Source organism: Tasmannia lanceolata, unplaced genomic scaffold (assembly GCF_043159265.1).
Source record: "Tasmannia lanceolata isolate RefF3 unplaced genomic scaffold, GAP_Taslan_0.1 ptg000013l, whole genome shotgun sequence".
Taxonomy (NCBI): Eukaryota; Viridiplantae; Streptophyta; class Magnoliopsida; order Canellales; family Winteraceae; genus Tasmannia; species Tasmannia lanceolata.
The window spans coordinates 35,075,338-35,147,426 of NW_027518690.1; the positions used below are offsets into that span (position 1 = coordinate 35,075,338).

General features: G+C 37.1%; 1 protein-coding gene across 1 annotated transcript; it reads right to left on the reverse strand.

Annotated features, from left to right (window-relative positions):
* Positions 1–2,717: 2,717 nt before the first annotated feature.
* On the reverse strand, positions 2,718–37,496 carry LOC143891189 (zinc finger BED domain-containing protein RICESLEEPER 2-like). Its single transcript, XM_077395823.1, has 9 exons — positions 37,142–37,496; positions 36,492–36,961; positions 35,755–36,405; positions 35,627–35,672; positions 35,526–35,544; positions 35,382–35,473; positions 35,189–35,228; positions 12,442–12,571; positions 2,718–2,918 (listed from the first exon to the last, which is right to left on the reverse strand). The coding sequence occupies exons 1-9, from the start codon at positions 37,494–37,496 to the stop codon at positions 2,718–2,720; spliced, it is 2,004 nt and encodes a 667-aa protein (XP_077251938.1).
* Positions 37,497–72,089: the final 34,593 nt, after the last annotated feature.

Genomic DNA, 72,089 nt, shown 5'->3' on the forward strand with positions numbered 1-72,089 from the left:
GGGGCCCACGAGGACCTCTTACACCCTATGGAAGACAAGAAAAGGTGGTAAAGGCAGAGAAGAGTATATGTGTCGTTTTGACTTGGTTTGACCATAGTCATCCAGTTGTGGGTGTCGTGAATGAATCCAAGAAGGAGAATGGGAGAGCATAGAACTAACACCGTCCAGCAAAAATTTTGTTCTACACCCTTTATGATATTAAATTATTAATCAAACTTACAAAAATTACAAGATTGCTGCTAAGTGAGACATTCAATAATTAATTACACCATTGAGCACAATTCAATTCTATACCCATTATGTTAATAAATTACTTATCAAACTTAAAAAAATTACATGATTGCCGCTAAGTGAGAAGTTCAATAAAATCCAGGACGTCTTAATCCATAGAACTCCACAACAGATGTCACAAGATCACACGATTTGATGATAGGTTGGAAAGAATCTTAACCCCTATGATGATAGGACAGGCTCCTGAAAGATTGACTATCTAGCTAAGGACAGACTCCTATGCTAATGACTCTGAGAAGGGCTCTAATGAGACATGACATGTCTCCTAAAACAAAAGGATAAGTAAGGCCAATGAGACAAAGCCTGTCTCCAAAAGGTTTGAATTTTTCTACATGAGACATAGCCTGTTTCCTCCATGCTCAAGATGACTCTTTTATTACCCTTATAATGAAAAGGCACCTAATGCTTAAGAGGATCCAAAAGACTGAGTAAGTCTTGAAAATAAATGAGGGGACGGCTACTTTGGACTAAGCGAGTCCTCTATGGATGGGCTTGGGCTAGCGCCTTCATCGCCCCAGCGATGATATGATATATATGACTAAAGGTAAGTCTAAAAGAATAAGGGTACCGACATGGATGATGAATACAAATTAGAACCAAAACTCAATGACCATATGGTAAATGAGCAAGCAAGCAATCATATAAAAATATTCAAAGAGGAAACAGATGGGTCATTACCACTCTTGTATTCAAGCAAGTTTAAAAGAAAAAAAATCATATAATGATTTCTAAATCTCAATATTAGTAATTATTCACCTCTCAAATTAACCCGAAAATCAAATGTATGAATTGATAAAGGCATATAAAGCTCTTAACAATGATATTTCCAAAATCAAACATAATTAACTGGTTATCAATTCATGCTAATATCAGAAGAAATAATAATAATAACAATTATGATAATACCATTTTAGCTTACCATATGACCTTCAAAAAGAATTTTCTTGTCACATGACTGGATAAGAAAATTTCCTGTACAAGTCTAGTTTTCAAGACCACAACACTTTTTATAAGATTCAGCCATTAAGTTTACTGTAATCTCCATCAACAAATGGCCATCCAAAATGAGCCAAGATCTTGAATAAGAAGAAATAGTGGCATAAAACTACATTATTCTAATGCTAACATTGAGTCACTGACTATACTCAAATTTCCACCTAATTATCTGTTTTAGCATAAAATCTCATACACAACTGCTTCCCTCTGCGATTTAATCATCAACTGACCTTCTCAAGCAATTTAGTCAAATATTTTTAAAACCTTTGCTTTTGACTTGTTAACTTCCAATGATCATAACAATCTTAAACTGAAATTACACAAAGTTCTGTATACTATCAAGTGATTGAAATTCGACTCGAAACTATTCTATTTCATATAGACCAATGACAGCCATGCTATATAACCAAAAAAGACAACTATAAAATTCTATCTTGTAAACAGTATGTACATTACAGAAACTTCATATCATCATTTTTTTGACATAAAACACAGTACATTTCTTAAACAAAGTAGCAGGATCAATCATCTAACTATGAAAACAGAGCAAGTCATTCAAGTTCACAAAACATGATATATCAAATCGGCTTCTCGAATGAATTAGATTTCTACTCAACGTATAAGACAAATCTATCATTCAAAATTTAGCATTGAAGCATGACAGAAAAATACCTGAACTGGTGCAGAGTAAAATCTTTTATTTGCAAAGAGTGAAATCACATTTAGTTCTAATTCATCCTCTAGTGCTTTTTCTCTTGGAAAGAGTCTGTAACTCTATTTCATTGTTCAAAAGATCCAGATCATGTTTTCTGACGAACAACTGGCAACTCCCTCTGCTGAATTGAACAAAACTTGTAAAACGTCTCCACCAAAAGATTGACAGAGCCTATCACATATCTCTAATACATTGTACACCACATAGAGTTTGATTGTTCCTTGTCCACAAATAAAGTGGTATATTAGGCTGATATCTGTTGCCTCCAAAATAGTGATTCCACACGCCAATATGACTAAAAAGCCAAAATCAGACAATTCTTTTGCACAAGGCCTCTGGAACTGCTTGTTAGTCAAAAACCTCCAAGTTGTCATCACAATCCTAGCTGGCATGATAGCTAGTAATGACATAAACGAATCCAAACAGACGAAGAAGCCCACATCAATAAGCAGTTCACATCTCCATGGCACATGGAACATAGTATTGTAGACTCTTTGTCGTTTCTTCTCATTTCCAACAGATGTTGTGCTGCGCAATGAATTGCCGGCATAGATCTCTTCCATAAAATATTTCAATGGTAACTTCTCCACGGATAAGAGAGAATTAGAATTTTCGGCCATTATATGCTTCCAATCCAACGATGGAGCAGTTTCTAACCTAGTCAATGTTCCATTAGATCCAGGCTTCTCTTGCCCTACGAACTCGGCAAACTCGTTCAAATCTCCTCCTTCATTGACTCATCAGACACGCTCACATCTACATTCCTCTGCCGGAACTCAATAGAAGGAAGAAAACTCGCAATTGAATTACCAAAATCCGGCTCCACATGTTCCAGCACCGTTGTAACACTCCCTCCATTTTCCAAAACCAAAGGCTTGAAAATGCTAGTTTCGATGCGTGAATTGGTTTCACAGATCTAGGATTTTGGGTTAAAAAAAGATTTGAGATCTAAAGTTTCAAAGGTATCAAGTGTTAGATCTATTGAACTAAAGCATTAAAAGGACAAAAATGACTGTAAAAGAACCTAACCGGAATTTTGCCAAATTCCTGCCGGAATTCGACCGGAGAAGATAAAGGCTAGACTAGGGTTTTAAAAGAAGAAAAATGAGAAATCTAGATTTTCCTAAAAGGATTTCAACAAAGAAGAAAATCTAGTTGTAATTACAGATTTGAAATGAAACAATAAAGATTTATTGCCGGATTCCGGCAAGCCTTCGCCGGAGATGATGAAGAGAATAGAGATGATCAAATCTAGTAGTTATCAAGGTAGAAGACAACAGATCGGAGTAGAATAAGTTGGCCGGAGATGAGGAAGGTGTGCGGCTGTGGCAAGAATAACGATCGGATCTTTGATGAGATGGCCGGAGCTCGGATTTACTGACCAGAGATGAAAGAGTGCCGTCGGAGAAGATGACCGGAGTTAGGAGAAAAGGATTTGGGCTGAGATCGTCGGCGAAACCATCGGAGAAGATGACCCGACCTCTCTCTCTTTCTCAGATCTGCTTTCTCTCTGATTTGGGTTTTTTTTTAAGAAAAAACCTAGATCTGAAACTCAGCTCCCCTTTCAAACGAATTTTTATTTTACTTTTATAAGTAAAATGAGGTGCTGATATTGGCACTACCATTTTTTATAAGCGCGTGGTTGCGCGAACTTCTGATGATCGTGCGGAGAAATATTGTCTTATTCAATCCATGCTCTGTACCAATCAAGATAAATCACCCCCCTTATATGAACTTGCACTATGACTTTGCTCGACTCATTCGCTAGGCAAACGCGCTCGGATTTTGATGAAATTTTGCGGGGACCTCAGTGAGACCCTAAGTTAGCCTAGGGTGAAATTTGGGACCCTAGTTGATTGATCAAACAAGAAAGATTTAGGGCGCGGTCAAAATGGGGTGTCTACAATAGCGCAGTGATAAATTCACTCCTTTCTATTACAATATTCACCCCCCATTTTTAAAAATGGATTGTACAGCCCACACCACAGGATGATCCAAACCGTCTTAAGAGAAACTCCATATAATCAAACCTCTATAGATTGCTGGGTTAGGATTATCCTATGGAAATGATTTTTGGGGAACCTATTTTCATTGTGCCTCTTAAGAGAAACTCCATATAATCAACCTCTATAGATTGGTGGGATAGGATCATTCTATGGAAATGATTTTTGGGGAACAACCTATTTACATTGTGGCCTATCAAATGTACGATTTGGATCATCCGATGGTGTGGGCTGTATAGTTTGAATATTGTAACAGAAGGGGGTGAATTTATCGCTGCCCTTTAAATAACACATGAATATTGACAACTTGATTTGAAGCTTGAAACATGTCCTCTCAAACAACTGACTTCAAGTTTGAAACGTGGGCTTTTGTCTGCATGCACCCATGCAGATTCACACTTGAAACGTGGCCCGCTCAATAACTTCTGAAAACGAGAGAAACCCACATCGGGTACTTATATTTGATGTCGATTGATTTTTAATCCCATAAAAAAATCAAACCGATTTGGAATTAATTTTTGTTTGAATTTAGTTATGGTGAGCCCAGCACCAAAACATGATGGTAACTTACATTACTAACAGGCTAACACCCTTTTTTTATATTTACACCCTCACTATTTTAAGAAAATTTATACCCTGGTCGCTCGAGCATGCACGTTCAACCTAAAAATACAGCGAATCTCACATTGTTTGGATGATCCAAACCGTTCATTTATTGGGTCCTTAGAAAGGGTGTGCTCAAAAGATCTTCTCCATAGGATGATCTAACCCTTTATTCTGTACAGTCACTTTTAAACCTCGACAAATCTGACGGTTAGGATCATCATATGGAGAAAATTTTCTAGGCACACACCCTATCTATAGCAGAGTCCAGCGAACGAATGGTTTGGATCACCCAAACAATGTAGGCCCCAGTGTATTTTTAGTTTGCGCTTGCATGCACGACCAACCACCTTATAGTTTCTCCTAGTTTTACTCTTACAGGTATCAGCTCCTCTTTTGACCATAAAATTTAAAAATTAGTAAAAAAAAAAAAGGATCCAATCACATATTGAGATAAGGAAGCACATAATTGTACACACCTATTTTGATATTTGTAGCTGTTAGTAGGGGTGTAAACGAGTCGAGCCGAGCTTGGCCAGGCGCGGCTCGGCTCGTTAAGCTCAAAAGCTCGGCTCGGGCTCGGCCAGGCTCGCGAGCCTTACCGAGCTCGGGTTATATTAAGTTCACACCCCTCATCTTCCCTGGACAGCCCTATCTAGTGTAATTTGACTACTTTTTTTACACTATGGGGGGTGGTCCAGGTAACAAATGGGGTTCCAAAAATGAAGTGACATATTTTGCCTCCCCCTTTCACTCCTTGGACAACCCTTTTAGTGTATATATTAATATAATATATATATATATATATATTTAAATATATTAAATTCTTAACGAGCCTTAACCAGCCTGGCCTAAATCAGGCTCGGCTCGTTAAGCTTAGCGAGCCTAGCGAGGCGGCTCGACTCGGCTCGTTAAGGATTCGAGCCGAGGTTTTTTCGAGCCGAGCTCGAGCGAGCTTCCGAGCCCGAGCCGAGCTCGAGCGAGCTTCCGAGCCTGAGCCAAAATTGACACCCTTAGTTATTAGGGGTAAAATCCACTCCTCCTTTAGATGAATGACACGTGGCATTGAGCCTAAACGAGGAAACCTAACTCGCCTTCTAGAAGAAAGAGGCGAGAAGGATTCTCTATCCCTCCAATTTAGCTATGTCCTCAAAGAGGAAAGAGTTGTAAATGGAATGTTCTATACAAGCATGGTAACTCTCCAAAAGTTGGTAAACCTATAATAGAAACCAGTTCTTGTGAGGAAACTTGGTAGTTATCTCCAAAGGAAATTGCCCAATGATGAAAGACTCCTATCAAGGCAAGTTTCCCAAATTGTTGTGTACTCCTCCCTTATAAAAAGAACCCCATGCTCATATGCATCTTCAACATCTTGAATCACTAGCCAAAATAATTCTCAAGTTCTCCTATTACTTTGTTTCTCTACTATTGTGCTGATTTCTGACTTGATCATTGGGATGGTCTCCCGTAGCCACAACTTCGAGATCATTCATAGGTTGAACCTCTACAAAACACAAAACATTAAACCCTAAACTGATACCTCGCTTCATACAAACTCAAAATACTGATGTTTCTTTTGAGGATTTGAGGGTCGGGTCGAGAGGAGCTTTTCGTGTAATAGCGTTTCATATCCAGAAGCACGAAAACTCATTCCCGATCTTCTCTAGATCCACCTCTCAGGTTATCACTGCCAGATAGAGGTAGAAGGAAAAAAAAAAAAAAAACGCATCCTTTAACTCGATTCAAACTAATGAAGATAAAAAAGAAAAAATGAGAGGGGGAATGGGGATGGGTTGAAAAGGTAAGAGAAGAGCCATTTTTTCTTCTCTGCCGCTTAGCTTCGGAAGTGTTGAGAGAGAGAGAGGGGCATCTCAAGCGACAATTCTAACGGAACTGGATTTTTTTTCTATTTTCTAGTGTATTTATCGGAGCTCCTTTACATTTAGCATTGAAACGTGACCTCGATGCAGTTTCTTCAGTGCACATGGCTGGCACTCCATTTTCCGTCCTTTCCCCTCTCTTTTGATATTTGACGCCCAGCTTGTAGAAAATATTGACATGCCCTTTATCACCGCCTCATCTCTCAAACTCTTTAACCTAATTTGGGTTAGTTTTATCCCAACCCTCTAGTTTGTCCAAAAGGGCAGGAGGGAAAGAGGAAAACAGTGGTGGGAGAAGGGAATTGGGCAAATCTAATGGTTCACGTTCCTCCTCGATGATTCAATGGCTGAGATGGTGGTTCCCATTCCAGGAACAAGTGTCAGCGGGAACAGAGGGGATTACTCTCAGTAAGGAGAAATCTGCGAAGTTATTAGCTTCCTTTTAGAAAACCGCTCTTAGGTCCTTTGAATCGCTTTTTTTTTGGGTGGGGGGGAACCCTATTGCATCTTGATCTGCAGACAGAGATTGAAAAAAAGAAAAGAAAAAACCCACATTCCAATTCAGCTCAAACCAATGAGAACAAACAAGAGAAAATGAGAGAGGGATGGATAGGTAAAAACTTGTCCTCTTGAGTGGGAGATGATGATGATCTTTCCAATTTTGTTGTTGCTGAAAGAAAGAAATCGTTGTAGTTACTAGTTTCCTGCCGCCTTTGATGTTGGTGCCCACGCCCCAATTTTGTTGTTGCTTAAAGATAGCCTCTGATTGGGGGTTGAAGGAGGATGATATGTGTAACGACCACAAAAATTTCTTTCCCTTAATCTGCTTTTAATTATATTGATATTGGCACCCTCTTAAAATTTAGGGATTTGAAGTACTACTGTATAATGATACTAACACTCCCATTCAATAACAAGTAGGGCCACTTGATTTTCTTCTAATTAAGTTAGTTTCTAAATTTTAAGCTAATGCCTAATTTAGCCATTAAGAAAAAGGGCCATATTGTAATTGTTATTGGGAGATAAGGTAGGAAGAGATAAAGTTGCTTTGGGAAACCCAGATCTCCCAAAAAAAAATTTGCCGTACCCATTTTCCAATCTAGGAGTGGGTGTATGTATTTAGTGGCCCCCACTTTACTTGCTAAATTTCTTATTACTTAAATTAGAGTAATGTGAGGTAGTGATCACACCTTAATAAGATTCTTTCTTATGGTAAATTAGAAAATCAGTGTGAATTAGAAACCTAACATGCTAAGGAAACAGACTTTGAGTGTAATTAGGAAACAAGGATTTGGAGTCTACAAAACCCAATCGTGGGTTTTACAAACCCACTTTCCATGCTTCTCCACAATCCCAAAACCGAGAGTTAGAGAGAGAGAGAGAGAGAGAGAACCACCAAGCAAGGGAAGAAGAAGAAGAAAAGTAAGGGGAGATTAGAGATATACCTTTCAAATTGATATCAAGTAAGTATGTCATATCTGAAATTCTCTTTTTTGGGTTTTTGCTTCAAGAATTGAAAAACCTAACTGCAGACCTAATTTAAAAACCCTGTTTGTTTTAAACCCTGATTCAAAGACAACCAAGATTCTTGCCCAATCATCTTTCAATTCCAATTTTTTTTTACATAAAATTCTCATGAACACATCAACCTTTCAAATTTATTATCATGCCCTAGTCACTTCAATTTCAGTTTTTGCAACCCTTCACGCCAAAAGCCGTGATCTACATGCCTTGCTTCTAACCTGCAAAACCAAAACATAGGTAAAACCCAAAACAAAGATGAAACAAAGAAGAAGAAGGAATAAAATAGAATAGAGAAATATGATATAAAAGGGGAATGTTATATTTACCCCTTTGTCCTTCCATAGACAACCCTTTTGATATATATATACTACTAAAAAAAACCCGTGCGATCCAGGGCCGACAAAGAACTGTATGGACCACGTCATAGGTTGATCCAAACCGTCCATTAGATGGAACACAACATAAAAAGGTTGTGCCCCAAAAATCATTTCCATAGGCTGATCATAGCCCTCCAATCTATAGAGGTTTCCATAATTCCTCTTAAATCGTATGGTTAAGATCACCCTATAGATTTTTTATTAAAAAACCATAAAGGAGGTGGGTAAGATTGAAATTATGTGGCTTTAATGGGTGCCTTTGTTAAAAACCATAAAGGAGGGGGTAGGATTGAAAATATGTGGATTGAATGGGTGCATTAGTAAAAAAAAGTCAAAAAAGTGATGTGTAATTCTCATAGAATTTTCAAAAAATTCAAAAAATTCTCTTCTTTTCTCTTCTGCTATATATATATATATATATATATATATATATATATATATATATATATATATATACACACACACACACACACTAGTAAGAAACCCCGTGCGATGCATGGGCAACAAAGAAGCAGCAACAAAACCCAGTGCATCGCAACAAAGAAGAAGCAACAATTGATCTCCTGGGTAAAAAAAAAATGGGCATGAAAATTACTACAAAATTCAAACAAACTGAAAATAAAAATAATTTATTTGTAAATAAAATAAACTTATATCCATGTTCCATGGAAAAAAATTATTTAAGCATCTAGATCATGGATTTACGTAGACAAAAAAATATAAAAAACATTGGAGTGGAACTTATGCAAGAACTTGAAAAACCATCAGCAAGTCAGCCTCCCACCGCATTTGGAGGGTTGTTGGATACTTTCTCCATCAATGAACCTGAAGAAACTAAAGCGAATTTAGTGCTGATAACTGAAATTTCACGTCAATACTGAAGTATCCCCAATCTAATAAAATAAAAATTGAGCATTCAATTTCATCACGCTTCCATGCCTCTTCAAGATCTTGCCTGCAACCTAAAAAGAATAGAGAAATTGAAATGAGTGTTCAATTTACACGTGCTTGGTTTTCATGGTTGTTAAATTAAAAAAACCTTTTGGAAGCATTCTAGGCAATTACAACTGATTGAAGTACATAAACTTGGAGGGAAACTGTTGGTATAGATAGGGACTGACTTGAGTTCTTAGGTCATGAGGAAGTTCTCTTTGACGGCTTTCATTGGGAGGTTTGTCCCAATTCTCAAGCAATCCCTGTGAGCAAGAGCGATTGTTCATTTCGAATTGGGGTAGGACTCATCTGTAGCAAATCTTGCAAGGAAATTTGATTTCCCAATAGCAATATATCTAAAGAGAATAATTTAGAAAAGGTAATCTTCACTTTGTTCCTATGAATAAGAAGCCAGATGACCGTTCTACATGCAAGGTATAAATCGATAGAAGCGAATATGGATCGTAATGTATCTGCACAAAGGAACATGTTAATTCTTGGAGATTACCTAATAGATGAGCAGTCAAATGTTCCCATTAATTCAGAAACCAACAATGTGGGAAAGAATATCAAGACATCAAAAAGAACACTCAATTATGCAATGAAACCCTATTGCCATTGTGCAAGTTCACCACACTAACACTCATTGCCTAACTTAAAAGACCTATTTCACACTTTTAAGCATAAAACACATGGTATTGTTATGAGAAACACTTTAAAAACCATAGGAACTGTCATTGCATAATCACATCCAACCCCTTAAACACATTGACCAAATACCAAAAACCCAAAAAAGGGAAGAACATTTTGTTGATAAACCCATGACCAAATACCAAAAACGCCAAAAAAGGGAATAACATTTTGTTGATAAAAAAACTATCCCCCAACCGAACCCATATCGAGAAATCATAGCCGTCAACAACTAAAAAACACAACTCGAGAGGAACATATCTCTAGAACATATAGATAATTTTTTTAACTTTTTACACTAAGTTTTCAAAGGTAACATCAACTAACTTTTCAAAGCTTTAGAAAATAACAGAATATAAGCTTTAACGAATCACTTCCTCAAGGTGACTTGAATCAGACACACTTTCAGGTCAAGTAGAGTTTTTGAGTTTCTAAATTATGGAAAATGTAAAGCCATAAACCAATAATTTCCAATATGACATGTGGACCTCTATTATCAGATTTTCCAAAATCTTCCCTTTGTGATGACTCATGGAAGAGCCCTCCTTTAGAGGTGTTAAAGGGGCAGCATTTTGAGCAGTCATTCTTACTAACAATGAATGTGGACCTCTATTCTTCTCTCTTCTTCCCCTAATTCTTCTTCTTTCTTCTTCTCCTCAATCTCTCTTCAATACTCGTGCATCACTCGACTTCAGAACTCCCTCTCTCGCTAAGCTACCCGTCACGGAATTGGCCGACCTATGGATATGGATGTAAGCAATCGAAGGGTCTCCCACAATATCCTGAATCTCATAAAAAAAACTAGGCGAATCTCCAAGCGGAACAAGAGAACCTCGGAGCCAATGGATGACATTGAGGGAATAAAGGTTTGAAGAATGTGTGAAACTTTCTAGTTCTCTTCTTTTCCTATGTATGTCGTAAGCTTTAGGGCCATGGATGCGATGCTATTGCGAAATGATAGAATGAATAAATATTTGAAGCTTTGTTTCTCTAATGTGTGGATGTAATATCTATTCTTCATAATGTGATGCCTCGATTCCCTTGATGTGATGCCTAGGGTTCCCTTGGTGTAAAGCCTCATGATTGCTAGTATGATTCTAGAATAATCTTCTTTTTTCTTTCGTGAGATAGCAAAGCTTCTTTGGTGATATGCCAATGAAAACTCTTGGTGGGACATGGATGTCTTGAGATAACTATCTTGTTTCTCCATTACGTGCAATCTATAATTCTCATATTCTTTCTCTTCCTTTCTTGTTTCTTCCACAAAAACAATCTACCCGAGAACTAGAAATATTTCTTACCCTTACCTAAAACCTCAAGACCTTAATTTTTTCTTCATGTTTTACCCATCCAATCTCACCCTAAACCCTACATCCCTTAATCTTGTCAAAAAACTGTCTATACATTTTAGGGGTGCAACTTGGGTCGGGCTCAACCCGAACCCGACGGGTTCAACCTGTTTTTTTTTGCCGGGTTGGGTTGGGTTTTTCTGGGTCGGGGTGTGGGTCGGGTTGGGATTTTGTAACCCGATTTCCAAATCGGGTTGGGTCGGGTTAGGGTATCGGGCAACCCGACCCGAATTGTAACCCGGCTTATTTTGTTAAGTTTTTTTTTTTCAACTTTTACCTTTTTAGACTTTATTTCATAGAGTTATAGAATTGTAGTTTTGTTAATTGCTAGTCCCTGTTTGTTTTGGATTTTGAGAACCGATTGTGAGTCAAAAAATGATTATTGGTGACTCACAATTGGTTCTCAAAATCCAAGACAACCCAGCTTGAGGTGGTTAGTGCCATCAAACAAATGACCAATAAACTTATACAACTAATCAGGCCATATCTCGACAATTGTTGGTACCATATCAAATCGGGTCAACCCAACCCGAATTAGAAATCAGGTCGGGTTGGGTTGGGTCGGGTTGAGAAAATTGTAAATCGGGTTGGGTCGGGTTGAACCCATCCGGGTTGGAAATCGGGTTGGGTCGGGTTGGGTTGAAAAAATGGGTTCCTCGGGTGGGGTTGGGTTGGCCTCAACCCGACCCGAGTTGCACCCCTAATACCTTTCTGGCATACATCTGGACTTTTCGAGCATACATATGCACCCCACATGCACCCCTCAAAACCTACCCTAAACATAGTAGAAATATTTTTCAAATTTAATGACATATTTTAGGATCAAAACCCTAATTTCCACCCTTATTCCCTACTACAACAGTCTGCTCTTGCCAGCAAATTCAAATATATATAGCATGCATTGCCTATTTCGTTTGCTCATACCTTATTCCCCACCCTAGTCAGCTAAAACAAGAGCCAAATATTTGAAAGATACTCTGTTCCATAGATGGTCCTACGTCAGATTGGTATCAAAGCTAGATAGTCCTGCATCAAAATTGGTATCAAAGCTAGATCATCCTGCATCAATAGTCCACTCACCAACAAGCAGCTACGATGCACGTCTAACAGCATCGATGCAGCCACATAAATCAGCACCTCAATCGATACAATGCTGCACAACACTCCACATGAAGGCCTCAGAATATTCAAAAGCACAATCCAGACAATTCTGTACAACAGTTCACACAAAAGGAGCACCACAATATTTACAAAAGAAAGACAAAGGGAAGATTGAGATGTCGGTTCGAGACTTCTTTAACCGTCGCCTCAGGTGGGTTTGGACACTAGCACCAACCATTGTATTTGTGGCTCTAGTCTTGAATGGGTAGCTCCAACTTTTTTGGATTTGCTTGATAGTGGATATTCTACCCAGGAAGCTTTCTTTTCGATTGGAGTTTTTAATAGTTGCTGTCAGAGATTCTTGATAGTAATAGGCCAAAGGGGAAGTAGAGATAACAATTCGTGGCATGCACCCAGATCCTTCCCTCGATCGCTATGAAGCCAAGAAGATCTGGATTTATTGACGCGTCGTCTCGACTTCAGAAATGGCTATGCTCGCGGTAATCAGTTTGCTCCAGATCTAGCCACATATATGGTGGTGCATCTCCAGCTGAAATGATTATGACTTTCAGATGCATAACCTTATCCTAGATGAAATGATGGTGCACCTCCAGCTGCAATGCGTCGATATGTACTATTTGTAATTCTTATGTTGTACTTTTGGTGTTCATACTTTAATGCTTCTATTTTCTCATGTGGTTCATTTGGACTTGATTTGTGACTATTTGCATCTAATTTTTTTTTTCGATTTATGTAATAACATCAATTCTTTTGCTAAATTTTGTACTATTTAACCAGGTTCCAATGTTATATGTGCGTGTTGTGTAATATATACATATATACATATATATATAATGTATACGCGCACATGTACATGTATATGTATATATCATATAGACTTGATATTTAACCAATCACGTACTCATATTAATCAAATTATCAGTGTGAGTGACAAAGCTAACATGAACTTGACTGACCGAAAAATATTGGTAATTTTGATTTTGGGTAGACTCATTAGCCGAAGTGGTAGTTAGGGAGTTTCGGATTTTGGTCTCAATTTTACATTTACTTGGTCTGACGACCAGTTCGTTCATGTTACCCGTTGCATCCTTTATCTTTCGTAATATTGTTTCTTAAATGGTTCTAAAGAAGAAAAAAAATTGTCACTTGTAATTTTTGAATTTCTGAGTCCTCTTATCCAAGTTAATACTTCTAAGTCAAGTACAACAATGAACCACAAGTGTTAAAATTTGTAGTTCTGGTTTGGTGTCATTGTATTAACTACTGGTTTACTGATAAACTATGTGATGATTTCATCGTGAACACCACTTACACATCTAAATGTCCAAATGCTAAGGGACCACTCGATAACTAAAAGCAAAAATTTGTTCATTGTTCATTTTCTAGCCCTCCCTAGCCCCGGAATGGCGGGAGCTTCGTGCATTGAGCCACCCCTTTAATTTTTAAAAAAATAAAAATTGTTCATTGTAATTGTGGATTAGTGCTGTTCATGACAGGCTAGCACAAGATTGGGATCACCCATCTCGAAACATTGATTGGAATTGCCTAATCCATATTAAACATTTTTTTTAAAGTAAATGAGTTGCCGAGTGACAATTTAGGCAGTTTAATGTCTTTGTTTTCACCGACTCACTTTGCAATCTACAATACTGTAGCACATTGTGCATATGGTGGTCCTTGAAATTAGATTTGGGAGAAGAGAAAAAGGAGGGGGGGTGATTCAGTTTTGATTTGAAGGGTATTCACCTAATGCAATTAGATGGATGAAGTATGAGTTTTAGTACATGTGTAATGCTGCAGATTGTAAGCCCAATAAGAGGCATCTTCGCCCATTAGGATTTTAAATAAAATCCTAATGGATAATAAATCTAAAACATGAAAATAAAATCCCATAAGCTAAATAACACAGATAATAAATCTCTAAAATCTCATGGGCGAAGATGCCTCTTATTGGGCCTACAATCTGCATCACGTAGATGGGTGGATACCTTGTAGGAGATCATGGAGAGTTGCAGGGTTTCAGTTTTCGTTCAATCTCTCGTAGAGAAGCAAATTTGTAGGTGGATTTTTCTATTGACAAAGGGGATACTTAGATAGGTTCTTTCTATTGGTTTCAGACTTTAATGTGTCGTTTTTGGGAGTCTTTGAGTTTGCTGCTTTAATATTCTTCACACTTTTTTATTTGAAGCTCATTATCCATTAACCAAACGCCCCTGTGCTTTTTGTGGTAGAAGGGCCTTTGACAATTTTGGCCACTTGACGTTATTGGATCTTCTAGTGACAACTTTGTGCTCTGTCTTTTAAATCTTACATTTGATTGTGCTGCATAGAAGACATTGGTGTTGAAAGTGTGCGCATTTGGCGGATAATATTATCTCTAATGAAACTACATTGAAGTATATTTAGAGGATGAGACACTCGTTGATCTACTTATTTACTGCTACATCATTGGGGATATTTCCTGAATCTCTTTGTGATGGAGTTGTGTCCTTGTGTCTAAGTTATTAAGTATATGGTGCCCCATCCTTGAGCAACCGTATTCTTTGGGGGATATGTTCATACCAGTCTTTCAAGTCCCTCAGAGTAATAGAATTATAAATCCCTTTCGGGATGGAGTTGTGTCCTTGTCTCTAGTAGTTAAGTATATGGTGCCCCATCCCCGAGCAACAGTATTCTTTGGGGGATATGTTTCTACCAGTCTTTCAAGTCCCTCATAGTAACAGAATTAAAACATCTTTAGAGATGAAGTTTCTCTTGCAGTAGATTGATAATGATGCGATTTAGCCTACTCACACTGTGGCGATCCAAATGGCGGTTTGGACCATCCTATGGTGTTGGCCGTACTGTATTTTTGGGGAGTTTGCATAGGTATGCTCCCTATGCAAACCCTTAAGAGTCCATTTTTCCTTTATATAATTCACCTCTTATTTCTGTTGGTTTCTTGTCCTTTCTGTACTTTTTCTCACTTTCTTCAATAAGGTTTCTTAACTATAAAAAAGGAAAATCATCCTCTATTTCTAACCCAGGTCCTAGTGGTTAGAATATTTCTGTCCTGAGAATATTCTCCTCTATCTACTACTCTGTAGTAGATAACTGAGAATTTTTTTGTCCTGTTTTCTTCATCAAGCTCTAATTCAAGTGTTTATGGTTTTCATGACAAGCAATAAGGGAAACTCCATGGACGTTAGGAGTAGATAATCAAAACCATCCATGGGATGAACACCAATGTGGCTTGACTCATTCATCTCGTTCGATTCAAGTAGAAGTGCTTGCTACTTATAGTACACAAAATTCTGAAAAGAGCTATTATATCCAAAAACTTCTGATAGTTTGATGGCATCCATGCACCACGCTTGCTTGCGATTTAAGGCTTCTTTCACCCTTAGGTTACTAATGATTCAGAAAGAATGTGGATCATTCGTGAAATCTTTTGGTATTTTATTGTTTCCTGTTCATGTTACTTTTTTTTCCTTTTAATTTGGTTGTCAACTGCAAAACTTTTCTAGTGTTTATAATGTAACCACCCATACATAGATTGTGGATCCTAATTGTCTTTCAGTGTTCTTTACTTATTAAAAAAACCTACTGTTTCAGACATTTTTTGCAGAATCAAATGATTAATAACAAATTCAACAATTAGCAATTCACTTTTGATGTCCATACCCCTTTATTATACTTTATAATTTAGATTGTGGTAGTCTCAACTACATATCTTGCCTAGCCTTTGGCAAAATGCTACCTTTAGGAACTTATTTCTAAATAACCAAAATCCATTAAACTAAGTTTACTTGCTCTTTTTTACTCCACCTAGTTATGGACTAAGGGGACTTGGAAAACATTTTTCAAATAGAGATTTAGTGACCAAAATCCTTAGATCCCTACCTTTATCATGAGAATCCAAAACTTCCGCAATCACCGAAGCCAAGGACATGAACACATTAAACCTAGATGAACTAATAGGGTCCTTGATAACCCATGAGATGATTTTCAAAACAAAAGCACCCGAAATTAAAAATAAAATTGAAAAAGGAAAAGGTGTTGCTTTTGCTTGCAATGTAGGTGATAACGAAGAGGCAAAGGAAGACATGGAAGATGAAGTAGCCCTCCTAACAAGACAGATCAAGTTCTTGCAAAAGAATATGGGAGGCATGAGAAATAGAATGACCAATCCTCCATTCAAGAAGAAAGAAGAGCTCGGTGACGGATCATCTCAACCCCGATGCTATGGATGCAAGAAACTTGGACACATTCGCCTGGATTGTCCACTCAACAATGAGTCAACATCAAACAATCGTTTCAAGAGAAGAGAAGGCAAGAAAGAAATGACCACCACATGGGATGAGGAAAATGAAAGTGAAGGCGAACCAAATGATGGAGTAGATTGCTTAATTGTAAAAAATGTTTGCTTCATGGCCTCAACAAATGACAATCAAGAGGTAAGTACCTTAAATGATGTTATTGTTTTAAAAGAAGTTCTTGATTCCTTACAAAATGCACATGATAAACTTAAAATTGAATTTGATAAAAATGCATCACTTGAAAAATCTCTTTCTAACATGACAAGGAAATTTGGTTGGTTAAAGAAAGATCATGAATTTTTAGCTGATGAAAATGAAAAAGATAAAATTGAAATTCATAATCTAAATACTACCATCAAGATTTTAAATGAAAACCGACAAGAACTATCTATTGAAAACAATAAGCTAAAGCATGAAAATAGTAACCTATCTCATGAATATGATGAGTTAAAGAAACTCTTTGAAAAATTTGAACATGGTTCACTAAAATTGGATAGGCTTGTTAATATTTAAAGATTGTCACATGATAAAAGTGGACTTGGACATAAATGGAATACTACAATGTCAAACTATAAAAATAAATTTGTAAAGGCTTCTTCTAGTGGTACTAAAACTTGCTTTTATTGTGGTTGAGAAGGACATTATAAGGTTACTTGCATATATGCTAAACAAGATAAAATCAAATTGAACTCTAAAGTAAAAATAAATGAACTTAGCAAGATTGGGAAAATTTGGGTACCTAAGGGATCTCACTTGCCTATTCATATGTAGGTATGCCTTAAAAGCCATAACAAGAAGAACACATGGTACCTTGATAGTGGATGCACTAGACACATGACCAGAGATCTCACTCAATTTGCATCCCTATCACTCAAGGATGGTGGAGATGTTACCTTTGGAGATGATAAGAAAGGAAAAGTCAAAGGAGAAGGCACCATAGGTAACTCTACCTCTCCCATACATGATGTACTTTATATTGATGGCTTATCTCATAATCTTATTAGCATTAGTCAATTGTGTGACAATGGTTTTGAAGTAGTCTTCAATCCCGACAAATGCATTATTAAAAATAAGATAGATGGAAAAGTGAAATTCATAGGTTCTAGAGACAATAATATTTACACTATTGGGCTAGATGATCTTAGACTCCAAAATGTAACTTGTCTTAATGCCATTAGTGAAGATTCTTAGTTATGGCATAGGAGATTGGGTCATGCCGGAATGGATCTCATTTCAACCCTCCTCAAAAGACATTGTTAGAGGATTGCCTAAGTTCAAGTATACCAAAGATCATATTTGTAGAACTTGTCAATTAGGGAAACAATTGAAAGGCTCATTTGCTCCTAAAAATATGATCTCAACCACTTACCCCTTGTAACTACTTCATATGGATCTTTTTGGACCAATGAAGACAAGTAGCCTAGGTGGAAAGAGGTACGTGTTTGTCATTGTGGATGACTTCTCACGATTTACATGGGTCATATTTTTAGCACATAAAGATGAAACCTATGAAAATTTTCTTAAATTGTGTAATCAAATCCAAAATGAAAAAGGTATTGCCATATCTTACATTAGAAGTGACCATGGAACAGAATTTGAAAATATACACTTTGACACTTACTGTAATGAACATGGCATCAAACACAACTTTTCGGCACCTAGGACACCTCAACAAAATGGGGTTGTAGAAAGAAAGAACCGAACCCTCCAAGAAATGGCTAGGACTATCTTACATGAGAATGGTCTCCCTAGATACTTTTGGGCGGAAGCGGTTAGCACCGCTTGCTATATCATAAATAGGATATATATGAGGCAAATTTCTAAGAAAACACCTTATGAGCTTTGGAAAAACTTGAAACCAAATATAAGCTATTTTAGAGTGTTTGGTTGTAAATGCTATATCTTGAACATTAAAGATAACTTACACAAATTTGATAAGAAGTCTGATGATGGCATATTCTTAGGGTATTCTACACATAGCAAGGCATATAGAGTATTTAATAGAAGAACCCTAGTTGTAGAAGAATCTATGCATGTTACATTTGATGTGAGAGAGCCAACACCTCAAGAAATGCCACATGATGAGGATGAACCTATTGAACACTTCTAACCTAAGACAAATGCTCCTCCCCATGCATCTACAAGTAATACATTACCTAGTGAGGAAGTTGAGAGTGTAGATGAAGACTCATTACCTAGGGATAGGAGAATATTGGTAGATCATCCTGAATCCCAAATCTTAGGTGATGCCACATCGCTAGTAAGAACTAGATCATACTATCGAAGTGTGAGTAACAACTTGGCGTTCCTATCCAAATTAGAACCTAAATCCATCAAGGAAGCCGAAAAAGATGAATATTGGTTGATCGTTATGCAAGAAGAGTTGAGTCAATTCGAAAGGAACAAGATGTGGAGGCTAGTGTCTAGACCTAGTGATCATCCAGTCATTGGCACGAGATGGGTGTATAGAAACAAAATGGATGAAAATAGAATTATCACTAGAAATAAAGCTAGGCTTGTAGCCCAAGGGTACAATCAGGAGGAAGGAATAGACTATGATGAGACATTTGCTCCTGTTGCCCGTATGGAAGCTATTAGGATACTCTTGGCATATGCATCTCATAAAGGATTTAAACTATATCAAATGGATGTCAAAAGTGCCTTCCTAAATGGCTATATCCAAGAGGAAGTGTATGTTGAGCAACCTCCAGGTTTTGAAGACTACAAACATCCAAATCATGTCTTCAGGCTTGATAAAGCTTTATATGGGTTGAAGCAAGCTCCTAGAGCTTGGTATGTGAGGCTTTGCACCTTCCTAGTGGAAAAAGGTTTTGAGATGGGAAAGGTGGATAAAACATTATTTATCAAAAGAGAAAATCAAGATATCCTCATTGTCCAGATTTATGTGGATGACACCATCTGTGGTTCAACTAATCAAAAAATGTGTGATGAATTTGCAACTCTAATGAAAAATGAATTTGAAATGAGCATGATGGTTCAGTTAACCTACTTCTTAGGACTCCAAATTAAACAATACCAAAATGGGATATTTATAAATCAAAAAAAATATACAAAGGAGTTATTAAAGAAGTATGGCATGGATAGCAGTAAGACATCAAGAATTCCCATGAGTACAACTGTTAAGCTAGAAAATGATGAATTTGGCAAATCTATGGATCAAAAGATGTATAGGGGTATGATAGGTAGCCTACTCTATTTAACAGCCAGCAGACCAGACATTATGTTTACTGTTTGTCTCTGTACTCGATTTCAATCGGATCCAAAGGAGTCTCACCTATTGGCAGTCAAGAAGATCTTCAAGTACTTAAGAGGAACCCAAAGTCTGGGATTATGGTATGAAAGATCTACTGCCTTCACTGTCATTGGATATTCAGATGCAGACTTTGCTGGATGTAGAGTAGATAGAAAAAGCACTAGTGGGACTTGTCAATTCTTGGGCAAATCACTTGTTTCATGGTTTAGCAAGAAACAAAATTCAGTAGCTCTATCCACAACAGAAGCAGAATATGTGGCAGCTGGAGCGTGCTGTGCACAAGTCCTATGGATGAAAAGCACATTGATGGACTATGAAATTAAAATGGAAAATATTCTCATCCAATGTGACAATACTAGTACTATAAACTTGACAAAGAACCCCATACAACACTCTAGAACCAAACATATTGAGATTAGGCACCACTTCATTAGAGATCACTCACAAAAAGGGGATATTTGCTTAAAATACATCAACACTGAGGAACAATTGGCTGATATCTTTACAAAACCCCTTAGTGATGATAGAATATGTTATATCCGAAGTGCCTTAAACATTTGGAGTGTGGATCAAGTCAAAAAAATTGCCAGATATAAACCTTGTGCCTTTCACCAGCTCATCTATAAAGTATTTATATATATCATCCTTGTTTGGTAGTATCTGCATGAATGAGATGTCAAACATTAATCTTAAAAATCACTCAATTGGTACTCTTAGCCTTCTTAGTTCTCTAAGATGGAGAGGTACCTTCACCTTAGTTAAAAATACTTAACAATTTGACAATATGTCAACATCTCGATCATGAACAGGTATATGTGCATTACTTGGCTACATATTTTTATACCATAAGCATTGATTTAGGTGGAGTACCTAACTCAATCTTCATTCACTCCTAATTGCTATACATTTTAGTTTGCCCTTTCTGTCGATGACAAAAGGGGGAGAAGTTTGAAATTGATTATCTATTCACTTGCCTATATGCACTATATGCCTCTAATTGTTATCATTTATCATTGTGCATATATTGAGGGGGAGTTCCTGCATTCACTTGCCTATGATGTCACTCCACACACACCTCATAATCAATTTTGTTTGTCATCATAAAAAATGGGGAGATTGTAAGCCCAAGGGTCTACTCTTCTATCTTCTTTTGATGATTCTAAACATAATTGATTATGCTCTTGAATAGTAATCAATTTGCCTTGAAGTGTTGTGTTAAGATAGGTTGATCATTGAAGAAACCAACACACCACATGATCATGCTTGAAGATGTACCACACAAGAGTCAAAAGGAGCTAAGTGAAGCTCACATTATCTCTCAAGCAAGCATACACAAAATAGAAGACCAATTGAAGACCAAGGCTAAAGAGAAGTTTGAAGGTTACCTAGATTTCATTGTACATATTTTCTCTTTAGATTTATAAGCAAGACAAGGGTTTTTCAAAAGCGTTACTTAAGAACTTAAATGGTTTAGTGAATGGTTATGTGGTGGACCAACATGTTGGGATCCTCATAACATTCCAAATTGTCTTAGGAATTGAGTTCCAAAAGCCCAAAATCAAATAGCAACAAAAATATAAAAAGTCTGCTGATTTTAGGCTTCTCGGAGCTCCGAGAAATGGTCCAGTAGTATTTTTCAACTTCTGGCCATTTTCTCTGAACTCCGAGAGCCATTTTCTCTGAACTCCGAGAAATGGTCCAGTAGAATTTTTCCATTTTCTGGCCGTTCTCTCAGAACTCCGAGAAATTGTCTCGGAGCTCCGAGAACGTCACGACATCTCAAAATATAGCCGTTGGCTTTTGAATTAAAAATTGGTTTTTGATTTCTTTAACCCCAAACGGTCATATTTTGTCAAGAGGCTATATATACACCTTCAAGAGGATTATTTTTTTCTCTTGAATATTTGAAAAAACATCCTTAAGCATTCAAACACTTGCAAACCCTTTTAGCTTAAGAATTTATTTTCTTCTCCCCAAACTTACCTTGCAACTTGCAAATCTTTTGAGTTTGGATTTAGGCTTTTCACTTGCAACCTTTATTGGAGAGCAAATCAAAGGAACAACATTGTGCATCAAGCTTTCAAGAGAAGCCAAGCAAATCTTCATCTTCTATTATTGTAAAGGTGGTTAGGGCATCCTACTTTAATACCCTAAGGAGTAGCGCTTAGAACTCGACGGAGAAGGAGAGTCATTGTAAAGGTGTCAAGGGCATCCTCATTTAATACCCCTTGGGAGTGTAATCGCCTCGGAGCCGGGCATCGTGGAGGTCTCACAATAGTGGAAATCCTTAAGGACGATCTTAAGAAGAGTGGAGTAGGGTTTTGCCCGAACCACTATACATCGATGTGTTCTTTCCTTGTCTTGTATTTTCATTCTTATTTTGGTTTGGTATTTTCTTTTGATTTGATCTTAATTGAACTAACCAAAATCTAATCAAGAGAAGAAAATTCAAATTAGGTTTAATACTTAAAACGAAAAGGTATAAATTTAGTGTTAAAACCAATTCACCCCCCTCTTGTGTATTTCACAAGATATACCTAAAAATAACTCAGAGTCGCCATCCATGGATAGGCCATGGAACCCCAAAATTAAATCCTCTGTGCAATGGATAACCATAAATATATATGGGCTCGTGCCTGGTTACGAATGGAGAAGGTCCGAAGAGCACCCCCAATTCGTCCGAGTGCAAGCACTTAGTCTCTTATGCCATTTTCATTAACTCCAAAGAATTTTGGGTAAAATCATGTGAAATGGGAACAAAATATCCCTGGGAAGACGTCTACCTAATCATGCATGACCAGGGGATGAAATAATCACCGCATACAAAACAAAATAAAAAATGTGTCGCCTAATCACAACTAGGTTATGAGTGACATACCTAACTGGTGTCTAAATTTTGGTGGACAAACGCATGCATGCTACAGCTACAGGTATAGGGTCTGCACAAGAAATTAAGAAAACACAACAAAATATACAATATAACAACACAACAAATCCTAAGACTCTAAACGATTTAGCCCGAGCCCTTGGATGGTCTGATATTCATCCAAAGAAGCCTACGTATCCCCGCCTCCGTAAGAATCGGAGCAACGTAGTTCTTCGCCCCTATTCTAAGCTATGATGCCTAAGACACCTAGACCTCTATCCTAGACTCGATCTAAAAGACCGGATTAGTTGTTAAAGCTTCTTGTGCAATTATTTAGATTCCAGTGAATTGTAGATTTTAGGACACCCTATATGCCCTAACTAAATACAGGTTAGCCCTAAGCTAATGCAGGTGGATCCTACAACCTATGTGTAACTAGGCTGTGTTTCCTAAGGAAAATAAAGGGTGGACTAGCGCATCATATTCTAGTCATCAGTCGGCGATGTGGATCGCCAACTGACCGGATGGAGGCGTTCCTATAACTCTAGGACAAACCCCTAACTCTAGAACAAGCACACAACAAACAAACAATCAAATAACCTATCAAGAAGAAACGCCTAACTTTAGAACGCTCGATCTAGGAGAAAATCCTAACTCTAGAGGAAGATCTTAGGTTTGGCTGGATTAGGGATATGGATCCCAAGCTGCACTACGTACCTCGTTAAACAGGATCAAGCCAACGTAGTTCGAAACGAGCTTTCCTACTATACTCCTAAAGCTTTAAAGCACTTCAAAATGACTTAAGGTTTTAGATATTTTTCAACTGTTTTTGAATTTTAAAATATTCAATTGTTTTTGTGATTTTAAATAATTCCAATGTTCTTGTGATTTTAAGATTTCAAAGGTTTATGGATTTTAAAATTTCAAATGTTTTCACCCTTTTGGTCAAAGGCCAAAGGGAACATACAATGCAACACCCTAGGGTAAAACCCTCAGGGTAAAGGGGAAACCCCAAATCAACAAACTAGTATTCCAAAATAAAATGCAACAATTCACAAATAAGTAGACGAGTATTGCAAGAACAGAGAAAACAACCTAAAATCCCAAGCAAGCACAACTCTAATAAGACTGAGCTAGTCTTTAACAAAGAAGAAAGACTACAACTCTAAAGGAGAAACTCCCAACTATCAAAACCAAAGAAGGGGTGCAAGTGAGTCAATGACTCTCTAATAACGCTACCAAGAGTGGGGGTAAAAAAAATAGTCAAAGACTCGCTAGAAGAAAGGGGGATTCTAACATGAGGCTGGGTAAGCCTCCTAAAAGGAAAACTCCCTATGAGAAAAGGCTTGTCTCTAAACAGAGACTCTATAAATGAGGCAAGGCATGCCTCATACGAGAAAACTCCCTACCAAGCTAAGGTAACCTTCCTATGGGATAGACTCTAAACAACAAGGCTTGTCTCTGAAAGAGAACTGCCTTTAGAGACGAAACACGTCTCCTAATGGGGGAAATAAATATCTAAAGGTAACTAAAAGGACTTGGAAAGCTCACCTAAAGAAAGAGGGGAGTGCTATTAAGGCTAGGCAAGTCCCCTAATGATGGGCTTGGGCTAACGCCTTCATAGCCCCCAATGCATTGAAGGGGCTACCATGTCTAATGGTATATAAAAGGCTGGACTGACCCACTAAATAAAAGAGGGGACTGCTACTTGGACTGAGCAAATCCCCTAAGAATGGGCTTGGGCTAACGCCTTCATCGCCCTTGCAATGAAGAAGGGCTATTAATGTTTAAGGGTACCTGAAAGGTAAGAGGTCTCTACCTAGAGAAAAAGGACAGAGGGTATCGCCACGACAGGGTAGGTCCTCTAAAGGAAGGGTACAAAGGTCAACCTACAAACAATCTTGGTCAATGTCCAAGAACCGCGCTTCAAAACCATACGATGCATAGCTCCAATAAATGGTATTGCATTAAAATTTTAAAGTTCCAGGTATTGGTTCGAAACTAAGATTCCACGGAAATATGCCTCATACCACAAGCTCTCCAATTCACAATGAAGAATATTAAGAAGCTTACTAATTTGTATGCTACAAGAATACATCTGTTAAGAACTTACAAGAGAACAAAGCAGAGTAATAACAAAAACCAGGGCTTTTCCTCTTGACCTTGCATCCATAAACATGTGAATAAAGCTTTGAACATGCTTGTATAGATGGTTTCCCAACATGTAATGACAAATCATAATTCGGGCATAAATGGAACTCAACTGCATAAAACTAGAAAAGGTATTTGTATGCATGGTAGCTGATGTCAACTAAGTCCTGTTCGCTTGAAATTTTAAGAAATCAGTAAGTATTCCCTAAACTAACAAAGTTGGACATCAAATGATATGGAACCCATGGTGACAATAACACAACAATATGTCTGGATATACACTCTCAGGGATTTAAACTCTACATTTTTAATGCGGAGAGCGTAAAATGCCTACTGTCATTACATTCATGAGATTTAAAGCGAAACTAATTATGAAAATCATGAAAATATGAATTACCTTGGATGAAGACAAGCCAATGAAGATGCTAGAATTTGACAGTGCTTTCATCCATTGCTGAATGATGATATCCCTACTACCACATTGAAAATAACACTCCAAAGCTTAAGATGTACTTGTTCATTCAAAGGTTTGTCATAACATTTTCACTGAATATCTTGTCTCTTAATATTCACAAACCTGTCCCAAAGATCATTACATTTCCCAGAAAGCAACCAACTCAATGAAAGGACAAGACGAGTAGGGGGGGAGTGATTGACTAAGCAAAATTGGACTGATAGCATGGATTAGCTTCAACTGAGAAATGACATTACTACAGACCTCCCTGAGTTACCCCCAATTCAATCTATCTTATGACATTATAAAGATTGCTAAGTGATCTTTATTATTCCTCAAAATATATACATATATATCCGCAAATTGTATTCAGAAAAATATAAGAAACGCCCCTAAATCTACAAGCCAGTATACAGGGAATACAAAGCAAGGCCTAGCATTTATGAGTGCAGGAATGAACTGATGACACTTCTCATTCAATGCCACACAAGTCAAAACCGAGTGGATGATAGGATATGACAAGAAGGAGTAGTAAACACATCCATAACTCTTTTTTCAATAAATGAGTAGATACAGACCCTACCCCCTGGGTGAATACTATTTAAGTTTAATATGTGCAACACTAAATATGTATTCTATTCTTTGAAAGAATCTGACTCACTCATTTTCCAAAATTGCTCCTATAACAAGTAAATGTAACAGTAACGATCGCATTCGATGGCTTCAATCAAGTGAGGATTGGAATATACTCATGTCAGGGAAAAGTAAGAATGAATTTGTACAGAGTACTCTAACTTCCATTCATACTACTTCGCTTCAATAACAACCCTCAATCAACTGGAAGAAACACTTACACAAGAAAAACAAGTCTCATCTAATTCTCTTTTGCAAAACAACAAAGGCAAGAGGCACGAAATCATGAAATTCTTATGGGCATCACAACATTGAACATGAACTTTCTAGTCTTAAATCAGCACTCAAGAAAATTACAATTTTTAGGCCATGGAATGATTACCCAAACACCAGAGAGAACTATAACCATACCTCATTTAGCGACCATTAAAGAGATATTATCACAGATCATGGGAAAAATTCACAACCTTTGAAAAACCATAACTATACTCCACTGGATGAACACCTTAAGACAATTAACACAATTTCTACCTAAATCCTCATTATATATTACCCCAAACAAAAACCGCAGAGAGGGGATTTTACAACCCTTGATTAACCACCACAATCCTCAACCAAATTCACAACCATACATCACCAAATGAGAATCAAAAGGAAGAAAATGACAACAAACCATAAGGAGTAAAATCTATCGAGCAGATTTTAAGGAAAAGAAAGATATATTACCTTCTACTCTGCTTTTCCTCAATCGACACTTGAATTCACAGATCCAGTTTCAGTCACTTCTTCGGATGAATCGGTGTCTTCTCTCCTCGAACGAAAATGCAATTCCCAAACCTTTGATTCTTTGAAGCCTTAGAAATCTAGAAAATCAGCAAGAAATACACAGAGAGGGGTTTCAAAGGAATGGGGGTGTAGATGATGGTTGATTTGGGTAGAAATGGGTTGAAGATGATGGTTGATTTGGGTAGAAATGGATTGATGATGATGAAGAAGATGGCTAATGGTTTTTTATGGAGGTGAGGCCAAGATGGGGGTAAAGATTTATGGTGATGGTGATGGTGATGGCATTGGGGTCTATTAGAACAAAGGGGAAGGAAAAAATGAAGATGGCTGATTAGAGGAATGAGGATCGGATTAGGTAATTGAAGGTGGAATAGAAGGGAGAAATTGAATGAACAGGGAAACAACTGGGTTTCGGTCTTGCTGGAATCAGTAGAAATGGTTTGTGGTCTGGGAAATGGTGGGATGATGGTTAAAAATGGAGAAAAGAGGGTTTGAGCTGATGTGGATGGGGAGTAGTGACAATGGTGGAGAAGAGGGTTTGAGAGGAAAATGAAATGGGTTTGGGGGATTTTGAGAAGTGGGAATGAGGGGCGGCTGAGAGGTGATGATAGTGGAGGTTTGGGGTTGATGAGGCCGGATTCCGGTAAGAAAACCACCAGAGAAGATGGGTAAAGGGAATCAGATTCTCTCTCTCTCTCTCTCTCACTCTCTCTGTTTTTGCCCGACGATAATGGGTTTCTCCTCCTTTCTCTCTACTGTGATTTTCAAAATGGAGAAGGGGGTTGGGGTTAAATGAGGGTTTGATTAGAGTGGGTTTAATTAGAAGGTGATGATGGTGGAGGTGTAATGGTGGTGGTGGTCTGATTTAATGGAGTTGGTTGGATTGGTGGTGGATTAATGGCAGAGACGAGAATGGGTATATGAAGATCGTGAAATGGGTTTGGGTATTGGGTTTTAGAGAGGTGGTGCTAGGGTCGGTAGAGGAGAGTAGAAGAAGAAGGTGGTGGATTATGGTGGTGATGGTGGTGGTGTTTGAGAAGGTGGAAGATGATGGAAGAGGGTTGAAGTGGGTTGAACGGAGAAGATGATGAACAAAATTAGAAATGGAGGATAAGCTATGGCTGGCCGGAGGAATGGCCGTATTCCGGCAATGATTTACCGGAGAAGATGAGGTGGAGATTAGAGGGGGTTTCGGTGATGGGGATTTAATGGTGGTGGCAGATCTAGGGTTACCCAAATGGAGGAGGGTTTGAGATGAATGGGTTTGGATCTAGGGAAGAACCAAAGGAGAAATCACGACTGGAACTCGATCGGAATTTGACCGGAGCTTTGGGGGAGATGATCGGAGAATGAGGGACAAGGGTGAAGGTTTTGAGACTTGGGTTTTTCTCTCTTCTCTCCCTCTCTGTGAACGAAAAAAACAATGAGAACCGCCTCCCCCATTTGCCCTGGTTCAATTGATATTTATGAGTAAAAAATAAAATGTTCGACCCCCTATTCTTCCCACAGACAGCCACCTCCAGCGTATTTATCACTACTCTTTTCACAGCCAAAGGGGAGGGCCTCGGGTAAGACAAACCCAAGCGAAAAATAATGTATTTGACCCCTCCCCCTTTCCATGAACAGCCCCAACTCGAGTGTATTTTTAAGACTTTTTATACTGGCACGGGGGGCCAAGTAGAAAACAAGGGGAAACTGCATTTACTAGGCAAACTGCGACGGATTCGGATGAAATTTTACGAGGACCTCAATGAGACCCTAACCTATTCTAGGAACAAATTTGGGACATTAAAATACTAGTTTGATAGGGTTTCCATCCTAACGATTCTATTAGGGTTCGGTCAAAATGGGGTGTCTACAATGACATGATCTCATACTTTGGGAAGTTAAAGACAATGTAGCAAGTCCTTTTGAAGTAATGAAGCTTAAGGAGCTGAAGCACTTTTGGAAATAGAAGTGACATCAGATTCGTAGAAATTTTTTTGAGCAATCAAACACAAATACCATGTAATTTTCTAGGCAAGTATGGAATGATCTATGACAGCAAGTTGGAGCTTTGAGTTGCAGGAGATTGACCTAATGCAAACATATGTTGGCAGATTATCATATCCCCAATGAGTATAGATTTTATTTAATGATCACAATAATATTGCCCATAGTTGTCAGTTTTATTTTGTTCCGCGTTTCGTTTTTGTCAGTGGGACAAAGCGTTTTGATGTTTCAACTATTTTGGTGTTTCATTTTGGAAAAGACCCATTGTCTGGAGATTTTTTTAATAGTTAATTTTAAAAAGAAAAGTTCTTTTAAAATATAAGAAACCATTATATCAACTAAAGTTAACAAGAAGACACAATTTTGTACTTGAAGTACCTACCTTAGTCGTAATATTGGCTCTTGATAGTCCTTATTAATATAAAATTTAGTACAAAAAGCTAATGAAACCAACTATTCATCGTACCAAATGCCAAATATAAATAGTGCAAATTTAAATAACATCACAACAAAATAAAACCTAAAAAGACAAATAAAACTTAAGATCAGTACATCTTTCCAATACACCACTTTGATGAAGGTAAAGACTATTCCCTTGAGTGTAGTATGCTTTGGAAGTACAAGCAATACAGAAAATTTGAGAAAAATGTTGTGTAGATGTCTTGGATTTTGAGAACTGATTGTGAGTCGTTTTGGACTCATAATCAATTCTATTCTTACCGAACTCATAACTCATAATCAGATGCGAGTTTCTCATAGGGATTTGAGTTTTCTTTTGATTTCTGATAGATTTTGCAAAAGTGGTTCTTTATCACAAAATCTGTTGCATTTTCGCAGAGGGCTTTTTATCCCTGTGCCTTTATCAACTATCTGCAGTTTAGATGATATTGTGTGTTAATCTTCTTTATTTATCATGTATTTATTCTTTTTTATTATTGTAGACGGCTTTATATCTCCATGTGTTAATCTGCCTTTTTTTTTTTGCAGAAATTGTGCCAGAAACTTCAATCTAATCCTAGACTTATTGAAGATACAAGGTTATTCATGATGTCTTTTTCTTTTTATACAGTTTTTGTGACTTGATTTTTATTTGTGATGGGATTCTAATGCTATTTATGAATTCAGTTGCATCATTCCAATATAGTTGAATCATTCACCTTTGCGGCATCGTCGAATCAACACCGGCGAGGGTGGGTCCAAATCTCATTCTTTTGGTTTTTACCTTTTGGATTTTAGTTCACTTCTTTAAGCCCTAAGCTCCTTTATTTCCTTATTGATTTTTACTTGTTTTAGTGGTTTCTCTTGGATCTTCTTTAACCCCTAATATCCTTTTTCGATTAACAATAGACTAGGGGTCATTGTTTTGTTTCACTGGAAGAAGAAGAGGAAGAAAGAAGGAAGAAGAATAAACAAGAAAGAAGGCAAAGCTGATATAATTTTTTTATTTAATAATTTTCATTTATATTTTCACACATATTTTCCATTTGTAGGGTTTTCCTTCTTCCTTTCTGATTTCACAATTAACAATGATTCTATTATTTAGGGTTCTTTGGGACTTTAGGGCTCTATCTCAATTTCCATATTCAACTCTCTCTCTGTCGGTCTTTCCAAAGCTCAAAGATGCTCTCTCTCTGTCTCTGTCTCTCTCTCGCTCGGAATCTCTCTCTATGTCTAATTCTAGCTTAGCTTTGTTCATTTTTATCTACTTTTGCGTTGATGCCTCTTTTTGTGGGACCCGATCCCCTGAGAGGGGCGGCGAGACCCGCCTCCCTCTCTTGGTCTCTCGTACCCACGCGATTGGCGTGTGCCTTTTATTATTGATTTAATTCATCTTTTTCGTGAACTTGGGATCACTAAAGTAATCCAAATTTGACGCAAAAGATAATGACAGAGTCACCACCTAGATGAGAGATCTAGAACCCATAAGTGACCAGAAATCTAGATTCGTTATCTGATTACGAGAATGAAAGGTATGAGGAGTTACAACCACATGCACCATTCTTGTCCGACAATCCGGTTTTCAATTCTAAAAGTCAACTCTCTTAAATATTTTTAAATGGCTCATTTATCTGTATATTAATGTGCGAATTATGTGACATCCATCCTAAAATCTAATTTCAATGTAATCTCTAATGTGTATCTTGATTTTCTTAATTTGTTTGGATTCAATCTAAGTGGATGTTCTCCTAAAATTCTAATTTGTGGGAAGTCCTATATATTTTAATTAATTCAATTAAAAAAATTAACCTACAAAACCCCACCATTTGTGGTGGGCGGACTCGTGCTCGGTATGCCATCCAAGCATCCAAAGCTGCCTACGTATCCAAGCCTCATTGGAATCAGAGTCGATCGTAGTTCGGTGCCTGAACTAAGCTACATGCCTAAGACATCTAGGACACCAATCTAGACTGGATTGACTATTTCAACAGTTTTCAAGAGATTATTTAATTCAAGTTGAGTACATTTTATTATCATAGGACTCCATCTAAGATGCTATATGGTCTTATCTAAGTGCAAGACATCCCTTAGACTAATACAGGTGAACCTACATCCGGTAACTAAGCTTGTCCTATGAAAAAAAGGGTAACTAGTGTAACTAGATCTATGACTCAATTGCTAATAATAGCAACCGGTCGTGATGAAGCTGAACTTCCTAACTCTAAGACACCCTAAAACCTAGAACGTGACGTAAGTGTTCCAAAATCATGGATCAAATGAACTTAATTTGTTTAATTACTGATTTTTAATTCTTTAAAGGTCCCTAATGTCTAAAATTTAAGAGAAATCTAAGGCTCTAAGGGCTGACATATTCTTATGCTTAGGTTGCCTTCATGGAAGGGAATCGTGCTTTCCACTCTTATACAATTTAGCACATAAATTATAACACCTGCTTGCTTGGCATATTCACAGGATTTCCGTGGATAGAAGACCTCGAAGCCAACAACATGCTATAGTTTAGATGCTTAGACTGTACAAGATGGATGCAACTAATAAACGATTATGAGCGTAACGTTTGCACCTAGAATAACCTAACACTCTAAATTACAAAGGAAACTACTAACATCGATGGTTTATGTTTAAATAATTTAAGGATTACATTCTTACTAAAAAGTTAAGATTTTCTGAAAGTTTTCATGGTTTTTGGAATTAAAATCGGTTTTTAAAGGATTTTATCAATTTGAGGCCAGATTGGTGATTTACAAAGCAACAGATAGCAAACCTATTCCAATTAAGTTAAACTTTTTACAAACACTTCCTCATAACCAGCGAAAGTTACTGTAAAAATTTCATGAAATTATGATGTGATATACTATCTAAATCCGATTTAACTAAATTTAGTTCAGATTATAAGAATTACAAAACCAACCATAGCAAATGAATTCTAAAATCATCCATAGTTCTACAATAATAGGAGGATCATGAATAAAGAATACTATAAATATTTCATGGATTTTCATCACGATTTGCTATCAATTAATGATCTCACAAAATCAGGCTATTTTGAAAGAAAAACAAAAAACACATGATTATTGAAATCCCAAAATTATGAAAAAATCACAGATGATCTAATACAAATCATAATATTTTCTATCAAAATTTTAGATATTGAAAATTAATATTCCTTCAAAAACTCAATTTTTAAGGAAAAACTTAATTGTTTTCTTGAAATCCAAACCCGTTTTAACATAAAAAAATTTAAAAATCATATTAAATCTTTATAAAAACTCCTGAAAATTTTTATCTACAATACCAGTAACATATATTACTGGTTTGTAAAGAAAAATTTCAAAAATTAACAAGTTTAGTATAAAAAAGAATTACGGCACGTAAAACGAGGCCTTGATTAGAAAATAATAAAGAAAACATATTTTTTTAAATTTTATTTCATGAAATAACCCTTTTCGGGTTACCATTCGAACAATTTTGAAATTTCTTGAGTGATCTATAAATATTAAAAAACCACTGGAAACCAAATATCGTCCAGTTTTTACTTGATTTAATACGTTTTTTATTTTATTCATCGAGAAATAACCCTTTCCGGGGTTACCATTCGAAAAATAAAACCAAAAATTAAATAAGCCAACCATGGCTGGAAATTATGTTTTTCAGTAGTTTTTTTTATCTATTTTAATCTCAGAAAATACTTATTTTAAAAAAAACTCAAAGATTTACATGACTTGCTTTGAAAACCTAATTTGAATATATATTGCAGAAAAATAAAAGGAAAATTCATTTTTAATGGAGGAAAATTAATTTTTCAGGATTTTAAAAAATTATGATTCATAGTATAACATACTAAAATTTCAATAACAAACTCATTCGTTTAGACCATATATGAAAATAAAAACCCTAAACATGCTTTTCTAAATCTAATATTACAAAGATGAAGAAAACCTACCGTTGATCGCGCTCCTTGTCTTTAGGGTACGTAGATCCAAGGTATACGCTTTGACGCACCCTTATAATCGCTAGAAAATCTCGTTGATTGATCCAAAGATCTCCAATATCACAAATATAGAAGAACAATGGAAGATGTTTAATGGATTTTTGGAGAAGAACACAATATGAGAAGAAGATGAACCAGAGCTTTCCAAAAGAGGATGAATTTTTTAGAGTAGGAAGACCAAGTTGGACCTTTTTTCAGCCCTTTCCCAAGGTTGAATTGATTTGCTTTATAGAAAGAGCCAGGGTTTGCAAAGAATAGATAGTTTCCTTTGTGGGGAGTCTCACATTAGCTAGTTTCTTATTTCTCTTCCTTATCGTTTATTCCTTTTAGTTTCTAAATCAACTTGAATTCTAATTGTGATTACTTGCAAACCAAGGCATACTATTTTGCATAAGGTAGATCTTTCAAGACTCTTCTAGAAGCTCTCACACAATGAAAACAACCTATATATGAAAGATTGCCGTCCTAAAAGGACTGTCCAACGTTGGAGCTCATGTTTTACCTATTTAGGGCCAGAATCAAGAAAAGTCGTAAACTGGAAATTTGTAGATCTCTTCGAGCTGTTCGAAATAAGTATAATCACATTTTTTTTGGATTAGTAGGTAAAATGTTATCACCATTTTACTAACCTGACCATACTAGCCCATTCTAATTATAACTCTTATTTTCATTTTTTTTCTTTTCAAAACACATCAAATATGACATCACCATCCCACCTCATCCATGTTGGGCGCCCAACTAAGTGGGCCATCCATGTGGGGCACCCACTTATGTGGCCGACCCTCATGGGTGGGTCCACTTGGGCCCCTTCCTATGTGGGCTTTGCCCAATGGGCCTTCTCACATTGGTTTCGGGTTTTTTCATAAAAATTTAATAAAAATTCTTTTAAATTCAATATTTTATGGATGGACATAACCCATGTGACCTTTATGATGCACCCCTAGCATATGGTTGAGCCATCTCTCTTGGGAAAAACAAATGTTTGGACCAAAAGGCTCTCATTTGACCAATACGCACCTGAAAAGGGACCAAAGTGCATTCAAATCAAGTTACCCTTTAAGGAGTTAAAAATAAAAAGTCTTCGTAGCCAAACTTCAAAAATAGAAACTTTTTAAGATGGCTCCTCTTGATGAGTGAAATCAAACATGATTACTTGGGATTAGGGGTGTAAACGACCCGAGCCGAGCTTGGCCAAGCTCGGCTCGGCTCGTTAATGTCAAAACTGGGCTCGGGCTCGAACTAGGCTCGAGGTCGGCCAGGCTCGTGAGCGGCTCGCGAGCCTTACCGAGCTCGTTAACAGGGGCGATTGGGCTTTTTTTTACCCGTCCTGTACAAGTTTATCAAGGAATTATGGGGTAATGGGGGTGGCAAAACCAACTCATCAATCTATGTTGAAATATGTCATAATCTTACACCAAATCAAGTACTAAGCAGGAAGGAACATAATCAAATTTTTAAAGATAAAACCCAACTCATCAACAACAATTTTTATCCCTACAAGCTACAAATTAACACCCATCATAATCAAGTTCATGGGTGTAATTGCATTCTAAACAAGAAATGAGACGATACAAATACATTGTGCTCATACTAAAACACTGGAATCTGCAGAGATTTTACCAATTTGTCTTCAAAGCTTACAGGCTATATCAAGTGATAAAAAAGCCCTTCCCAACTTGTCTAATACCAACTACACTACACAATCCCCACAAACAAGCACATATATTGTTCAATTACAACTTCAAAACAAAAATCACTATGCATGCATAGAAAATCACTACCAATCTTTCAACATAACCAATACTTTAGAGGTTCCCATAGGCCATAGCCAAAAGCCCCACCACCTACAAAACAAATAGAGAAAAATTGTTAACGAAACAACATTATGCAATTAAAGTGGCACCTCTAAAATAATTAAGGCCAACGCAACAACATTATGCAAATAATGTGTCACACCTAAAATAACAAAGGCCACAAATGCTCATTTGATTACATACCCACTATTCCAGAGGCATCACCCACTCCGTAGAAGGTTGCATGAGCATTGAGAGAAAACCCACCACAAATAACCCAAAAAAAAACCATATTCCTGCAAAAAATAGATACATGTGGGTATATGATCAACTTTAAGAGAAACCCACCACAAAAATGAATGATTACCTGAAAATAACAACAATACAACACAACCTGAATAGATAATTAGAGCTACAAAAGTAACAACATACCACAACCTATTCGGCACCATCTGGAATAACAATTCTCGTATCTTCCTCCTCGACATAATCACACTGCAAAATTTAGTGTTACATAAACAAGTAATATATAAAATAATGAAATAAAAAAAATTGCAAGTTATGATATGACACTTACCGAAGGGGGAGAGATGGCCTTTTGAGTAGCTCTAAGCCAACTACCTGAGCAAATCAAAGCATCGACCGTCTTTGGAGCTAGAGAACTTCTATACTGGTCCAATACCCTTCCTCCTGCACTAAATACAGACTCAGAAGCAACTGTAGTGATTGGTATAGTGAGTATGTCCCTTGCCATTCTTGAAAGGGTAGGAAACTTGAGTGTATTCATTTTCCACCACTCCAAACCATCAAAAAATGTTTTGTCACATTTAAAACGAATTTCCTCTAAATAAGTGTCCATCTCTGACTTGGAAGATCTAACGGTCTCCGTAGATTGGCAAAATTCTTCAAATTCATCAATTGTTTGTAAACTTTGAAATGATTGTGAATTTTGTTCAACGGTAGATTGGCGCTCGTACTTGACTACATAAATATCATACAACTCATACAACGAGTCCCGAACCATTTTGATATAAGTTTCATAATCGAAGACTGAATAGATTTTGGGGGAACAAAACTCAATTAGTTTCATCTTGTACCTAGGATCAAGGATGCTGGAAATAGCCATAAACAAATTGCAATCGCCCCAATACTTATTAAAATTTTCACCCATAATCTTTGCCATCTGTACCATATACTCATCATCAAAAAGTAAGTAGGTAGTCAACTCCTGTTTAATTTTCCACACTTCAGAAAAAAAACATTTGCAGTGGGATAAGATGTTCCTAAGAATAATTTTGTCACTCCGTTGCAAACCCCCAAAAACTTGCAAATTTTTTCTGCGTTGCCCCAATCAAGTGGAGTGAGAAGCCACTTGTAATTTGCATCTCTAGCAGCATATTGACTAAAAACATGCTTATATGTGAAGGCATGGTCAAGCATCAAATAAGTAGAGTTCCAACGAGTAGGAACATCTATGCGCAACCCTTTAGAAGTAGGAACATCTAGTTGTCTTGCAATTTCCCCAAACTTGAAAAGACGAGATGAAGATTTCTTTAAATATTTCACACTTTCCCTTATCTTTTGAATGATTGAATCAATTTCCTTAAGACCATCCTGCACCATTAAGTTAAGAATATGGGCACAACATCTAATGTGAAAAATCTTTCCCTTGTAGTGCAACTTATTCCTTGACTGGAAATTGATCTTCAATTGATCGGCAGCCACATCATTATTCCGTGCTTTATTTAATGTGATGGATTGCACATTATCTTGAATTCCCCACTCTGTTAGACATGCAGAAATGGCATCACTTATGACAACTCCAAAATGGGGTGGCTCCAACTCACAAAAGCTAATGATGCGCCTGTGTAACTTTCAACCCGAATCAACAAAATGAGCAGTTAAACACATGTATCCAATAGTTTGGTTTGATGCCCAACAATCGGATGTAAGGGAAATTCTACCAGCACCCTTGAAATTTTTTTTCAACTTCTCCTTCTCAGTTTCATAAACCTTCATGCACTCTAGTTTAATTGTGTTCCTTGACATCTTCTCATAGCTAGGATTTAAAGACTTATATAAGATGTTGAACCATGTGTATTCAACCATCTTAAACGGGTACTCATGCACAATGATCATCTTGGCAATGATTTCCCTAATCTTCATTTGGTCATATGAAGTTATAGCAAAACCTCCAAATTCAATCCCACTACCATCAGCAGGTGGAAAAGAAAGTGTAGATTGTTTGGGTCTTTTCCAACTCAAAGCTTTAGATGAACTCATATGCCTTCTAAGGGTAGATGTGGTACCACCTCTCATCTTAGTAAATGTTGATCGACAACCCTTGCATTGATGTTTTGCAACCATCTTTCCATTCTCCGTAAGTTCTGTATCCTCAAAATAAACCCAAACATCAGATTTTTTTTCCTCTTTTTGTCTACATCCGTAAGTTCTGTATCCTCAAAATAAACCCAAACATCAAATTTTTTTTCCTCTTTTTGTCTACATCCGTATCAATCTCTTGAGTCGTCTCATTCTCCCAGTCAGAAATCTGCAGATTATCATCCTCATTCACATTCTCACCAGACACTACTTCTTTAAGATTTGGGGGATTAGTTTCATTCACATATTATTGAGGTGATGGCAAAGAAGACATCTGATTAAAAAAAAAGACATAATAACTTCAAGACATATAATAAGTTTCATTCAAAGATTTTTTTCCCATAATAGCTGCAATTTGCTACTGCAAATTCACCAAGAGAAAGAATATAATGCCCTAGCCAATGAAACTCAATTGGCCAACTGGGGCTGTAAAAAACTAATGGGTTTCGAAGGGTTTGCAATCTCCGCTTTTGAAAAATCGATGAATACTTAGGTAATCTGATTTTCAAGGGTGCAACTTGGGTTGATTTTTTAAAATTTGGGTTGAGCTTTTACCATAAAATGGGCTCGGTTTCAGGTTGACTCCAATTCAATTTTTAGCAAAAGCTGAACCTAAACCCTTGATATTTGATCCAACAGCAACTTGGGTTGATTTTTGAAAATTTGGGTTGAGCTTTTACCATAAAATGGGCTCGGTTTCAGGTTGCTTCCAATTCAAGTTTTAGCAAAAGCTCAACCTAAACCCTTGATATAATGATATTTGATCCAACAGCAACTTGGGTTGATTTTTGAAAATTTGGGTTAAGCTTTTAGTCTTTTACCATAAAATGGGTTGAGGGCTCAGTTTTAGGTTTATTTAATTCAATTTTTGGCAAAAGCTCATTCTAACCCTTGATATTTGATCCAACAGCAGCTGCTGTTGGATCAAATATCAAGGTTGGTACTTCCACCGTAAGGCCTTGCACCATATAATTTCTCTTGAAAATGAAAATTTGGCTTGAGCTTTTACCATAAAATGGGCTCGGTTTCAGGTTGATTCCAATTCAAGTTTTAGCAAAAGCTCAACCTAAACTCTTGATATAATGATATTTGATCTAACAACAACTTGGGTTGATTTTTGAAAATTTGGGTTGATTCAATTCATTTTTTGGCAAAAGCTCAATTTAACCCTTGATATTTGATCCAACAGTAGCTGCTGTTGGATCAATTATCAAGGTTGGTACTTCCACCGTAAGGCCTTGCACCATATAATTTCTCTTCAAAATGAAGAGAAAACCACCTTCATAGAAGGCCCGTGATATTTTCCCCCATAGAAAACCCATAAAAAGCCCTAAAAAGATTCTCAAAATGAAAAAAAAATTATGAACCAAAATAACTAACCTTGCTTCGAATCTGAGGCGAGGAGGAGAAGAGGGCGACGAAGAGCACCGGCGGGGAGCGAAGATTTGGAGAACACCGATGGGGGGTGGAGATTTTCTCCTTCTATGGTTCCGTCAAAGAGAGAGAGAGAGAGAGAGAGAGAGAGAGAGAGAGAGAGAGAGAGAGATGTTGGAGTATGAATGGGGGTGCCGGATTTAATGGAGCTCGCCGGAGTTAGAGATGGTGGAGAAGTGAAGAAAATGGGTTTAGATCTGTGAAGAAGATGGTATAGATGGAGAGGGTTAGATCTAGGGTTTAGATGGAGAGGAAAGATGAAGAGGTGGAGATGGAGAAGGGGATTCCTTGAAGGTGGTCGGATCTCTGGTGGGATGGTCGGAGAAGATGAAGAGGCGGATCTCCGGTGGGATGGTTTTTTTGCCCAAATGAAGATGCGACTGATTTTCTATAGAGAAAAAGTTAGAATGAGATCATAACACATAAGGCTTTAACCCTAAATTACTCCCTATAATTTTCTCCCCAGGCCACCCTCTTTGTGCACATTCACCCCCCTCTTGTTAAATCGAGCCTTAACGAGCCGAGCCGAGCCTGGCCTAGCTCGGGCTCGGCTCGGCTCGTTAAGGATTCGAGCCGAGCTCAAGCGAGCTTCCGAGCCTGAGCCAAAATTGACACCCCTACTTGGGATTCCCTGAAAATGCCCAAAATGCCCTCGTTTCACAAAATTTCCAATTCAAGTCACCCCTAAGAGTTTCTAAATTTAGCAGGTTTTAAAAAACTCATGAAATCATCTAAGACTCCTTGACACACTCTAAAGATCAAGTGAAACACATTTTAAATGACCAAATTACCCCCGAGGTGCAAAATAGGTGAAAATAGGGAAAATCCTAAGAAATTCCAAAAATGGTTTTTTCACTTGATTGGAAACTTAAATTCTCATCTTCCGGAGACCATTGGAACACCCTAGAAACCTTTAGGATTGTGAATCAACTTCAAAATACCTAAAATGAGATGAAATCTACCATAAAATGCATGGATGCCTAATCTAATGCGGAATACGGACTCGAGACTTGACAAACCAACTACATCTTTCGCTTTTTAAAGAGTAGCAACATGGGGCTGTCTACACTTTTCTTTGAGCTTCTCTTGACATAGATTTTACATTGATCAGGTTATATGGTTTTCTTCTTTTTATGATCTTATTTCCTATTTTTCCATGTCACTACAACAAATATAGTTTCCAGTTCATTTAATTTCTAAAATGCTTTATACATATGTAGTTGTTGTATACTAGGTCATTGAAATCATTATTTTACAAATGGAAAACTACATTTAATTTGGTTCGTGAAGATGGTCAGACTCCGATAGTGTGTGGACCTCAAATCCTTTATACAAGAGAGGTGATGATAAATGCACCCCACCCCATGCCCACCCTTCTTATATACATAGCATCCCATTTATTTTGGGTTTGTGGCAACATTTTTTGTCCGAAATCATAAAAACCAGTAAAAAGAAGCATTGGAAGTAACCAAAGTGGCTGCATTTGTTTATTAGGATGTTCATATAAGTTGCTTCTACATTTTAATGTATTGAAAAGTTGATTATTTTATATTTCAAAAGCAAAGACCTTTGTTATTAGTATGTTCATATAAGTTAAATATTGTGATCTACCTGGCATCCTCAGTTGTATGCGTTTGTAGAGAAATCACAGAAAGTCATGGATCGAAGTTGGATCCAAATCCCAAGGTATGACTATAATAGCGTTTAGGTTTTTCAAATGTGGAAGAAGTTGGATTGATTATGTATTCTTTTAAGATGTTTAATTTGTGTTCGCTTTTGGATACAATAGGAATGACCCGACATACGACGGAGGAGTTTCTCAATTTCTTAACTTCGCATTTACTCATGGAGTTCATGGAGGAAAGATATTCTGCCCATGAAACAAATGCAGCAACGTTAGATTGGTTGGTCGAGAAGAGGCTGAGGGACATTTGTTGTGGAATGGGATGCTCTTGGGCTGCAATAGATGGGCTAATCATGGGGAAGGGTCATCTCGTGCTATGAATAATAATGAATACCGAGCACCTGACGAACCAATTATACAAGATGAAATGCATGAACTATTGAATGATATACACCCAAGATCGAGCCATGGTCATGATAATGGACCACCAGGTGACGAGGGTCATCCAGCAGATGCACGTATAGACCAGCTTAATGGAGATGCGGATAAGTTTTTTAAACTATTACAAGACGCCGAGCAAGAATTATACCTAGGAAGCAAGTTCACTAAATTATCCTTCATTGTTCGTTGTTTCACATAAAGTGTCTTAATAGGTGGAGCAACAAATCATTCACCGTGTTGCTTGAGTTGTTGAAAGAGGTACATCCTGAGAGTGAAGCATTGCCTAAGTTCTTTTATGAAATGAAGAAGCTTATTAGGCATTTGGGCCTCCATTACGACAAAATAGATGCATGCCCCAATGACTGTATACTATACTGGAAGGAAGCCTCCAATGATTCTAAATGTTGTATTTGTGGGGCTTCAAGGTGGAAAACAATTGAAGGGAATTCATATGAGCAGACAACCCATTCATCCACTAGAGAGCAAAAAGTTCCTGCAAAGATTTTACGTCATTTTCCTTTGAAACCAAGGTTGCAGAGGTTGTACATGTCAACTAAAACAACTTCTTTCATGACATGGCATTATGAGAACTGTACCAAAGATGATTATATTAAGGCATCCTGCAAATTCTATGGCCTAGCAAACTTTTGACTACATATATCAGTGATTTTATTCAGAACCTCACAATGTTAGACTTGGATTAGCAAGCGACGGCTTCAATCCATTTAGGACGATGAGTATTGCTCATAGCATATGGCCCATTGTGCTCATTCAATATAATCTTCCACCATGGATGTGCATGAAGCAACCATATATAATGTTGTCATTGCTAATGCCTGGCCCATCTAGTCCCGGGAATGACATTGATGTCTACTTTCAACCTCTGATCGAAGACTTGAAGGAATTATGGGTGTCAGGTTTGCAGCTAGTCCCGGGAATGACATTTCAGATCCATGCAGCAGTTTTGTGGACGATTAGCAACTTCCCTACATATGCTAACTTGTCGGGATGGAGCACCAAAGGGAAACTGGCATGTCCTTCATGTAACAAGGACACATGTTCTCTGCATTTGAAGCATGGAAGGAAGTTTTTTTACATGGGTCACCGACGATTCTTAGAGGCCAACCACAGATTTCGGTCTGATAACTCTTCTTTGATGGCACTAAGGAGAAGAGCTTAGCTCTGATTCCCCTATCAGGAACACAGGTACTGAATCAAATACAAAGCATTAACATCACATTTGGCAAGAAGCAGGATACCGGTGCAAAGAAGCAAGGTAAACATGGGAAGAAGAGGGTAAATGAGGAGAATCCCTTAGAAGAAAACAGTTCTGCTTCCGTTGGTAAGAAAAAAGAGAAGCCTCCTAAGGAGACTAATTGGAAGAAAAAAGTATATTTTTCAATCTACCTTAAAGGGAATCACTTTTATTAAGCCATAACCTAGATGTGATGCACATTGAGAAGAATGTTTGCGACAGTGTAATTGGTACGTTATTGAATATTGAAGGGAAAACAAAAGACAGTGTAAAACCACGGTTAGATTTACAAGAAATGGGACTTAGAAAAACACTTCACCCAGTGACTACTACAAGGAACAAAACATACTTGCCCCCAGCATGCTTCACAATGCCGCCAAAGGAGGAAGAGGTTCTTTGCAACATCCTAAAGGATGTCAAGCTTCCAGATAACTATTCCTCAAATATTTCGCGACGTGTGAATGTTCGAGAGTGTAAGATTTTGGGATTGAAGAGTCATGACTGTGATGTTTTGATGCAGCAACTACTTCCATTAGCTATACGCTCATCATTGCCTAAGAATATCAGCTCGGTATTGATTGAGCTATGTAACTTCAAAGAGTTATATTGAAAAGTCCTAAATGTAGGCGACCTCCTCAAACTACAAGATAGGATTGCACTAACATGTTGCCATATGGAAAAGATATTCCCGCCTACTTTTTTTGATATTATGGTGCACTTACCTATTCATTTGGTGGATGAGGCAATGTTGGCTGGATCGGTACAATACCGATAGATGTACCCCATAGAGAGGTTTGGACAGTTCATGAAAAAATTTGTTTCGATCTTGAAGGTTTTTATTAATTCATATTAGTGAAAGTAATGCACGCTGTGATTGTGTAGGTACCTTCTCACATTAAAGTCATATGTGCGCAATAGAAGTCATCCCGAGGGATCTATTGCAGAGGGGTACCTGGCAGAAGAATGTTTGACGTTTTGTTCTAGCGGTAAGGAATGATGAAGATGCTCATGTTGAAATGGAAGAAGGATTTTCTATTTTCTCAGTAGTCTCTTCAACTGCCCTGCAGTTTTCCCATTTATTGCGTAAGCCAATTAAATTGTCTTTAATCTATTCAGTAAATAATTGGAAGCTCTTTTCTCTTACATACATTAATGCTTATGCAGAGAACACGTAAACCATATTCGAATGCTGCATCCTCGTGCTAGAGCAAGGGATATAGAGCAAATTCAAACAAAAAAAATTTCCAACTTGGTTTGGCATACATGTCAGCTCACACACATTAAGCTACTCTTCAACTTTATCTAGCATACACGTTGCTCTTTTCTAATCATTATCAAATTTTGAATAGGTTCAAAATATGCATCGGTCAAGGAGTGAGCATATATCAGAAAAGCTTAGATGGTTAGCCAGGGGCCCAGCACCCGTCGCTAGGAAATACAAAGGGTTTGTTAGTAAAGGTTTCCTCCTTCACACGAAGGGTCACGAACAGAAAAGAAAAACACAGAATTGTGGAGTTGCTGTCACTGCAAATACAAGACGTTTTTCAAGTGCCAAGGATCAGAATCCAATAGCAGGAGATGTTAGTTATTACGGAGTTGTGACATATATCATTGAACTTAACTACTTTGGATGCCTGAAGGCGTTGCTTTCAAATGGCATTGGTTTGATGTTCTAACGCCGAACAGAGGAATAAAAACAGATGCGTTTGGTTATACAGTTGTAAATATGGTACGACATATTTATAAAAATGAGCCTTTTGTCTTTGCATCTCAAGCTGAGCAAGTATTCTATGTGCATGATCACCCCGGTAACAAAGACTGGCATGTGGTTGTGAAGACAAAGCCTAGGGACTTGTATGAGGTACATGGGAAAAATGATGAGGCAGATGTCCAGACAGAGGCAGCAAAAATCCATAATTTGGAGGACATAAATATCTGTGAACGGACAGATATGGTAGGGGCAGAAATTGATGAACCATTGGAAAGGTTGACCCAGGCAATACCAGATGATGAAGAATGTGATACAGATTCAGATGATAGTGACAGCGATGATAGTTCTTTTGCCAACGATAAATAGCCGGGATCATATCTCTTTCTCTACTTGGTGTACTGTGTTGATGATTGATTTGCTTGAATTTTAACATAATGTTGCTCTATTCTTAATGTTCTACATTTGTAGACTTTGTGTAGTGGAAGACTTGTACCTGCTCTTTTCTAAAAAATGGTTGAGGGGTATCATATTTGGGTTTTTTGAATCACTAAATGTTGCTCTATTCTTAATGTTCTTACATTTGTAGGCTTTGTGTACTGAAATACTTGTACCTGCTCTCTTTTGAAATTTGATGGATACATTATCATCTCCACTTAAAAGTCAAATTGTTAAACTATTATCAATTTACAGTAGTTGTATGCTTGTTATTTAAGATATTAATCTCAACTGTTAATCATGTACAGGTGATCAGACATGAGGAAACGCAATCTCACTATGCTGCCCTCACATTCTCAGGTCCAAGGTTCACATGATGATTCCTAGGCACGAGAGTGGGATGACCAGGCCGAGGATCTGGATGATTAGGCCGGGCACTTGCATACGCAGCCCTCCTCTGTTGCTGAGATATAGGATGTTGCCACCTCATCGAGGAGGACATGTGGTCCTACTTTCGGCAAAGATACATAGGGACGCCCTAGGAGTCAAAGGAAGAGAGTAGAATTTAATAAATTTGGACAGCGTATAGGAAAAATAGGGAAAAAATTCACAAATTTCTTGGGCACTGTAGCAAGACTTGGAAAGAAGTTACCAATTGACCAATTCGACTGGAGGCAAGTGCCTAATGAAAAGAAAGAAGATGCGTGGGAAGTTGTTCAAGTACGATGAAAATGAATTATATTATTAACTTCTTACATGTTAGTTTAGGAAGCTAGGATTATTTTGATTTTAAATTTTGTTATAATTCCATAGTATGAAAGGCTTCTTACAAGTCAATTTAGGATTATTATGATGTTGATGAGATGCTTAAGAGTTGGACACTGAGTAATATTGGTACAAAATGGAAAGATTGGAAGTGTTATTTGAAACGTAGTTACTTCGATCCTGGTCTCCCATGGACGGATGATAGAGTAATAGATTCGCAGTGGGAGGGTCTCTGCACCCATTGGCAATCATCGCTTGGTCACGCAATCATATTTTGGTGTTAACATTATTATTAAAAAAATTAACATTAATATATTTGGTTGCTAATTTCAGAAGCACAGTAAAATGAACAAGTCTAATCGATCCAAACAAAGCATTATGCACACTGCAGGGAGTTCTAGTGTAAACACTATGATGTGGTAATTTCATGAAATTCTAATTTAATTCATCATTTATATACTGGTTTTGACATGCTAAAATTGTTTCCGTGTTGATAGGAGAAAGAAAATGGTGGCAAGGTTCTTACCCGTCCTGAAATGTTCAAGATTATCCATACGAAGAAAAATGGGAAGGCTGTTGATAAAGCATAAGAGGATCTGATGGTATGTTATTATATATAATGTTCAAATTCTATATGCTATTCTTTTGTTTATTTGTTCGGTTTTATGTTAAGCTTTATTTATTTTATTTTATTTCCATTTTCAGAAAAAGTTTGAACAGTACAAGATTGAGCATCCTAAGTCTTCCACTAACAACATTGTTGCTTCTAGGGACGACGTCTTTGCCCATTTTATGGGATCAGAGAGACGTGGCATGATACGACTGATGGGTTTTGTAAGCCCAAGGGTACATCCCTCTCTTGTTTTGATGATCAACAAACCCAAATTGATGGTAGTTTGCTAATGGCTTCTCTAGTGTTGTGATTTAGACAGGTTCATTCATGTCAACACTTGAAGCTAGAAGAACAAGGGCTAATCTTGGAGAAAGTCAAGTCTTTGAGGTCATCCTTCAAGCCGTATGGTTTATCGAAGAATCAAGGGAGCCACAAGTGCAAGAACATATTTGAAGACTACCTCAAGACAAGGAGAAGCTCATGCAGCGCTCAACAAGATTGAAGATCAAGAAGACTCAAGGTTTATATTTTTAGAATGCATGGTAGTCCTTCTAGCATTTAAAGTTTGCATGCTTTGATGTTTTCAAATCGTCTTTAAAACCATTTTCCTAAGTGCATTAATGTATTTGAAAACACATGTTTAAAGCCCAAAGACCAAGGCCCTAAGTCCCTCACACAAATATTTTAAAACAAGTTTTTTAAAGCAGGGCCGGTCGACCGGGATAGGCCCTGCGACCTCAGGATGTTACCTGGAATTCCAGGACATCTCGAAATTTATCGGGTCGGTCGACCGAGCCAATCCGGTCGACCGTGTATTTGTTTTCTGGAAATCCATAAAACATACAGGTTGGTCTTGGCGGACGACCACTAAGGTCCGGTCGATTCGGAATGGTTTTTAAGAAAAATATTTTTTAAAACAGGTTGCCTTCGGCGGGCGACCGCGGTTACCCCGGTCGACCGTGGCGATTTGAATTTTGAAAATAAAAAAGGGGTGCCGATAAGGGCGGGCGACCACGGTGGCTCGGTCGACCGCGCCAGTCTCACAAAAGAGGCGCTGGGGTTGCAGTGGATAGGTGCAACCACTCAGTTTTATTACAGTTTTGCCCCTGTTCTTTTCCAAATGGACTAGTGTAAGCCCAATGGTTCCCACCTTGGCATTCCCATCTTCTTTTGATGATTCCAATACACAAGTGATTTTATATCACTAATGTGTTTGATTGTCTAAGTTGTAGATCATGATTGTGTCAAGACAAGATTGCTTGGATTGAGGTTAAGAAGCTCTCATTGGACCACATTCGGAAGGCCAAGACATCGGGGATCCAAGACGCATGAAGACTTGAAGCATCGCAATTGAATATCGAAGTCATTTTAGAATGTAAAGATCCAATCCTAGTTTAGGTGTTTAGAGGCATAAATAAAGTAATCTCACACACCCTAAATGTTTAAGAGATTGTCCTTGTGGTGTTCCAACACTTTGGAACCCTCATAACAATCCCAACTTGGTGTAGCGTTGAAAGCCCATGAAACAGAATTGAAAATCTGCTGGAATTAGGCTTCTTGGAACTCCGAGAAATTCCTCGGAGCTCCAAGAAATGGTCCAGTAATATTTTTCCAACTTCTGTTTGTATTCCCGGAACTCTGAGAGAAATTGTCGGAACTTCGAGACCACTATTTCGGGAAGAAATTATAGCCGTTGGGGTTTTTCCCAGAATTACCACTATGCCCCCAAACGGTCATATTTGATTTTTCTATATATATATGGGTATTCTAAACTTCCCAATTATCAATCCTAACACTCTAAAAACCTATTGGAATATCCTAAGAGTGAATCAAGCTTGTTTATACCTCTCATCCTCTAGAATTAGGATTTGGATCATTAGGCTCAAATTTGTACATCTTCTACAAACCTTATAAACACTTGTGAGGGATTTTTTGTTTCTTTCTTTCTTTATTCAAGACAATTGTATTCGGGTGAGTGTTCGGAGAAGCGGAGCCCACTCTCCGTAGTGAGGATTGTCACCAAGGTTAAAGGCAATTGGAATTGTAATCGGCTCCGATCTTCGCCGAAGTTAAGAAGATCAAATAGTGAAGCCATCAACGGGTTTGGTTGGTGGAGTGGAGTAGGCCTCGCGTTGGAGGACCGAACCACTTTAAATCTCGGGTGCATTCTCTCTTATCTCTTGCTTTATATTTGCATTGCACTTAGGATTTAACTTGTGTGCTTAATTTTCATTTTTGATCTCTTAATCTTCAAATTTGGGTTAGAGTTTTCAAAAGATTAAAACTTGTTAGTAACCTAAATTTTCCCTTCTCATAAGTTGCCATTAGAACAGTACTCGGGCCTACCCTTGGAATTTCAACTAGGGCTATTTAAACCCCATCAAAGACCTTCCTTTACACCTTTTGAGCAATTATAAAACCCCAGAGCTTTCTTCTTTGAAATCAAAATGATCATTCTTCAAACCTCTTGTGCATTTAACACTTGCATTCATTTCTTGTCAAGAGGAACTCCCCAAAGCATTTAGTTTCAATCATTGGGAGTATTGTGAGCATTGAGAGTTGTATATGCCTTAAAGAGGCTTGAGAGCTTTTCATTTTTCCTTCTTCCTTCCTTTATTGTATTTGAAGTTGCAAAGAGAAGTTTTTTTCTTCAAGGCGGTGGTGCAATGAAGAAGAACGTCCTCGGAGGCGGATTGCATCCAAGGGTATGTCCCCTTATTGAGGTGGTGATTGTTGTATACGCTTTGTGAGGCTTGAGGAGTCTCACCGTAGTGGAGAAAACTCCAAGGAAAGACGAAGTACTTGGGCAGTGGAGTAGGTCAAGTTGTGACCGAACTACTATAAAATTTTCGTGTAGTCTCCTTGCTCCCTCTCCTCTCTCTTGTGGTGTGATTGGTAATCTCTTTCCTTTTTCTATTTGAATATAATCTTGAACAAGGGTTAGAACTAACTAGGTTAATTTCACAAGCCCTAGCATTTTGAATAGAAAAATTTTAAAACACCCAATTCACCCCCTCTTGTGTGTTGCCATTTGGGATTTCAGGATTTGGTACGACCCCAACTGATTGTTTTTGGCCATCACCGAATTGCATGGATTATCGGAGAATGATTGAAGAAGAGAGAAATGATAAAGAACAAATTAGGGAGGATTTTCGCCAGTTTAAGGAGGAGATGACCCAGCAGATGCAGGATTTCATGTCAAATTACTATCGTAGCCAGGTAATGTTTGAAATTATGTTGGATACAAGTAAGTATCAAATTTGTAAAATGGGATTTTTTACATAACGTTTCTATTTTATAATAATTTTAGAATACCGCCGAGGCGACTCCATCACGAGATGTAATTTCCCCCTGCAAGTCATCCATCTTGCTCCTCCATAGAGGTATAATTGATTTTAAGTTTTCATGTAACTAATTTCAAAACTTGACTGCTATCATTTACTGTGTAATTTCCAAGTTTTCATTTCCTTAATGTTGCCTAGGTTGTTTTGATGAGCTTGTCACAACCGGGGTTGAATTGGCCAAGGGACTTCTTGTGAGTGAAGATCCGACGATGATAGTAGATGGCACACTGATTGGATACGGATTCTCTCTGGTCAGTATCAGGGTTATAATAGTGGGCGAAGAACTTCTGATAAGACCATCATGACGACGAAAAACTATTAGAGATTCAGCAGGAGGACATGTCGTTTGGCCATCTTTTTTGTAAGTTTATGATACAATTTTGGGTTTTAATATATTAATTTATTCATACATTTACTAATCAGTTTCTTTATTTTTTATTTTTGTTTTATTTTTCTTGCAGGTTAAATAGGCATCGGGCAATTAAGCTAGTACTATGTTTTTAGTACCTTTTTGTAGTTATGTACTTGGATGCTAACTATTTTTTGGATGATCATTTTGTAGTTATGTACTTTGATAGTTACCTCAGTAGAGACACCACTCCACTCAAACTTCTAATTCAGTTTTTAGTTCCTTTTTTATTGTATGAATCTGAAAATTTTTTGGATGTCGGGATACCGACTTAAAGTTTCATGAGGTTCTACGGTGAGGATGAAACTTTTTTGGTGCTGGTTCTTTCATGGTAAACAAGGTTTTCCACAATGTGAATGGCAACCAGTTGTCTCCATACAAATTTATTGGAAGATCTCTACTTGTTAGGATTTGTTACCTTTTTGTCTAAATTTTAACCATCTGCATTGTCTTTTCCATTAGAATGTTTTATGAGACATACAAGCTATCCAAATGTGTCCAAATTGCTTGCCTGTATCTTGAGGTCAGTTGTCTTAATATACTGACAATTATGGTAAAATTGTTCAATAGCAATGTCGTGGCTGCTGTTATTCACATGGGGCATTTTTTTTGACAATGTACTTCATGCATAAATAATCTCCCTGGTTTTTCAACTACACATCAAAACAAGTTGCTTAAAATTTCAGCCCTGTTTGTTTTGGATTTTGAGAACAGATTGTGAGTCCAAAAGTGGTTTTTATTTTCGTGACTAATTAGGTTTGATTTGCTCAGATGTTGCCGACTCAGTGAGTTTGCCATATGCGTGGAGTAGATACGTACAATTCAGCTTGGCTGTGGTGAATCAAATCCACAATAGATATATGATGCACGTGTGCCATCTCCTCTTTACATGGGCTGGGAATGGTTTTTCTTTGAAAAGGTGGGATTTCTGGCTTTAAGTAGTCATTAGCATTAATAAGTGCCAATGTGTCAATGGCACATGCACACTTAAGTGGCATTTCATTTCATTTAGCCGGAAAGACATCTCATTTACATTTAATTTGTAGAAACTAGTTTCAATTTGGAACTAGATCTATATTAGGTTCTTTTACTTCCACTTGAAGAATGAATTTTCAGAGATTGTTAGCATGTGTTTCAGCTGAAATTTAATAGAATTTTGGAATGTTAGATGTGATCCTTAGTTGTGACCTGGAATTTCAGAATTAAAAAAAAAAAAATGAACACCAATTCGTTTCAGCTTGGGCACTTGTGCAGTTCGGTTGAGGGAGACTTCTCAGTTGGATTCTAGATCAAACCTGGAAACCATTGAATCCACTCTAAACCTGATCCGTAGGTTCATTGGCTGCAATTTAATCATTTTTTTTTTTAAATGTTGAACTGGTGCTGGAAGTTTGGATCAACATAGAAGCTGTAAGTTATAGATGACCTTCAATTGTTTGATGAAATGACAACAACTTGGGACTAGAGTTTCACGTGCCAATAGAAGCTTGATGTGAACTGTTGGACATCATTCCTGCCACCTCACCTGCATCAATATACCATAAGAAAAGGTATGTTCTTAGCCCTTTCCACATCTCCTCTTTGTTTTGTTTATTAATAAGATAATTGAGGAGAATCATATCTTGTCTTATTCATTTAATTCATAAGATAATTGAGGAGAATCATATTCTTCGCCCTTTCCCCACATAGGCTTATATCTTGTCTTATTCATTTAATTCATCTGAGGTGGCTGCTCTCACATGCTGTTGCATGTGAGAGCAGCCACACTTCTTTACATGATCTACCATTCAAAAAAAAAAAAAAAACTTCTATACGTGATCTATCTGTAGTTACTTGTAATTCAATTTGCATGTTGGGGTGGGGGATTGTTTATCCCTTTGGTTTTGTTTATGTGGGTGGTGGGAACTGATATTTTTTTAGAGTAAACATTGCTTATCAAAATCATTTTTTTAATTGTACTCAAATAGTTGGAGATTGAATATTGGATGCACTCATGAATATGGTTGTGGTTCTAACTAGGGGGCGGAGCCAGGAATTTGTTCCAAGGTGGGCAGAAAATGGTTGTTATAGCATGTGGGGCTCCCCATTTTATACTTTATCTTTTGATAGGTGAGCCGGTAATTTACATCTCATATTTTGATGTAGAGGGGCTCACTATTTACAACTCATCTTTTGATTGGTGAGGCCTACAATTTTACTCCCATGCATAGCATGGCCCAAGAATGTTAGGGATTTAATCAAGATTTTATATGTTGTGTGCATGTGAAGTCTAATTTTTTTCAAAAAACACCAAGCAGCCCACTTCATTGGATGATCCAAACTATTCATTTGTTGGGCCACAACGTAAATAGGCTGCACCACGTAATTGGTTTCCCTAGGATGATCCTGACCCTTTGATCCATAGAGTATTCTATAACAGTCAATCCATTGTAAATCGGAGGGTTAAGATGATTTTCACAGTGGTGCGGCCTATTTATGTTGTGGCCCAACAAATGAATGGTTTGGATCATCCTATGAAGCGGGCCTACAATACTTTTTGAATGTTACTGGACTCTTGGTGCACACACCATATACAATCTTATATGTAACAATTACTTACCTAGCTAAGGCCTCTTATCTAGATTTTTTAGGTGTTTGGTTGCTCGTCGAATTGAGAGAGAGAGTCAAGGGAAAAGGAATTAATTTTGAAACCACTTACAAAACAATCCCTATTTTTATGAGAGAGAGAGAGAGTTAACGAAAAAAATCTGGGGGCAACTTTTAGGGGAAAAAAAATCCAACAAACCTATCGTTAAGGAAAGAAATCCTAAATTTTAGGGTTAAGAGAGAGAGAGTAAACAAAAAATCCTAAACTATAAGGAAAACAGAAAAAAATTCTGAATTTTAGGGGGGCAATTGCTCCCCCTTTCACCCCTTGGATCCGCCAATTGTTCTAACTCATTCCATTATGTAGACACTCAACACCAGTTCAATGTGCAGGAAAGTGATTGGGGTTTCACATCGTTCATGTCTCTCGGCAAACTCTACGACTCTGCTATCTTGTGAATGTATAGTTGAAGCAGATGTTGCCTTTCGTAGAATCGTCGACTACTGGACATACGAATCGAAAAAGGAAACAGGTTGCGTCGGTCTTAAGAACCAAGGAGCCACCAATTACATGAACTCTCTTCTTCAGACTTTGTACCATATCCCTTACTTTAGAAAGGTTTGTTTCCAGCTAAAAATTCCTACTGTATTTCAGTGTAGCTTCTCTATTTGATCACAATTTGAAGTGCAATGACTTGTGTATTCCAGGCTATGTATCATATGCCCACCATTGAGAATGATTTGCTATCTGGAAGTATTCCTCTAGCTCAACTTACAATAGAGAGACATTGAAGTGGGTAGAAATTTGGGAAATTGGATTCTCAAGTGGCTCGATTGAATGAAACCGTCTGCCCAGATTTGTGGGAACACCGCAATGAAGAATGCCCACGTTGATGATTTCACCTTTTGCTTGTTCTGTTTCTCTAACACACTTGTAGTCTTTCAGGCATCCCCATGGATTTGTTCCACTCTTTGTAAATTTTCTTAAGTGCGAAATAAGTTAAAAAGTTCTTTTGTAAATGCGATGTGTATGTGTTCTTGTTTTACTCTGTAAAGCAGGTTTTGTATGTAAAGCAGGTTCTCTATGTATTATAAAGTAGGTTCTGTATCTAAATATGTATTGTACCCATGTTTTGGGATTATTAAAAAAATTGAATTAAAAAAAAAAATTAGCAGCGGTCATGCCGCTAGTGTAAGAGAAACAAGCAAACGGCTGTAGTTAATACAGCGGTTATGACTGCTGGTATAAGGATGCTTTCCGATGAAGGAATTAACATATAGCAGCGGTCGTGACCGTTGGTATATCATGTAATATACACCAGTGGTTATGTCCGCTGGTACAAGGACGCTTTCCGATGAAAAGTAACATATAGAAGCGGTAGTGACTGTTGGTATATATATTCCATATAGTAGTGGTCATTTTAGTAGCGGTTATGACCGCAGGTAATATATACACCGACGAGACATATAGCCGCGAACATTAGACCGGGGGTAAATCTAACACTAGCGGTTTATGGGTGTTTTACCAGCGGTCATGATCGCTCACAAATATCCTTTTGTTGTAGTCTTTCTGTTAAAAATATTTTTAAAAATATTTGAAAATGTTTTAGACTAGTTATGATAGGATTTATGTGTTGGATCCATTTTTCAAGCGCTAATTTCATGTTTTTCCATTTTGAAACTTAAATTAGCACTTGCGCTTTGCGGCCACTTGGTTTTGGGTCACTTTTGAAAATATTTTGGGGTATTTTTTAGAGTGCCATGATCAGGAATAAGTCCTAAGAGAGAGGGATATACATTCTACCATTCTATGCACTCTCTTAAATGATTATTAAAGTAGCCTCATTTGATCTTCATTTGAGTGCAAGGCTTACTTGTGAGATCTTTAATTAGCGCTTCTTACTTTGACACCTTCAATGGATGATGTTACCATTGTGTTTAAACTCTTTTCCCTTTGTGCATGTTGACCCTCAAGATTTGGCCTTCAATGATGTTCCTTTGAATGTTCACTTGCTTGGGATGCTTGAATTTGAGCTCCACCTTGATTGTACCTTCAAGGAATGATGATTCGAGTTTGGTCCATCTCCTTTGACAGTTGAATGGTTTATCCTCAAGTATAAGCCATGTATGGTGGTGTGCTAGCATATGTCAGCTTGTGAAACCTGTCTATAGCACAATACTCAAGGCAACTCATCAATCCATAAATGACTAATCAATTTTAGTTTGTTAGTTATCAAAACAAGGTGATTAGTTGAACCCATGGGAACCCTTGGGCTAACAGTAAGTGTTTTTCATTTACATATGGATTACGAATAATGCATATATGTGTTATCTTCTTGAAATACAATGAACTTGTATTTTACACCTAATATGGTAATTATTTACTTTAACCGTGATTAGGAACGTTAACTATGATTAGTGGTTAATAAGAATGATTAAGTGATTAAGTGAGATTACTGTTTATTATTTGATCTATTTAATTATTAAGCTAGAGGGGTATTTTGGTAACTTCACTAGGGGACACAAGTGTAAGTGATTAAAGGTTAAGGGGGTATTTTGGTAACTTCACTAGGGGACACAACTGTAATTAATAAAAGGTTAAAGGGGTATTTTGGGCAAGGTTTGAAATTTCAGTAGAAATTTGAAATTTCGGATTTCGGTAGAGACCGAAACCGAAATTTGCCGAAATCCGGAATTTTGCAAAATCCTAAATTTCGACCGAAATTTTGGAGTTTCGGTCCGAAATTTCGAGAAAACGTATTTTTTTTAAAAGAAATGTTATAAAATTTCGACCAAAATTTTGAAATTAATTAAATAATCTTTTTTAATTATTACGAGATTTCGGCCAGAAATTTTGGATTTCGCCGAAATTTCGAATTTCGGTGGGGTCCTAAATCGGTACCTAAACCGAAATTTAAAACCTTGATTTTGAAAACTTCACTAGGGGACACAAGTGTAATTAATAAAAGGCTAAGAGGGTATTTTAGTAACTTCACACGGGACACAAGTGGAATTAATAAAAGGCTAAATGTATTAATTAAGGATATTTTGGGTATTAAACAATAGCATGGCTATGGGAGAGAGGAGAATGACACTTGGAAATCCAAGTGCCATCTCTCTCTCATGCAAAGCTTATAAATCCATATTAATTCATTTTAATTATGAAAAATGAAGAGAAAAATAGGAAATATTCAAGAGAAATTCATGAAAAAGTTTAATAAAATACATGTTATTTGATTTGTAGTCTAAAAGTGCTTGAAATTAAAGTTTGATTATAAGGAAGTGGAAAAAGAGAAGAAATTTCTTCTAATTGTAAGTCTAATCTTGTCTTCCGAGATTCTTTTGATTCTTGTGTGCCATATACTCATTTTTAGGAATTGTAGTTAACTACAAAGTTGTAGATCTTTTTTGTTCTAGTATGATTACATATAATTTTTTTGTGATTTTGTTTTTAATTGAGAAAGTTATAGCAGTTTTACTAAACTGCGGTTTTTAAAGATATAATGGTGATTTTCATATTTTTGGGTTACTGTAGACACCCCCATTTTGCTACGCTTTAAAAAGCAAAAGATTCGGTAGTTTTATCGAGTCCTAAGTCAGTCTTCTGCATTAGAATAAGCCTTCTTGCATTTTATGATGAACTTCACCTCAATTTAACTGTTTTAGCGTTGATTCGCAATCCCGAATGTAACTAGGGGGTTCCATTGATCAACGGAAGATGAGAATTCAAGTTTCCAAATAGGTGAAAAAACCAGCTATTTTTTAAATTTCTCAGGGTTATCCCTATTTTTCATCAATTTTTGCACTACAGGGGTATTTTGGGTCATTTCCAATATGTCTCATTTGACACCGGGTTGTGTCTGAGAAATCTTGAGTGATTACATGAATTTTGAAAAATCTGCTAAATTTTTGAACTCTTAGGGGTTTCACTTGATTTGAAAATTTTATGAGATAAGGGCATTTTGAGCATTTTCAGGGGATTCCATGTGATCCTGTTTGATATCACCCACCAAAAGGAACGAACTTAAAAACTTGTTATTTTTGAAGATTTTCCTTGAAAACTTTCTATTTTTAACTTTTTCCTTTGAGGGCGATCCGGTTTGAAGGAATTTTGGTCGGTTTTTTATATGTGTTGATCAAATGAGGTCATTATGGGCAAAAATAATTTTTTCAAGGGGTAAATGAGGTTAGGCCATGTCTGTAGGACCCACCATATGCATTACATGGTGTGGGCCCACCATTATAAATTTTGAATTATTATTTGAAATGGGTTGGATTTCATAAAAGATGAGAAAGAGAAATGACTAATATGATCAGATCACTAAACCGGCCATAAATGTTTAACCTCTTGTCCAAAAAATTTATAGTTGTAGTTGTTAGAAACATCTCGAGAAGGGCTACAACTTTCTAGTTTACAACTTTTTGTGATTCTTCCACGAAACAAGTAAAAAACGAGCTTTAAAATCTGGTAGTGCCATTTGGATGAGAATTCCAGCCCACTAAAACGGTCATAACTCTTTAACCGATCTGCTAAATTTAAAATATAAATATGCATTGGAAAGATCTTTGAAAGGGTTACAACTTTTTAGTTTACGACTTTTCCTAATTCTGCCCCTAAATAGGATAACAATGAGCTCGAATGTTGGGCAGTCCTTTCTGGACGGGAATCTTTCATAAAATGATGTGTTTACTATATGTGAGAGCTTCTAGATGGATCTTGAAAGATCTTTCTTGAGCATAATAAGATTATAATCCTTGCTTTGCAAGGAATCTTAATTAGAAGCAACTCTAATTTGAAAAGTAAAAGGAAAAAAAAAACAGCAAAATAGGAATGTAACCAAAGATGGCAGTCTTCACAATAGAAACTTCTTTTTCCAAATCAAACTCTTACTTTTCTATATAAACAACACACCAAACCCTAGATGGGAAGCTTGCAAAAATGTCCAACTTGGCATTCTTCTTGGAAAAACTTCCCATCTTGATTGGGTTGTTGAGATCATATTCCACACTTCATCTCCTTCAAAGTTCCATATTATTTCTTCCATCATTCTTCTAAATTTAAGATATTGGAGATTATTGGATTATTCTTCGGAATTTTCTAGTGTTTATAAGGGTGTGACAAAGCGAATATCCAGGATTTACACACCCTAGAAAAAGGATTTTCGATCAACGGCAGGCGTTCTTTCTTTTTTCAATCTTAGGTTTAGAAAAGCATGCTAGATTAGATTTTTGGTTTTCTTTGGTTTCATCAAGCATATGAATGTGTTTCTAATTGAATTTTTGATATGATCTAATATGAATTATAATCTTTTTAAATCCAAATTATTGCTGGCAAAATTAGTTTTTCTTGATTTAAAATCAATTTTCTTTCAAATCTCTTTCGATGTGGGTTTAAACTCAATTTTCAAAGCAAGTGGTTTGAATCAATGGTTTTTTTTTCAAATTCAATTTTTTCTGAGATTAAAACATAATTACAAACTTCTGAAAATAAAAATTTGCAGCCAACTTTGATTCGTTTTGACGCCAATTTCGCTCTTCGAGCTTGCCTAGAAAAGGGGGAGTTTTTGAAGAGAAAAATTAAATATATAGAAAAATAAGTTGGAATTGGCTGAAATTTTGATTCCAGTTGTTTTTTATTATTTCTAGATCACTCAAAAAATTTGCGAGATTTTTTTATTTAATGTAATATCTTAAAAAATTATTTTAAAATTGAGTAAATTATTAAAAATACCAAACGAATTCGAAAAGCGACGAAACTTTTCATATCAATATCTTAAATATATTTAGAGGTTTCTATGAAAGTTTTTTTGAAAAATCACATTACTTAATGGTTTTCTATTCGAAGATCATTCTACGTGCGATTAGGGTTTTCCATATAAAACTAAGATTTTTCAAAAAATTTCTTTTCAAACCAGTTACTTATGTTACTGGGATGATGTAGAAATTTTTTAATTAATTTTCACAAAGTTTTTATTTTAATTTCGAACTTTTATGGTGTTTTGAGTTTAAAGTTTCTAGGAAATTATTATTTTTTCATTGAAAAATTATTTTTCAAAAATCTAGTGATCTTCAACTATTGAAATTTGTAAAAAAAATAATATGATTCATATTTGATTATCTGTAAATTTTTCATGATTTTAGGATTATAGCAACTATTTGTTTTTTATTTTTCTTTCAAAACAACCAGATTTTGTTAGATTTTAAATTGGTAGCAAATCATAGTAAAATTTGATAAAATGTTTACAGTAGCCTTTTAATATAATTATTAAGTTACTGTAAAATTTTGAACTGATTTTGTGCACTTTTTCCATGTGATGTTTTGAAATGTTAACAACCGGGCCCGATTTTGATTAAATCATTAAAAATTGAATTTAATTCCAAAAATCGTAAAACAATTCCAGAATATCTTAGCTTTCCAGTATGTATGTAATCCTTAATCGAGTTAAATAGAAACCTTAAAAATCAATAACTTCCTTTACAAAGTTCTAATCTGGCCTAAATTTTAAGAAAATCATTAAAAATTGAATTTAATGTTAAATACCATGAAAATTTTCAAAATATCATAATTTTCCAAGAAGTATGGAATTCTTAAGTGGCTGAAATAGAAATCTTAGGATTCATTAATCTCCTTTATAAACTTGTTATTCTAGATGCAAAGATTGTATTCATAATCGTATCTTAATTGCGACCAATCCTTAACAGTTTAAGCATTTAAATTATCATGTTGTTGGGTCCGAGGTCGTTGTCAATGAAAATCTTGAGAATTTACCAGGCAATAATATATTATAACTTATGTGCAAAATTGTATAAGGATGGAAAGCACGATTCCCTTCCATGAATGCAATCTAAGCACAGATCTTGTCAACCCTTAGAGCCTTAGATTTTTTTCCCAAATTCTAGGTATTAGGAACCCTTAAAGAACTAAAAAATCAGCAACTTAATGAATTGAGTTGAATTAATCCATGTTAAAGCTATTTTTGGAACCGTTGGATTGCGGTGTCACCTCGTAGGAACCCTTAGAGCTGATTAGGAATACTTACGTCGTGTTATGTTCTTGGTTTTAGGGAGTCCTAGAGTTAGGAGTCCAGCCTCATCACGGCCGGTTGCTATTGATAGCAACCGAGTCTTAGACTAGTTTTACTAGCTAACCCTTTCCTTATAAGACAAGCCTAGTTAATCTAGGATGTAAGACCCACTTGCATTAGTTCAGAGAACATTTTGCACATTAGATAGGACCATATATCATCTTAGATGGAGTCATAGGATAATTAAAGTCATCCAACTTGAATTAAATAAATTTTCTTAAACTGTTGAAACAGTCCTTTCCAGTCTAGATCCGGTGGCTTAGATGTCTTAGGCATGTAGCTTAGTTTAGGCCACCGAACTACGTCGACTCTGATCCCAGTGAGGCTTGGGTACGTAAGCAACTTGGATGCTTGGATGGCATATCAAGCACGAGTCAACCCTACACACACTTCAGTAGGGTTTTAGGGTTTTATTTTATTTATTTCTTCGTCATTTTTAAATCCTAAATTAAATTGATTAAATCACTTAGCATTTCTCCCAAATTAGATTTTAAGAGAACTCTCACATTGATTGAACCAAACCGAATCAAGAGAATCGAAAGATACATTTAGGAGTCACAATAAAATAAAATTATCCAGGATGCATGTCCCTTACTTGGCACATCAATAGAGTTTAATTGAGCCTCTTAAAAGAAATTCAAGAGAGTTAACCTTTGGAATTGAAAACCGGATTATCAGGCAAGAATGGTGCTATTGACACCGCATTTTGACCGAACCCTAAACCATTTGTTTGACCAAAAACCCTAGTGAATAATGGAATTAGTGTCCCAAATTATGCCATAGGGTAGGTTAGGATCCCAAGTAGGTCTCCCTTAAATTTCGTCAAAATCCGTTGTAGTTTGCCTAGCAAACGAACGTGGTAGGTGGGGTAGTGTAAAATAGTGTAGCAGAAGAGGGGTGGTTTATCCAGTTTAGGGGTAATCCAGTTAGTGTATTTTGCAGCAGAGGGCTGTCCTTAGATAACTACAAGGGTCTGAATTTTTCATAATTTTTCATTAAACGTTTTCTTGTGGACCATCTCTTTTATCCAAAACTAAGTGAAATATCATAAAAACAGGTGTCATCTAAACTAGGTGGGCTAAAAATTAACCCAAATTTCTATAAATAGAGCTTCAAGCTCTCATTTTGAGCTAATTTAGGGTTTCTTCCAAACCCTAGAAGAGAAAAGAGAGCCTCTCTTCCCAAACCCAAGCTTGTGCTTCGATCAAGTCTCTTCTTCTCCGGCAAGCTCTGGTGAATTACGGCCAATCTCCGGCCTTCTTTTGTCACTCAATTTCATCATAAATCTGTTAGATCCACAATCCTTTCATCTCTTTTTCATCTTTTTGCTAGTTTTTAACATCAAAACCCTAAGCATTCGATCTTTCCTCTTCAATCCATCTTCTATCTGGTCAAGAACTCCGGCCAAAGCTCTGACAGAGTTCTTCTTTTCCATTTAAATTCCAGCCGAAAGTTCAAAGATTTGAATATTGGATCCAAAAATATTGAAATCAATTTGTAAATTTGGTTCTATTGAGCTAAAGCTTTGCTAGATCCAAGAGTTTGTAGCAGTTCAAAAGCTTTTATAGGTGATTTCAAGCATAATCCTAATCAAGTAACACAATTTTATAAATCACTTAGTTATTCTTTTTGTATATGTTGATTTTCACTTTTATCTTTCGTATCGGTTTTGATTTAAGCTAATCTCTAACCTGATGTGTTTAATCATTGAAGAATTTTATTTTCTAGTAGTTCGCTTGTCTTTCTTGATTTCTATAACTTCTAGCTTTGATAGTCTAATTTTTGTGTAACTATCTTCCTTTTCCTTATAATTTTCATCCTAAAGTGCATATATTTGGGAATTTCAGAGTGTCCTATATATTTGAGTTGCGAATATCAAAATCTTAATACAGGATATTATATATATATATATATATATATATATATATATATATATATATATATGCTTATGAGGTTCTGATATAAACTCTGCCTTGTTTTTTTTTAAAATGAATTGAAATAATCTTGTGATTCATTGTCGTTTAAGTGCAAAAATTGAGGAGAATGAGTAGTATTTGGTCTTAATTGAGTTTGTATATCTTGTGCCTAAGCCTCATAATTTTGGGGCTAAATTGAGACTTATGAAAGTTTAGGACTTGGCTGTAAATTAACTTAAGCTTTCTCAATGAAAAACAAATACTCAGGACAGAACTCAACTTGCACTCCCAGTGTTACCTTTTATTCGGTTATTCATATACACTAAAAATGGAGCACATTGGATATTTGTTGTATGGTGAATATTTAAGTGTATCATTTAGAGTTGTTGGGTTTAATGTCTAAAGGTAGCGCATATTAGCACTTGTATAAGTGCATGGATGTATTTTTGTGACAATTCATAGTAGGGCCTGTGATGCAGGTGTGATTCCCGCCACAAGCTTCTGGACAGTTTTTTAAACCACGTTTTGGGATAGTAAATGACAGAATTAGAGAGAATGGTAAACTAAAAAGTTTTAGGTCTTTTTGAGATCTTTTCAACAAGTACTCATCGTTAAAATTTGGAGCAGTGGTTAAAAAGTTATGGTTGTTTTAGTAGACTGTGTCTGTTAGTCTTAAGCTAGTTTATCATCTCATTGAATTGCATAAATAGGGATTTATAGGTGATTATGTTTCATTGTCCTTTTAGCCTTAGTGATATGTAGTTCGATGGTTGTTTTTTTAGTGCTATTGAATTAGGAACTTTTATAAAAAAATCTCTTTTGTTAATTACCAGTTTAAGGCAATGATGGAGTTTAGTTCATTTTCTTAAAATTTTAATTTTTTTCCTTTTCTTTTCTAATTCTTTATTTCTGTTTTGAAATGACTGCAATGTGTTTGTAATAGTTAATCCATTCACGCCTTTTGTCTTGCTTATGTGTGTCTGCAAATCTTTTATATTGAATCCATCAGAGCTACTTCATTGTTGGGTTTTTGCCTATAAAAAAGATGAAGGTTTCATAATCTCATAATTTTATCTTCATTCAGTTTGATTGTGTTCAGTTTTGGATAAGTCTGAACATGTTCCCATTGGTTTTACATAACACGGTGTAGATATTTACAATTGCTACTGTTCTGTATTTGTTTGGTTTGAATGTATTTAATTTTAGGACGATGACACAATACAGGTTTGATTCTTATTTTGCACAAGGCACAATACATACCTAAGTTTTTGTCATTTATAAGACTTGGTGCAAGGTGTGTGAAATGGAGTTACTAGTTTGATTATGGCAGTTAAAGCATGGAACATGGATTTTGCCTTTGATCTGAATTCCTGAATTTTGTTGGCAAATGAAGTTCCTCCAGTTATTCATTTTCAGAACTCGCATCAACACAATTATATCTTTTATCACTTACCTGGTTCTAGTTTATCTTTCACTAGTTAGGGAATGACATTAGGCCAATCATGTTTTAATAATTGTACACTCTATCTTGCTTTTTGAATATTATATTGTCTATGTATTTTTTCAATGGCTTGTGAGAAATTCTTTTGAGGACAGCAGAGTAGAGAGTTTTAGTTTTTATTTAAAAAAAAGAAAAGAAAAGAGGTTGCAGGTTGGATCTCTCTGGCTACTTTGCCTTTTCCAGCAGCAGCCATGGATTTTGGTCAAATCCTTCTACTCATTTCCGCCATTATTTTCATTTTGATATACCAACAGGTCCCACTTCCATTAACTCAAACCTTTCAGGCCCTCTTAAGCCCTTGCATTCCACCATCTAATCGACCACTCACTTCAGCCCAAGCCATTACTCAGTACATCAAAACACCGGAGGATCTCTAGTATAAATAATACCCCATCCCTAGCCCCTGATGTTTTTTATTTGCATGATGAATATCTCACTATCCTTGTTTTAATTGGTTTTTTATAGTGGTACCTCGATCACAATCTTTGTTTTTTTATGAAGTTTGGTTTTCTGATAACAAGTAGCAAAGAGATTATAGTATAATTATCATAATAGAGTGCCTCAAAGTGTTGGTATTGTCTCTTATCATGTTCTACTAATTGTCTTGTCTTCATTATTTGAGCTGTGTGATTGTTCTGTTTTTGGGAGCTGTTTAAAACGCCCAACAACCTTCAGGTAATGAAAGGCAAAATGGATTAATGCAAATAAATAAGCATGGTTATGATAGCTCAGTACTTTGAAAGATTGGTTCAGTTTTTCTTTTCAAAATCAGCACTACATGTGCAGATTCAGTTTTTCTCTACACTATTAGCACTATAGGTTCAGTAGTTGCATCAATTCAAATTTTTACTTCAGTGGTGTTTTGATATACACTCAGATGATAGAATTCAGGTGAGTAATTACTCTGTCCATCATGCCATCATGCTTGAATGCTATATTAACTTTTGATACCTGAATAACCTGTACTGTTTTCTATAATTTGAAGGATCTATTTAGTTCCTTATGATTGCAGGGCTTATTTATTTTAGTATGTTCTAATAATTTATTCAGTTCGTCGTGTTTTGAAATTAGGAAAAGACTAGAGAATCATATGAAATCATTTGTTGTTCTTTGAATGGCTCTGAACAAAAAATTCTTAGAAATATTCCTAAGTCATTAATTCTTAAGATGTTCATTTGTTTGGAATGAGTTATCCTTAACTATAGGATTTAGATGCCTTGTAGAATCCCGTATGCTAGTTTTGAAGTTTAAAACCCCTGATATTATGTTCTATGCTCTGAAAAGTTGATGTATGGAGCCTTGTGTAGAGCTTCATTTAAGGGAATGGATTCCACTGTGTCATTATTTCAGAAATTGGAGGGTATAGTATTGATTAAAGCTTGGTGAGTTAGTAAAATTGGTCTAAATTAATTGTTCTGAAATAATGCTAACATGTTTATGTCCATGATGAATGCTAAATTCTATATTTCTTCACCTTTTGTGGTTTACGAATAACAGATGGAAAAAACAAGTATTGTTAGGATGTTCATGTTACTTAAGTGTAGTTCTATTTTGGCATAAGAAAATGCATAATTCGAACTTTTGGTTTCATCTGTAAATTGGATTTCTTTCTACTGGCATTTTTAGGAAGAATGCTAGGGTGGTCATAGTTTCCTATACTAATGGCTTTAACTTGTTTCGTTCATTAGTTTAATATGGATATAGTAGCTATGAAGACAGTATAGGCAGAGATTACAATAGATGTGTTTCACAGCCATGCTTGATAGAACATTTGGTTCTAGTTTTGATGGTATATGGGTTACTTGGACAAGTGATTTCACATAAACCTTATTTGTATTACTAAACTTTAAGTGTTTGCATTATTGGGTCCATTTAGGATATGAGGATGACGTCATTTTAAACTACTTATTAATCACATTTTTTATTTTATTTTATGCTAATTATGACTTGTTGATATTATATGATATTCATAATTCTTTGGTTATTAAGGTGTATAGTCAGAGTGTAATTGATAAATATTTATTTCAGGATTTTTTTTATGATAGATAGACAATTCTGAGCATAGGTGTTGTAGTGTGTGTAACACAAGTTGAGCTTATCAGATATTTGGGTTCAGGGTAGTTACTTTTTATAGCTTTATTAGCATTCTGATGCTTTGTTTGGATAACGAATAAGGAAATTATTTCTCTTTGATTTTTGGGAAAAGCTAGCATGAACCTTGCTTGAAAATTTACATTTTCCAATTTCACTTCTGGGCAATGGCATTAATATTTGCCAGACTATCTTGCTTCCCCTGTATCTAGATTGTATTCATAGATGAGAAAACCCATCCCATTGCTTCCTATATCATTTTACTGTGAGATTACATTGCTAGAATTTCAAGTTCATATATTTCTTCTCTCTCGACATTGAGAGATAGCATTGCTAGCATGACTCCATTTTTGTCTCTCATAACAGCACCAATGCTTCCCTCTTCGTCATCCAGTGAAGTGGTAGAGTTAACTTTGAGTTCTTTATCAGCAGTAATACTTTCCAAAGGGGATGATTTGCAAACAAGTCATAAAGGATTGAGATGGAACCTAAAGGAAAGAAGCCTGTATTTTGCATTAAGCTTATTATGCAGAACTTTCCAGGTTGTAGTAGGGTACTTTAGGACCTGATCTTTCATCCATAAGGTACTAGCCCATGAGACTTTAGGGAAGTGGGTTCTGGCTGTATCCCATCCATTTTTGTAGCGTAGACCCCAAAAATGACCTTCAAGGGAGATATAGTAGCCCAACATATGACCTTTCACCAGGTTTGCCCGTTACATGATTTCATTGGGATTTTTATTATGGCACTAAATGATTTTGAGCTAGATGGTCTCCATTAGAAATTTTAGTCTGCCCATCAAATGTCATCCTTTAAAAACTTTGTAATGATTTATGTAAAAATTTTCCTCATTTTGACTCGGCTAGTGTTTTACATGATTAATGCAGCCTCGTACAACGGTAAACGCGAAATTCAATCACAAATGGGAGAAGTCTGTAGCCTTACGAGTGCAAATAGAGAGGGAAAGAGGAAAAAGTCCACTGTTGGACGTTTCTTCTTCTTTGCATTAAATTTTATTCAAAAGTAAAAACTGATCTCCTCTTACAATTCCTATCTAATAATAACATTCCTTCTCCCAATAAAGTAATAAGCTAAGTAAAGAAATAACTACTAGACAACATACTAATATAGCAGGGACTCAATACAACATATTTCTAAAATAAGGAATGGGCTATGTAAAGAAAGATAATATAAAATAATTTCTAATGGAAAGTGCTCCTCGATCAATGGGCAAAAGAGAAACCTCCTAAGAATAAAAGAAGATATATGAGGAATCTTTGACTGGTTGCTCTCTTGTGGATATTGCCAAAATTGGGCTACTTGTGGGCCCTCTTGGGATGGTCCATCCTTGCCCACATGGCATGAATGACATGCTCATGTGAGCCTGCATCATCCTCCCCGGGTTGGGAAGAATCTGACCTCAGATTTGAGTCCTTCGATGAACTATTGCCAACATAAGGTATTAAGTGCTTGATGTTGAATACATCATGGGTCCTGATGTGGCTTGGCAGCTTAAGCCGATATGCATTATCAATAAACTTTTCGAGCACCTCGCACGGTCCGATCTTCCTTGAACTTAACTTGTTGAACTCCCTTGTTGGAATGCGATCCTTGGTAAGGACGGCCCATACATAATCCCCCACGTCATATATGACCCTGTCTCTGTGTTGATCTGCCTGGGCCTTGTACTTCTGATTAGATTGTTCAAGCTGTCCACGTACTTGCTAGTGCAAGTCCTTCAATTTAGCCACCATGTCTTCCGCCTTCGTATGGGCCCTACTCTCATACGGTAAAGGTGCTAAATCCAAAGCACAACGAGGATTGTAGCCGTACAATATTTCAAAAGGACTTAATCCGGTGGAGCGATTCTTTGACCGATTGAATGCAAATTCAGCCTGGACGAGCACCTGATCCGATTGCTTTGGAGTAGACCCTGCCAAACTCCTTAGCATGTTTCTGAGGCTCCTATTCACCACTTCAGTCTGCCCGTCAGTTTGGGGATGATAGGCACTACTGAAATTAAGCTTAGTCCCCATCAACCTCCATAAGCTTCGCCAAAAATGCCCGACAAACTTGGAGTCTCTATCAGAAGTAATGGACATCGGCACTTCATGCAATCGTACCACATCTCTGAAGAATAAACTAGCAATGTTAGAGGCATCCATCGTCTTCCTGCAAGCAACAAAATGAGCCATCTTGGTGAACCTGTCGACAATGACATATACCGAATCATGTGAGCGCTGAGTCCTCGGCAATCCCAATACGAAGTCCATTGAGATGTCTGTCCATGGACCCTCAGGGATCGGTAAGGGAGTGTACAACCCCGCATTTGTCGTTGTCCCCTTAGCCAGTTGGCATATATGGCACATGTCAACATACAGACATATGTCCTTCTTCATCTTAGGCCAGTAATAGGTATTTGCAACCAATGCCAACGTCTTAGCACGCCCAAAGTGGCCTTCGTTATGCAACTCCTGGATGATCTTCAATTGCCAACTACAATCCGGGACGCATATCTTGTTTCCCTTAAAAAGAAAACCATCATGCATGAGAAAATCTGTATGTTGACCTGCCTGGATCGTCTCTAGGATGCCGCCAAAAAAATGGGTCTATACTCAACATGTCTCGAAAATAGTCGAAACCCGCCACTTCAGCTCGCAAGGTGGTGAGGAGTGACACTCGTCGGCTAAGGGCATCTGTGCCCCTGTTCTGCATGCCCGATTTGTGTTTAAGCACAAATGTAAACTCTTGCAGGTAGCTGGCCCACTTGGCGTGTCTGGCACTCAATCGTTGCTAGCTACTAAGGTGCTTGAGGGCCTCACGATCCGAGAACAGAACGAACTCTCTGTGCACCCGGTAGTGCCTCTAATGCCTCAACGTCTGGACTACCGCATAAAACTCAACGTCGTAAGTGGAGTAGTTGAGTTTAGGCCTACTAAGCTTCTCGCTAAAATACGCCATTGGCTTAACACCACTCCAATACCAACCTTAGAAGCATTGTAATCAACTTCGAAGGGCTGCTCAAAGTTAGGCAAGGCCAGAACAGGGGTTGCTGAAAGCCTGGCCTTAATCTCAAAAAAGCTCCTCTCTACCTCTGGCGTGAATGTGAAGTGACCCTTTGCTTTCATGCAATCTGTGAACGGAGCCATTGCCGCACTGAAGTTGGGTATAAATCTCCTGTAAAAGAAAGGGAGACCATGAAAACTCTTTGCCTCGTGCAGTGTCTTGGGGGTTGGCCAGTCAACTATGGCCTGTACCTTGGATTGGTCCATTACAATGCCATCACCAGAGATAATGTATACAAGAAAAAGCACACGGTCGGTCATTAAGATGCATTTCTTCATAGTTGCAAACAACTTTTCCCTGCGAAGCGTACATAGCACATCTCGCAAATGCATCAGATGGGCATTAGTATCAACACTATAAATGAGAATATCGTCAAAATAAACTACAACGCATTTTCCGATAAAGGGTCGAAGAACCTGATTCATCACCCTCATGAATGTGCTGGGAGCGTTGGAGAGCCCAAATGGCATCACAAGCCACTCGTAAAGTCCGTCTCGCGTCTTTAAAGCCGTCTTCCACTCGTCTCTAAGTCAGATACAAATCTGATGGTAACCCAACTTTAAGTCAAGTTTGGAGAAGATTCGAGCCCCGTCCAACTGTAGCTTGTCGTCTAACGTGGGAATGGGAAAACGGTATTTCAATGTGATCTTATTAATAGCCCTGCTGTCAACACACATACGCCAGTTCTCCTCCTTCTTCGGAGTAAGCAAGGCTGGTACTGCGCAAGGACTCATGCTGTCCTTGATAAACCCCTTCTCTAGAAGCTCACCCACTTGTCGTTGGAGCTCCTCATGCTCAGTGGGACTCATTCTGTAATGCGCCCGATTCGGTAAACTAGCACCAGGCACTAAGTCAATGCGATGTTGTATGTCCCTCATAGGTGGCAATACATGTGGCAAATCCTCTGGGAAGACATCTGCGAATTCCTTGATTAGAGGCTGCGCCATCTTTGGTATGTCTGTCGTGTCTTCCACCAACTTCGCTACCAGTGGATAGACCACACTTGTCTCCTCTACGACACTAGCAAAAGTGGTGGCAGTAAGGAGATTGATACGCTCTCCGGCCTTTGGTTTGGGTTCATTACTCCTGAATGGGGATAGGATGGTCTTCACTCCATTGAGAAGAAACAAATAAGTGTTGCATTTTCCATCATGAGTCACGTCATGATCATATTGCAACGGTCGACCCAATAATAGATGACATGCATCCATATGAATAACATCGCACCATGCTCGATCCTTGTAACGACTACCTATGGAAAACTGAATCAGGCTGTGGACCCCGATCCGAGAGAGGCGAAGGACTAGCCCCCACACGAGTCTCAGGATCATCCACGTGAATGGAGAACTCTACCAAGGAACTCTCGAAAGAAGTGCCCCTCACAGCATGAGTGGTGATACAAAGGGAGATACCTCTCGATTCGGGGACTAGCCCAGATTCGAGGCATACCTTAAACAAAGAAGAGTCGTCATCCAAGGAAGTGGGCCCTGAATCCCATACTATGCTCTGTTGCAACGGATAACCAGAGATATAAAAAGAAGGTTCGTGCCTGGTTACGAATTTAGAAGGTCCGAAGAGCACCTCATCCGCCCAAGTGCAAACACCTGGTCTCTTATGCCATTTATTTATTGATTTTGAAGAGTTTTGGGCGAAAGTCATCTAAAATGGGAACACATATCTCCAAGAAGACGTCTATCTAATCATGCATGTCTCGGAGGAATAATAAGCACACACAAAATAGATGAAAGTAGTGTCGCCTAAGAATAGCTAGGTTATGAGTGTCATACCTAATTGGTGTCTGAGTTCTGGTGTGCAAACACATGCATGCTACAGCTAAAGATATAGGATCTGTACATGAAAGTAAGAAAACACAGCAAAACAAATAACACAATTCAATTCTATACACGACTCGACAAGAAGAATCATAAAACTCTAATGCAAGACTTGACTCGGACCAAGATGGCCATCCATCCCAGCTGCTTAACGTATCCCGGCCTCGGGAAGAATCGGAGTCAACGTAGTTCGATGACCTATTCTAACTACAATGCCTCACCATCTAGAACCGCTATCCTAGACTCGATCCAACTAGACTCGACTGATTTTTAAAGCTTTTTGTACGACTGCTTAACTTCAAGTGAATTGTAATTTTTAGGACTCTCTATATGCCCTAACTAATGCAAGTTGATTAGCCTTAAGCTAATGCAGGTGGGCCCTACATCCTATGTGTACCTAGGCTGTGCATCCTAAGAAAAACCATGTGCTGATTATATGCTTCCTAGTCTAGCCATCGGTTCGACTAAGTGCCTAACCGATCAACTCGAGGCCTCCTAACTCTAGGGACACTCACACGACAAGACATACCATATCAATACAAATCAGGATAGCCTCCTAACTCTAAAACACCCCAAACAGCTAGGACAAACTCCTAACTCTAGAGGAAGATCTGTTTGAAAAAAGGTTTTGAATAATTTTTGTATTTTTGGAGAATTTGAAATGTTTATTTTTAAAGGTTTGGCTGGACCTGGGATATGAATCCCAAGCTGCACTACGTACCTCGTAAAAGAGGATCAAGCCAACGTAGTTCAGAAATAGATTTTCCTAACTACTCCTAATGACTCAAGATTTTTAAGATTTTTGGTTTTTGAAATATTTTTGTTATTTTTGACACAAGAGGACATAATCCTATCATCATAAGAGTATGACAGACTCCTGATATCCCGCAAAGGTTGGACAACATCCTATGCTTTGCGGGGGAATGAATATAATAACAACCCTGCAAGGGTTGGACAACATCCTATACCTTGCAGGAGTGGATAAAAATCACATGATTTGATGAGAGGTTGGAAAGAATCCTAACCCCTATGATGATAGGACTGACTCTTGAAACTGAAGGACTGACTCCTAACACTAAAGGACTGACTCCTATGCTAATGACTCTGAGAAGGGCTCTAATGAGACATGACATGTCTCCTAAAACAAAAGGATAAGTATGGCCAATGAGACAAAGCCCGTCTCCAAAAGGTTTGAAATTTCCTACATGAGACAGAGTCTGTCTCCTCCATGCTCAAGATGACTTTTTTACTACCCTTATAATGAAAAGGCTCCTAATGCTTAAGGGTATCCAAAAGGCTAGGTAAGTCTTGAAAATAAATGAGGGGACGGCTACTTGGACTAAGCGAGTCCTCTATGGATGGGCTTGGGCTAGCGCCTTCATCGCCCTTGTAATGAAAAGGCCACTGATGTTCAGGGGTACCTAAAAGGCTAAGAAGGTCTACTAAATGAAAGAGGAGGGTGCCACTCGGATTATTAAGTGAATCCCCTAAGGATGGGCTTGGGCTAGCGCCTTCATCGCCCTTTGCAATAATAGACGAAAAATACTTTATTTATTTTATTTTATTTTAATCTTACATTGAAAACATTTTACTACTGAGCCATGGGATCCTGTCCTAAAAATATGGGATTTTTATTTAAAAATCTCCCATACACATCAGAATACTTGTCTTAAAAAATACAACATAAGCTCATAGAGGACAAAGCATACCATTATGCACATGACGTTTTTTTTTTGCCTTTAAACCCAGCAAATGCTCATCACTGTATTTATTAAATGCACAAGCTCAACTTCATTTGTATCCTTTGCTATGGCCCTCATCATTTTTATAACTACGAACTCAAATCAGAATTCAAACCCCAGTTTGATGAAAGACACTTCTGGTAGGTATAGAATAAGAGACTACATATAACCATGGATAGCTAACTCTAAGAACAAAGAAGACATCACACATTTGGATTGCTATCTTGGAATAGAATCATAGGAAATAAATCAAACAATCCAAAAGGAGATGACTGATGATATATGAATGAAATGAGCTCCATTAGTGAGCTCATATTTTTAAAGAGTGATAATTCAATTCAAATAGCATTTTCTAACCAATGGATCTCATCCCAACATACAAATTATTTAAAACGAGCGACAAGATGGATTAGGCTTATGTATCAAAAAAAAGGAGTAAGATTCAGATCAGCAATGCAACACAGTAGGAAATTATACATTACAGAAATACACTAGACAAAAACCTGAATTTGAAAAATAAATTGCATTCCCTGCACCATCATGATAAACATAATCTCTATCCAAATAATAAATAAAGGATTGGAAAAAGATTACCTGAATTGGAAGAACTAGCTGCTGATCATAACTTACCACTGCTTCTTATATATATCTGGAAAAATTGACAGAATCTCCCCTCTACA

What these genes read in the sequence shown, in the direction of transcription:
- LOC143891189 (XM_077395823.1), bottom strand. Translation starts at nt 37,496, where the DNA reads ATGAGAGGTGGTACCACATCTACCCTTAGAAGGCATATGAGTTCATCT. An exon ending in AAAAAATTTCAAGGGTGCTG is followed by an intron (nt 36,962 to 37,141) that starts GTAGAATTTCCC and finishes CATGTCTAACAG; the next exon opens with AGTGGGGAATTCAAGATAAT. An exon ending in TGATGCCTCTGGAATAGTGG is followed by an intron (nt 35,229 to 35,381) that starts GTATGTAATCAA and finishes TTTGTTTTGTAG; the next exon opens with GTGGTGGGGCTTTTGGCTAT.